This window comes from Nelumbo lutea, chromosome 3 (genome assembly GCF_056320005.1).
Source record: "Nelumbo lutea isolate HS-2025 chromosome 3, American lotus-T2T, whole genome shotgun sequence".
NCBI classification, from domain to species: domain Eukaryota; kingdom Viridiplantae; phylum Streptophyta; class Magnoliopsida; order Proteales; family Nelumbonaceae; genus Nelumbo; species Nelumbo lutea.
The window spans coordinates 92,003,593-92,075,681 of NC_142686.1; the positions used below are offsets into that span (position 1 = coordinate 92,003,593).

The 72,089-nt window shown below is 40.7% G+C and overlaps 1 protein-coding gene and 1 long non-coding RNA gene across 3 annotated transcripts in view; both read left to right on the forward strand.

Moving 5' to 3' along the window:
• LOC148866863 (uncharacterized) overlaps nt 1–16,101 on the forward strand; it is a 19,043-nt gene extending 2,942 nt beyond the window's left edge. For both annotated transcript variants that reach the window (XR_016110803.1, XR_016110802.1), the window contains exons 3-4: nt 13,859–13,912; nt 15,905–16,101. This is a non-coding gene — a long non-coding RNA (uncharacterized LOC148866863). The remainder of the gene's footprint in view (nt 1–13,858; nt 13,913–15,904) is intronic.
• A 13,579-nt stretch (nt 16,102–29,680) lies between these two features.
• On the forward strand, nt 29,681–55,461 carry LOC148866864 (cysteine-rich receptor-like protein kinase 10). Its single transcript, XM_088976436.1, has 9 exons — nt 29,681–29,821; nt 38,526–38,902; nt 40,373–40,446; nt 53,041–53,160; nt 53,263–53,459; nt 53,556–53,766; nt 53,921–54,158; nt 54,896–55,046; nt 55,156–55,461. Exons 1-9 carry the CDS (start codon nt 29,681–29,683, stop codon nt 55,459–55,461), a joined length of 1,815 nt encoding a protein of 604 aa, XP_088832562.1.
• The last annotated feature ends 16,628 nt before the right edge of the window (nt 55,462–72,089 follow it).

Here is a 72,089-nt window from a genome sequence, read left to right on the forward strand (position 1 = left end):
GCTGCGTCAGAGCTGACCTCTTTTGAGCTCCCGGTGGAGGAGGTCTGTCCTCAGCCTCCCATTGTGGACCTAGACAAAGACCAGGAGGAAGGCATTCTACCTCATGAACTGAAGAATACTTCCGCGCCCGAGCCCCAACTCCCGCAAGAAAGTATAATGACCCCTCGGCTCGGGCTGCTTAAGAGTAAGGACGTTGTTTTTCTTGCCGAGGTTGTAGAGAGGGCTGACATGCCTATGAGCCAGCTCGGAGGTCAGGCTGCCAGCTATTGCATGGTGGTGAGTATTCTTACTTTTCACTTCGTTTCCTTGTCTGCTTTTTAAGTGTACTTACCTCTGCTTTCTTTGCTTTTACTTAGGTGAACTCCGCCATTCACTCATTAGTCTACCAGTCCGAGGTCCGCCTGAAGCAAGCTCGGGAAGCCGAGGAGAAGTAATGAAAACTTTACCGCGAGCTGGACATAGCTCGAGACGAGGTTCTTTGGGCTAAAAAGGGAGCTCGGAGCCAATAGGAGTTGATTCTAGCACTGACCGAGAAGAAGGGGAAGCTTCAGCGTGAGAACGAGAATCTTGAAGCCATGATCCGAAAGTGCACCAAAATCTTCTAGACCGCCATTCAAGAGGCGCGAGCTGAAGAGAGGGAGCATGCTATTCAAAACTTCAAGGAGTCTCCAAAGTTCCACAACCTTCAAGTCGAGTATGGATCGAGCTCCTACCATTCCGACTTCAAGTTGTGCAAATATCTAATGCAGCAAAAGTTTCCCAAGCTGGACCTTGAAGTCGTTTCTATGTCTGACCTCACTCTCTAGGTGGCGAAGGCAGAAAACAAAGAGCCCGACTCCTCCGAAGAGGAAAGCGACAATGAAGTCCCAGAGGCGGGCCCATCAGGTCGAGGGATGCGGAGGAGGATCAAATGGAGACCAACCTGCCTGGCAGTCCGAACGCATAATTTTTGCCTCTTCTCTTGGAATCTTATGATGTACACCTCGGGCCTCCGAGCTCAGTTTATAATGAAAGTTTTTGTTGCTTTTTCTCTCTCTTTTGTACTCAACATTTTTACATCAATGAAATGAAAACATTTTGACCATTTTTGTGCAAAAATTTTCTAAGTGTAGATAACTCCCGAACTGGTGAACTAAACCAAGTAGGAGTAGAAATGTGTAGGTTACCCCGAACTGTCAAGATATTGAGCTAGACTACAAGTAGGGGTAACCGAAAATACAAAATTTTTCTAAGTGTCGGTTACCCCAAACTGTCGAGCTACCGAGCTGAACTACTAGTAAGGGTAACTTCGCATAATGTACGCCGAGGTGAGTGGACATTGTAGGGTATATACTCAACTTGTCTACGCATGGGCTACTCACTTGGATGTCGGTTGTCCCTTAGAGCTAGTGGGTCCAACCTATTATTATATGCCGAACTGGGCTAGACATCGTAAGGTTTATACCCGAACTGTCTATGCTTTGGGCATGAGGGGTGATTTGCCTATGCCGAAGAGGCGACTAGGACTTGTCTGCCTATGCCGAAGAGGTGACTAGGATTTGTCTACCCATGCCGAAGAGGCGACTAAGACTTGTCATAGTGCCAAGATCTTATGTCAGCTCAGCATCATGGCCCTTAGGCTTCTGGAGTGACTCGGAGTCCTCTCTCCAGTTCAGCGATCACAGGTAGTATCTTCTCAGGTTGCCAATGTTCCACGCTCGAGGTACTTGTTTCCCTTCCATGGTCTTGAGCTCATACGTACCTTCCCCAAATACCTGTCTTACTCGGTATGAACCTTCCCAGTTCGGTCCGAGCTTACCAACACCGGGTTCAGGTACCATAACCTTCCGACGAACCAGGTCGCCGACACAGAAGTGTCATTTCTTGAACCGGGCGTTATAGTATCAAGCCACTCTCTATTGGTAAGTTATAGTCTGGATGTATGCCAGGTCCCGTACTTCTTCCACCAGGTTGAGGTTGGTACGGAGCTCATCGTCATTTGTCTCCTCGTCGTAGGCCTCTAAGCGTGGTGTCGGCACCTTGATTTTTGCTGGGATCACCACTTCTGTGCCGTAAGTGAGGTTGAAGGGAGTGTCACCCATGGCAGTCTTGACGGTAGTCCGGTAGGCCCATAGCACACTAGGTAGTTCGTCTACCCACAGTCCTTTGGCTCGGGCTAAGCAAGCTTTTAGTCCACGGAGTATAGCTCTGTTTGTCACTTCCGCTTGCCCGTTTAACTGGGGGTGTGCCACTGAGGTGAAGTTTTGTTGTATTCCCATCTCGGCACACCATTTATGAAACTTGATGTCCTCGAACTGCCTTCCGTTGTCGGAGATGAGTACTCGAGGTAGCCTGAAGCAGCATACTATATTCCTCCAAAAGAAATTTTGTATGTTGCGGGCTATGATCGTCGTTAGGGGTTCTGCTTCTACCCACTTCGTGAAATAATCCATTGCTACCACCAGAAACCTCCTCTGTCCTGTCGCAGGCGAGAATGGGCCAAGTAGGTCGATTCCCCACTATATGATGTTGGCGTGCCTCTAACACTTGTCGCACTTTTTGATGAGCTCGAGTGCATCTACCTTCATTGTGGGCCAGTAGTAAGGTGTTTGGCCTTTACTTTCTTCTCTAAAGTGAGCCCAACTATTAATGTCTCATGCTCTGCTTCGTTGTTGGACGCTGTGAACCCGAACCTGAGTGCGTATTCCAGTTTCACCCCGCTTGGACCGTATAAAATTATGCCCACACCTCTTTTTTGTTGGTTGGACGAGCCATCAACGTGGATGATCCAGGGCTCCTCATCCCAGGTCGGACCTACACTAATCGGGATTGGTGCTGCACTGGTTGAAGCTTCCTCCGTGTGCTCGAGCTCGGCCAGTTCGGGGGTTGCGGTGCTAAACGTACATTCTGCCACAAAATCGACTAAGGCTTGGACCTTAATTGTCGTCCGAGATTCGTACCAAATGTTGTACTCACTGAGTTCAATAGCCCATTCCATCAATTTGTCGGACACCTCGGGCTTGAGTAGGATCTGCCTTAGAGGCTTGTTGGTGAGGACGATGACGGTGTGGGCTTGGAAGTATGGACGAAGTTTCCGAGCTGCTATGACTAGCACGTACACTAGCTTCTCAATCTTCGGATACCTTGTTTCAGCATCTTGCAAAACCTTGCTAACATAGTAAATGGGTCATTGGACCCGATCTACCTCTCTTATCAGAACCGAGTTGACCACCTCGTCACTCGCGGAGAGGTACAACTTTAAAATATCCCCTTCCTCGGGTCGGGTTAGAATCGGGATACTAGCTAGGTATCTTTTAAGCTCGTCAAAAGCAAGCTGACACTCCGTAGTCCACTCAAAGTCTTTACTTTTCTTTGTAGCCTTAAAGAAAGGCAGGCAGCGATCTGTCGACTTTGACATAAAACGGCTCAGAGTGGCTATTCTACCATTCAGCCTCTGAACCTCTTTTAGCTTGTGAGGTTGTCTCATATCTAAGATGGCTTTATCTTTTTTGGGTTGGCTTCGATGCCATGTCGGTTGACTATGTAGCCCAAAAATTTACCCGAGGTGACGCCGAAGACACATTTGTTGGGATTTAACTTCATGTTGTATTTTCTAAAATTTCAAAAACATTTTGCAAATCATTCAATAACAATTTTGAAAATTAGGTCTTAACGACCATATCATCTACATAACATTCAACTTCATTGCCGATTAACGGCTCAAAAATCCTATTTACAAGTCTTTGAAAGGTTGCCCCAGCATTTTTTAGTTCGAAGGGCATAACCTTATAGCAGTACAGTCCGAGCTCGATTACAAAGGCTTTTTTTTTCATCAGCAGGGTCCATCCTGATCTGGTTGTAACCCGAATATGAATCCAGAAAGCTAAGCAACTCATTCCTTGAGGTTGCATCCACTAGGCAGTTGATCTTGGGCAGCGAGAAATAATCTTACGGGTATGCTCTATTCAGGTCGGTATAATCGACACACATGCGCCATTTATCGTTAGCCTTTTTTACCAGAATTGTGTTTGCTACACAGGTTGGGTAATGGACCTCCCTGATGAAATCTGCCGCTAAAAGCTTCCTGGCCTCCTCGTCGACTATCGTCCAACGCTCTGGGGTGAGGTTGCATTTTTTCTGTCTAACGGGCCTAACTAAGGGATCAATATTCAATTTGTGAGTTAAGACCATAGAATCTATTCCAGGCATTTTTGTTGCGGACCAAGAAAATGCATCTAAATTTTTAAGTAAAAAACTTACCAGCTGAGAGCAAAGTGGTTCCTCGATCAAAACGCTGATCTGGAGGGTCTTAGTTGGATCATCTGTTGAGACCGGGATGTGAACCATCTCCTCCGTTGGTGTAGCTCACTCCTCGGTATACTCCATAGGTCGCTCGAGCTCGACATCAGCTGCTAGTTTGGCTTTCCCTTTGAGGGCGGTGACATAGCATTTGCGAGATTCGAGCTAGTCGCCTTGCACAACCCCTACTCCATAGTCTGTAGGGAACTTCATTGCCAAGTAGTAGGTGGATACTACCGCACGTGGTGCGTACGTAATGCGCTGACCTACTATGGCATTGTACGAGGAGGGAGTTGCGACCACTAAGAATGTGTGCTCGAATCTTACAATATTGGGCCACGTGTTGACCTCTACGGGTACTGAGACTCACCCTAGAGGTCTGACCTCCTCGTCGCTAAAGCCTATTAGGGGAGTATCCATCAGCTTTGGATCACTTGTCTGGAGTTGCGGCTTGTCGAAGGCATCTTTAAACAGGATGTCGGCCGAGCTACCTGAGTCCACTAGGACGTGCTTGACTTTGAAATCATTTATCCTCAGCTTTATTACTAGGGCGTCATCGTGAGGATATTGAATCCCATGCACATCATCCTCCGTGAAGTAGATAGGGTCTTCACGTCAAGGTTGTTTCGGTGGGTTCTGCTCCTCGTTTTCTAATTCGCGAACTGAAGTTGAGCCTGCTGCCAAAGTGCAGCCCGCGATGATCGACTTGCCAGTAATCATGTTGATTATTCTGTGGATTGGCCTTTCTTCGAGCAACCGTCGTGGCGGCTGCTCACTCTGTCTGCTACTGGACTTGGGAGCATTTCTTCTTTGGTCTCCTTGACGGTTTGTTTGGCCATCTGCTTGGTTTCTGTCTTCTCTTTGCATGAAATTTTTTAAATACCTGCGACGGATGAGCTCCTCAATCCCGTCGCGGAGGTTCCTACAATTCTCTGTACTATGTCCGTGGTCTTTATGAAAGTACAATAAACATTTATGTTCCTGGTGGCGGGATCTCCCCTCAACCGAGGTGGCCACTTCACATAGGAGGAGTGTTTGATTGCCATTAGGATTTCTTCGCGCTTCGCGTTGAGGAGTGTATAGCTCGTCCTTTCAACGGGCAGAGTTCTAGAATGCTGACCTGACTTGCGAGATCGCGAAGGAGATCGGATCCCAGACTTGTTTCCTCCCCTGGTCCGGAACTTTCTCTTTCTTCTCTGTTCCCTTCATTACTTGTGTTGTCACCTTCTCTCTTTCTCTTTTCTGTTGAATTAACAATCTTCTAATTCATATCTTCCTCGGTCCCGATGAACTAATCGGCAACCTTGAGGAATTCTATAATGTCTTTTGGTTTGTTGGCCACCACATGCCACTTGAACTCCCTGTGAGTTATACCCTTCTTCGCTGCCATGAGCCTCACCGCTGGATATAGATCGGGGATCTGTAGGCAGGTGTCATTGAAGCACTTGAGATAGCTTCTAATGGACTCCCCTTCTCTTTGAACTACATTGAGGAGGCTTTCTTAGGACCTCAGGCACTTCTTGCTGGTGATGAAGTGCGAGGTGAACAACTCCAAGAATTGCGCCCAACTCTTGATTGTTCCTAGTGTGAGGTTCCGGTACCATGTGCAAGCTACTCATGTAAATGTGGTGGAGAAAGCCACGCACATGCATGACTCGTCAGCCCCAGCTAGATGCATCTGGGACTGAAAGGAGTCTACATGGTCATTTGGATCAAAAGATCCATCATACTTGTTGAGGGGAGGCATTTTTAAGTCCTTGAGCATCGGAGTCGCCAATAGCTCGGAGAACAGAGGGGATGACTTGGAGGGGAGAGGAGCGGTCTTGGTGGCTGTTGAGCTCGCCTCCTCTTTACCTTTTACTTGTTCTTGCTGGTTGGGCCTTGCGAGCTGGCTGTTCTAAGTGGAGGATCGGCGTGCTTTGCGACGCTTTCGCTGCTGTTTCTTCATTGGCTCCGCATTGGTGCTGCTAACCTTTGTGTGGTCAGGTACTATTCTGCCACGAGGTGGTTCTTGGTTCCCTGGATGTTGAGGCTGACTGCCATGGATGGAAGGACCTTGCCTTGAGTTCACGGCCAGGACCTCGAACCGGTTACCTATGAGAAAACCTTCTTGATGCGATCGCCGAGGAAGAATGGCCTTGGCGGGCTGAGTGTCTCCGGACCTATTTCCAATGTTGCCCTGTGAAGCAAGCGGAGTGACCTACCCGTCTCTCCTACCGCGAGGTGAGACTTGGCTCCCAAGAGGAAGTGGAACCTGGAAAGTCTCCTCAGCTCAGTGGGGAGATCTTGTGTTCTGTACATGAGGCCGGTTCTGTTGAATTGCTAGATGTCGGGGTGGAACCGACAGTTGGCTTTGTTGGAATTGTTGGACCTGTTGCATTTGGACTTGAATGGCCCGCAAGTAGTATACTAGGTCGTCGAACTAGGATTGTCCGACTCCAGGGGGAACCACAGATAGTTCAGCGAAGGTCGCGCCAACTACAGGAGGGAGTGGTGCATTTACTTGTGTGGAAGCTTGCAGCATGGTCAGTGTTGGAACCCCAGCCGCAGTGAGCGGTATGGTGAACTGACCGATGCAAACTGATGGAAGTTGAGGTTCCCCCCAAAGGCGTTCATTTCAGTTCTCTGTCCAACGTGACTGGAGGATGCCATTGAATTCAGATGAGTTGTTGAGTGTGGAAAAGGCTTTTTGTAGCAGCTCCCACATGGCATCAATTGATGTAGTGCGATCTAACTGCTCCCTGCTAGAGGATGATCTGGCTTCTAGTTGGACGGTGAGCTAGGTGGATTTGCAAAATAAGATCAGAGAACCCAGGGTGGCTAGCCCGGCGAGGTCGCTCTGATGCTTAAGTTAGTAGGCTATTTGCGAGCTGAAATGGCTTTGAATGTAGAGAGCTAGAGAGCTAGAGAGCAGAGAAATCGCATCATGATGGGATCCGTTTCTGCTTTAATTGGGGGATAACGTTATCAACTGATTAGGCTTATCAATTCTGCCCGAACCGGCGGGGAGGTGATAAGGCTAGCCGTTACGCGGCGTGATCCTGTAAGGTTCGGAATCCGTTGGAGGGATTTCCGGGATTATCACATAGTGATCTGAGTTGGTATCCCCGAGATGATACTTTTAAATTCCAAACTGGGTTGAATGCCGAAATGCCTTGGAGTCGAGGTGATCCTATTACGATCTGGTACCGAGGTTAAGGTCACCTCAACCCGAGGTGGTTGAACATCCGAGCTCGATCTGTTGTGGACTGGTCATATCAAGCTGAGTTATCATCTCAATTAGGTCGTATCCATGTATCCCCTCTATACTAGGTCGGGCCAAATGACCCTTCATCAGTTAGGTTAAGCAATCTATACATGATTTTGACACCACGTGTTTACCTTTATGCTCAAGACCAAACATGAATACAATCTAAAGCAGAAACAAGGAATGGTCAAGGCTTACATTTACTGCAGTCATGACCATGGAACCCTAAAAAGCGGTGGCACTTTCCTTCAATACAATCTCCATTGAAATACATGAACTGGGACATTGACGAGGGAATGGTTGCTGATATGGTGTTACATTGTTCATGATAATTAAGCTCCCCTGCACACATTAAGACCGAAAACTTTCATGAACATGAAAACAGTAAGTTACCGTTTCCAATAAAAAAATGAAAACGGTAAGTGTCTACAGTTTTTGATAGTAGCATGCAGAATTATCATTGAATCCCAGAAACTGAATGGGTCCACCAGACTCTGGACATACTTTCCACATACCATCAACAGCAACCTACATAAGACAAATTCAGTCATATCAGAAAGGAGCATATGGTAAGAGAACTTGCGGGAGCTTCCCCTGTTACTCAGATTCACCCAAAATCCTGTTGGGTAATATTTAATCCACCCAAAATCCAATTGTGAATCCTATATTAGGCTCAGATAAAAGTCCATCTCTCCAAGTATAGACTTATGCATTTAATTAGTTATTAGTCTAGTTCAATTGTGTTTCGGATAATAAGGTAGTTTATTTAGGATTGCATTCTGTAATTTTATATTCAGAGATTTTTCTAATTCAGATTTAATTTGTTTATGGTTTTATATTGTGGTGTGAAAAGACAAACTCCATGAAGTCTAGCCAAGATTCATTCAAAGAATGAATCTGGACCCTGGTAACCCCATCTCTTTGATCATGTGAAACTGGTTAGTGTTGCATCCACAGCTCAACTGAGAGGGAATTTATCATTTCTAGTTAAAAAACAAAAAAAAAAAAATGAAAATAAAATGTGATGCACAAGTCACCCATAAATTTATCATAATTTTTTACTACCCAGAAAGATATCTTTCTTTCTCTTTTAATTACCAAATACAAGACTAGTACTAATATCCTACCACATGTCCTAATGTACCACATGTGAGAGTAGGATTCCCATTCATGCATCCACCCATAACACATGTCAATAGGAGGCACCATTAATTTACAAGCTAAAAATGATAGTTATATTTTTATTTAAATAAAAAACAGCAAAATTGTCAATCTCTCTTTATCAACTCTTGCCTACAAGTCATCTGGTTCCGACAAAGAAGTATGTGATGAAAAACCTTCATTTGAAAAGTTTATAAATTAGCTTATAATGAAAAGTAAACCAGAATCCAAATTAAGTAAACAGATTAGCTTATTCAGGTAGAGAATGTTATAAATTAAGTAAATAGATATTATGTTCTAACAAGGTAGAATATGGCATTATGGCCCAAGCTAATACGCTCTAAACAGGGTTCTATGTCCACTCAATTCACATATTATCATTTACCATTTTCCTTCTCTCTTCAAATTCTTCAACCAAGAGCTTGAGGTTGGACATTTTGCATTGTCTTTGAGAACTTAAATAGGATAGAATAGGTGTGGAATGGACAGGAGCCTAATGTTATTTGTCAAGAGTAGTACCTCAATCCAAGCTTTATAGAGTTCAGATATGCTACAGACATTTTCTGTAATATTATATACTAACACAGCCACAGTATTCCCCCTGTCTTTAACACATGTGTGCCCCTTACTTAATTCAAGTAGCCAATGTTCCCAATAAGTGTTAGTAGCAGATCTAGTCTCAACTTTATAGGGCTCCACGGTGAAGCCATGGAGTCTATAGAAAGTAAAAAAGTATGACCTTTGAGTCTTTTTTTTTTTTGTGATGTTTGCTTCTTCCATTCTTCCTAACTTTGTGAATTTTGAGATCCTGCAGACAGTGTATGCCTTTAGCTCCAATCAGAATGATGTACCTTATGTCATTTAATGTAAATGAATGAAGTACATATTTGATAAATGTTATTGTGGTGTGTTTCTGTGTAATACTCTTAAACTGTACACATATGAGACTCATGTTAGTTTAGAATGTTCACAACCGTTGGATAAGTCTAGGAAGATTTATCCTACCAAGGTTGACACTGGTGTGCCGCCAAGTTGGTTGGGGTGGCTTGCCTCAACCGCTAGGGTGAGACCCGAGGTACATGCAGTGTAAGTTTACTTGAAACCCTAAACCGGACCAGATTTCCTATATTGTCCTGGACCTTGGATATTGATGGGCAAAACTGGAAAGTTACACCTGACCCCTAGACTCGATTATGATACTGCACTAGGTGTTGGATTGGACTACCTTTGATATGCCAATCAATGAGATCCTTAGGAGGGGTCAAAACCTGGGTATGTTGAGACAGTCCGAGAATTCATCTGAGTGGGTGATCATAGTAACAGGATCAGCCCCTTTGTCGGACAATGGTAATGATCGGGGATGCATTCTCTCTGATGGAAACCAAAGCTGCCAGCAGCCAATTTCAATCGTTGAAAATTGTTTTGCAAAATATATATATATATATATATATATATATATATATATATATATATATATATATATATATATATATATATATATATATTACAGTTTCAAAATGTTTGCAAAAGGTTTTAATTCCCGGGATCCATGTGAGTAGAGAGTGTAGCACTGTTCCTTGTAGCCGAGGGAGAGGTCCTCTCTTGTCGGGCAGTGTTTGATCATTATGGGCTAAGAGGTTAAGTGTAAGACCATTGAGGGTAATACCTGATGGGCTAATCTTGCATCTGTCTATAGTTCCTGGGTTTTTATAAGGTGGCTTGGCCCAGGGACCACTTAGTGTAAGTGTTGGGCCCATTAGAAGCCCATGTGATGGGCTCAGGGGCTCACTGTCCATAACAGTGAATTCGGCCAGGCCTTGTAACAGAGGCTAAACTAAACCCATGTGGTTGATGTGTAGATCAATGTTTGGGTCCCACGCCATACAAGGAAGCCCAACTGGGCAGCAGTGAGGAGGTCGAATGAGCATATGGACTTAATGGGCCTAAAGCCTAATTCAAACTGGTATAATTAGATTATTTAAAGAGGGGCGGTTCTGGGATTTGGATCAGCAGATAGGATAGGGAATTATCCCTATCCACTCAAAGAGTCTAGATCCAAATAGAGATTTAGATTTGGAAAGCTCCTAATAAGATTAGGAGGGCTGATATAATCTGCAGATAAGATAAGGGCTTATCCTTATCTCTTAAAGAGAGTCTATATCCAAATAAGGATTTGGATTAGGAAACTCCTAATGAGATTATGAGCTCTCTTTAAAGCCTAAAAAAGGAGGAGGGCCAACCTACAAACACATCAACTAAATCTGATCTCAGATCACAGAAAGAGAGAAGACAATTATAGTAACGCTGTGCCATCTTCTACTCTTGTGCCCTCCTCCTGCTGCCGCCATTGCTAGTTTGTTCTCACATAGCCTCCATCGAATTCTTGCTGAAGGATTCGGTTCTTGGGAAGAACCACCTACTGATTCTGCTCCACCCTACATTGTGTCACCTTCAGTGGAAGCAGTCTTTGGAGTTTTCCTTGGGCATGAACACATTTGTTGGAAGTTACTGTTACTCCGTATCAGGTATATCCCTCTCCTACTTTTGGTTTAAGATCTGGTTCGGTTCAGGTTTAAGATTGATCCTTGAAAATGCATATTTTCTAAAACAGGGAATGTGATTCCTAGATGGGAGAGAGAGAAATTTTTTAAATTTTGCCCAACCTACCTGCAGGGTTCGGCCATCCATATGATGGATCTCTTATCCCTTCAGGATATCCAATTCTAATCCCATGTTCCTTTCTCAAAATAGGCTATTGCAATCTCCATTCAAATTAGTAATTGGGGAAGAAAAGGTTAAGTCATCATATGACAATTCTATGATTCTCAAGAATCTCCATTTTGACTCTAGTTAATAACAGAGAAATTTGGCCAAGAAGGAATTTAGCCTTTTGCAATCCTCTAATTTGAAATGAAATGTGGGAATGGTTATTTCAATTTCACTGTTTCAAGGAATCAGTGAGGGTATGGAATTGAAAGCAAAGTCCATTCCCATGATCCAAAAGTAACTCAACATTTCTTTAGCTGATGTGTGTTTATAAAGGAAAAAATATGACAGAGACCAATAGTGCATATACCCTTAGATTGTCTTGACACCTGAAAAATGATACACTTAATTGCAAATGGACATATATTCTTCACTATTAAAAATATAGAGTATATAGATAAAAGATTGCAATTAGGAGTAAATGTAAAAAGAAGCTTTTGAGAAGGCCAACAAATCATGTTTTAAATGAAACAAAAATTGGAAAAACAAGAACTGAGAATCTATATTATTTAAGCAATTTTGAAAGCAAGGAGATTCAGTATTAGTAAATACTTGGCAAGTCTTGCTTGTATGACACAAACCTTGCAGTCCCTTCAACACCCCTCTTAGAGATTTGAGGGCAATCCTCAACTGTCAGCCTTTCCAACTTGTGTGATCCCACAAGCTCCAGGGTCTGCAAAAAGTTAAATGAAGAGAATGAGGAAGGGAAGTGATCTCCATCCAAGTATGATATTTTAACCAACTCAATGATAGGTCCCAGTCAGTAGCAAGAAAGATAAACACAGTTCTTCTTTGGGTGAGAACAAACCACAAGAATAGGGATAATACTTCTCTGATTCATTCATGTCTGCTCACCCCTTTTCAAACAACCAGTACCAACTACTGAAAAACTGAACAAAGCTAATGGCCACGTCTTTAGGAGACCCAGTCACCCACTACATTGACACACTACATCAAATAAACAACCTAGTCTTTAGGAGACCCAGTTTCCCACTACCACATAAACATATACCACTATAACTTAAACACGTAAATACATAACTACACAACTTAAGCAAACTGGACACCAACTGGACACAATTATCCACTGGTTGCTATCACATATACTTTGGGTTGGGCTTGGGGGTTCGAGTGGACCTTCTGGGCTTATCACTCAAGCATAGAACAGTTATGAGCTTGCTTTCAGACTCTCATCTGTCAACCTTAATGGAATGTTTAAGGAAAAACGTGAGAAATCTGAGGGGAGGTGGGGTGAGATAGACCAAAGGTTGTTCGATTTCTGTGCTAAGTTCACAATGTCACTGTCTCTAACTCCAATACACATGTGCAAGTAGAGCTTCTCTAATGCTCTGCAGTTATCCAATAACCAAGAGAGCCCTCTTCCTAGATTGACAATGCAATTAACCAAGCTAAGCTCCCGAAAGTTCTCACAGGAAATCTAGTTGCCCTTCCATACCATGTAATTAAGTAATCTGGGGAACCTTCCCCTGTTACTCAGTGACATTCAGATCAAGTTCCATCAAATAGGCTTTTGAGTTGGATTATAGATCATAACAAGGACATTGTTAAGCAGGGATTTTCTGGTCTCCTGCCTTGGCATGGTAAATTAATTTGATTCACTAGGGAAGTCCCTAGAGTAAGCCAATGGATGTACTTGAAGAAGAAATAAACTGGAAAATCAATATTGGACTTTTTCCCTAAACAGTCTTGACTACAAGATCTAGCCTGGGAGGAAATGTAGAAATTGTCTTCGGGGCCTTAAAAACTTCAATGGGTCCATGAGTCCAGCTGCATTCTAGGTTAGAGCTAGATGTAGGCAATATATACCTAACCCATTTTATGGGATTATTGGGTTGAGAGAACTGATTTCTCCTTATCTGTAATGGAATCTACTGGCATTTTCATAAATATAGCCAACCTTTAAATTGGGTTAATTTCTGGTTTTTTCACTAAAGTTGTTTTTATTCTTAGTTGAAGCCATAGAGAGTCTGTAAAGAGTTTCTGTTGTGTTGAGAAGTCGTTAAGCATGGTTTCCACATTACCTCTAGGGACCCAACTGTCCTAAACAAAATCCTTGATAGAAGATGAGCTACCTGCTGCATTCTACCCTTGAGCATTTTCGTTTGAACTGAAAACTCCTTGAACAGTATGCTTATTTTTACTCAATGCACAAGGATGTAGCATTCCTTGGGTTACCTCCTTTGTAAGTATACATACATGTGGATATTCATATATACTAATAACACTTCTAGATTTAATGATAATGATATTTTTTTTTTGGAAAGGTAAGGTAAATTTATTAAAATTAACTCATAAAAAAGGTAATGATATTTGAAAGGTAATGATATGTTTTTGATGATAATGATATTTGATTATGATGATTTTTTATATTTGTATCTTTGCTAGATTGAGTTGCAAACGGTTGGAAGGAAGAAGTATTGAACATGACATTTTTTGCAGGTATTAATATAATGCTCTCTCTCTCTCTCTCTCTCTCTCTCTCTCTCTCTCTCTCTCTCCTATTCTCAGCCTTAATTAGTTATCTCAAGAATTAGTATGACATGCATTTTTCCATTATATACATGTGTAGTTGAGTTTTAAGCTAAGTCTTGGAATGTGAGAACCTCCATGAAGTTCTCTCTAGGAGATGGCATTAATGGGTCAGAAACTGAGACCCTGAACATGGAAGTAAACACATTCCACAGGAATCTTGAAAAATTGCATGAAATGAATAGGTGAATCGTGTTCTCCTCCTGGTCTTCACAAAGGTAACATTTGGAAGCCATGTTAAAGCCTCTGGATTTCAAGTGATTAGCTGTCAAAATGCTGTCCATTGCTATCAGCCAAGCCAGAGCCTCCACTCTTGGAGAAATTGGGTTTCCCCAGATGCCCTTAATGTGCTTCACATCTTAGATAGATCTGCTGAAAGCCAGATAACATGAGTTTACTGTGAACTTTCCATTCTTGCACTCTTTACACCAAAGCTTGTCTTTGAGCTGAATTGTAGGTTTTACACCCTCCGGTTTTTCTAACAGAGAGATGCATTCTTCAACTTCTCTGTTCAATAAAGGCCTCTTGAATTTCAGACTCCAGATCAAATGCTCTTCCCTCCTTTCATAGCATCCACTGATAGTGACTTCAGCTTCCGTTAATCTATACAATCTTGGACATAAGTCACAAAGCCTTCCCACCCCACACCACTCATCCTCCCAAAACCTGATTTTAGATCCATCCCCTACTACAAAGTTGGTTAGGTCCCTGAATTCCTTGTTAAAGATCATGATCCCCTTCCACACACTCACGCCATAGGAAGCCCTCACCTTCTTTCATTCCCAATTGAATATCATGCAAAACAATTTGAATATTGGCATGGCTTTTTTAAATTCGGGATATTGATGCATGTTTCCTTTCTCCTTGTACATTAAGAGACTTAGGATAAAGTCTCCCAAAAAAAAAGTTAGCTTGTAGCCTTGACTTCTAATTAATAAAATCATCTAGGGTGATTCTATACTCTACAAAGTCTCTTCTGGAAAGTATCCTACAGTTCATTATGACTTCTATTGAACCTCCTTTTTGGGTAAACAATCAGTATTTAATTAATTAAGTAAGAAATAATAGAAAAAGTGCAAATTGGTTAAAATAGAAAGTGTAGTACACAAAGAGAGCTAGCCCACTTCTACCCTCCCCAAACATACAATCTTTTCAAGAAAGATGAACAAATTGACCTGGGCAACACATACTCTAAATACAAAAACTTCCTATTGACTCTTTCTAGCAATAACATCATCAAGTGCTAATATAGGGATCCATTTGAAGCTTAATTTTAAGCTAGTAGTTGTTGCACTAGCCCCCTTGATGTGATGTCTTAAATGTCATGGACCTAGAGCTCCATTTCTAAATTAGTTGATAATTGTCTGCAAGTCCTCCTTCCATTTTAAGTTGCAATATCCCAATTGCAGAATAAAAAGTAATTATGTTTAACATACCTGAGTACACTACCGGCATCTTCTCATTATCAATTTAATTCAACCTGATATACAAAATGAGACTCAATTTAAAGAATTTTGGAGGGAATATCTTAGGAGAGAGAAAGAGAGAAGAGATGAGGAGAGAGAGGAATGAAAAAAAAAGTGGGAATAGAGAAGAAAGAATGGAGGAGAGAGGAGAAAAGAGATCACCAACAAAACCTTTTAATGATGGAACCAAAATCCTGAGTTTCCAGCCATTTATTCAAGTCCATATCACTTTACTTATTACAACTTAAAGGTATTGAATCTGAAAATTGTTAGAAAATAAGTACAAACACTTTTATTGGTAAACAAGCATTTAATCTTGGTTAGGTTTCACAATATGAAAGGCAAGTTTATATTGCATACTTGACTAAATTGTCATACATGATTTTATATCTCCAAAAATGTGATTTCTAACTTATTTTCCATTATTTTCTTATAGGTTTAACATGGTAAAGGAGGATACTTCACACGTGTGGATGGAGACATTTGATCAAATTTTACACGCCAAGTTTTTTTTTATTGAGTTTCATGTATTCAAGAACTTTTGAATTTGTAGCAAACACATGGATGTTAAAGCACCTTGAGATATAATTCATTTTTTATTATATAATCTTTTAATGGAATTTTAAATTTAAATCCCATCTTATATTATGAACTGGTTGTGCTTGTATTCAATACAGGAAAGAAGGCCTCAAAAAATAATAAAAATATTTTAGGATCTAGCCATTAAAGGTTTATGTTTTAGCTACAGTCAATGTAAACCGTAGCTATAAGTTTATTTTTTCTAGCTATAGATTGTTGTTCTTCTACTACCGACAAATTAAACAGTAGATATAGGTTATTTTTTCTAGCTATGACCAGTTAATATCCATAGCTATAGATTGATGTTCTTTTGCTATAGACTATTTAAATCGTAGCTATATGTTTTTCATTTTTTGTTACAGGCAATTTGGGTCCATAGCTATAAATCCAAGTTTTATAGCTACAGACACCACAAACTGTAGTAAGAAAGTCAAATTTGTAGCTGCGGATAACTTAAAAAACCGTAGCTACAAATGCATATATAATTATTTAAATTAGGCTTTAGCCACAAGCATAAGTCGTAGCTATAGGTTAGTTGTAGCTATGGATACATTCAGCCGTAGCTATTGCCTATAGCCACCGCGACTGTAGCTATTGTTTCTTAACCATAGCTAGTCTGTAGCGATAGACCTATAGCTACAGTTTTTTGCATTTATAGCTACGGAATTGGCCGTAGCTCTAGGCCTATTTTCTTGTAGTGCTAATATAGAAAAACTGCACTTTTCAATGTTCATTCTTGAAACAAATCAGATTAGATCTATAACCAAAATTAAGGGAGGGATATACCTAATATGGAATCCACGAAAGTAGCTCCCAATGTAGGTGTTCACGCCCAAAGAGGTCACCAAATCCATCATCCACTGAAGATGATGCAGCTTAGGATGAGGTAGGATCAGCAAAGCAATTCTTTAGCAAGAACTGCAATCCTTTAGCAAGGATCACGCAGGGGATGTGAGCACAACTTCAAATCTGATTTTTCTAGAAAAAATCAGAATCAATAACAATTCTTGATCAGTCCAAGACTATGGAGATCGAACTGGGTAAGGTGGCAAGAACAGAGGAAAGAGTTGGATACAGTAAAAGTGTTTAACAGAAGGATTTCACCCTCTATTTATAACCTCTCTGGATTAGCTTCCTAATCCTATCAGGAAATGGTTCCTTGATCCAAATCTTTATTTAGATTTGAACTCTTAAGTGGATAAGACATATCTTATCCTCTTGCTGATCCAGAACCAGATCTAATCTCAAATTCACCCATATTTATTTAACTACATTAACCTACTTCGAAATGGGCTTGAGGCCCATTAAGTTATCAAACTCACTTCCCTTTTAATTTGCTGACTAGTTTGGTTCTCTTTATATGGCGTGGGACCCTAACATTGATTTCTACAAAAGCCATATGGGTTCAGCCCAGCCTTTGTTACAAGGCCTGGCTGAATTCATCGTTGAACACAGTGAACCCTTGAGCCCATCAATATGGTCTCTTAGCAAGCCCAACATTTACACTAAATGGTCCTTGGGTCTAGCCACCTTATGAAGGCCCAAGGACTATGCACTTAAGTGAGATTATCCCATCAGCTAAAACCCTAAATGGTCTTACACTTAACCTCTCAGCCCATAATGATCAAACACTGCCCAACAAGAGAGGACATTTCCCTCGGCTACAAGGTACAGTGTCACATTCTCTACTCAGGATGGATCCCGGGAATTAAAACCTTTGCTAACCTTTTCCATAAAACATAATATATGTATATTTATATATAAATATATTTTGCAAAACAAATCTCAAACACGTTTAAAATCCACTACCAGCAGTTTTGGTTTCCATCAGAGTGTAGTCCCCGATCATTCACTTTGTCTGACAAAAGGGTTGATTCTATCACTATGATCAACCACTCTGATGAATTCTCACTGATTGGCATATCAAAGAAAGCAAAATCCAACACCTAGTGCAGTACCGTAATCGAGACTAGAGGTTAGGTGTAACTTTCCAGTTTTGCCCATCTGTCTCCAAGGTCCAGGACATAACTGAAAAATGGTCCAGTTCAGAGTTTCAATCAAACCCACACTACATGTACTTTAGGTCACACCCTGGCAGCTAAACAAGCCACCCCAACCAACTGATAGTACATTAGTGTCAGCCTTGGCAGAATAAACCTCCCCAGGTCTATCCAACAGCTATGAAGATTCTAAACTAACATGAGTCTCATAAGTGTCTAGTTTAAGGGTATTACGCAGAAACACACCATATATAAAATGAATCAATTATGTACTATTATTCATTTACAATAAATGTCAAAAGTACATCAATCTGATTGGAGTTAAGGGCATACACTATCTAACAGGTCCCTTATTCTTTGGAGGGACTGGACGAGGATCATCACCAACACCGGTAGGATGTGCCCCGAAGATTATGAGCCGATAAAGCCTATCGCTCCTAGATATCTCAGACACCTTGGACCTCGAAACCTATAAAAAGGCACCTCCACACCCTCATAAGGTACACAAGATTAAGTGCAAAACCAGCTCTCTTGCTCTCACTCTCTTTAACAATCCCACATAACTTAGCTAACTTAAGCATCTGAGTGCTCAGCTCGGGTCCAAACCCTTGGGTACTCTGATCTTGTTTTCTTGTAGGTTGGTCTCTCGACCATGACTACTGTTCATCCGAGTTGTCCTCTAGCAAGGAAGTTAGGTAATTCATCCCTAATCAATTGGTGTCGTATGTGGGAACCAGAATGAAAATCCAATTTAGACTCTCACTACTTTCACTCATATTTTGATGTCTTCACCATCGCCAAGGAATAACTAGAATCAAGGACCTCTGCTTGGAGGCAAACACAGTTAGTTAAAACCTTGGTGGTTCCTACTGGTGTGGACCATTATCAGTTTTAAGAGCTGAATTAGTGCGTCCAGAGCATGGACCAACGCATGTAGTTCTGTGAACAATGCTTCGCTGCTTTCGGACCAATGTAGCCATAGGTACCATTGTAGATGTAGTTGTTAGACAGTTGTATGCCCTTAGCTCCAATCAGAATGTACATTATGACATTTATTATAAATGAATAAAGTACATAATTGATTCATGTTCTTATGGTGTATTTCTGTGTAATACCCTTAAACTGGACACTTATGAGACTCGTGTTAGTTTAGAATGTTCACAGTCGTTGGATAAGTCTAGGGAGATTTATCCTACCAAGGCTGACACCGGTGTGCTGCCAAATGTTGATGTGGCCTGTCTAAGCTACTAGGGTGAGACCCAGGGCACATGCAGTGTAGGATTACTTGAAACCCTGAATCAGACCAGATTTCTAGTATTGCCCTGGACCTTGGAGATTGATAGGCAAAATTGGAAAGTACCTGACCCCTAGACTCGATTATGATACCGCACTAGGTGTCGGATTGGGCTGTCTTTGATATGCCAATCAATGAAATCCTTGGAGGGGGTTAAAACCTGGGTATGTTGGGACTGTCTGAGAATTCATTTGAGTGGGTGATCATAGTGACAGGATCAGCCCCTTTGTTGGACAAAGGTAATAATCGGGGATGCACTCTCTTTGATGCAAACCAAACTGCCGGCGGTTGATTTCAATCATTGAAATTTGTTTTTCAAAATATATTTATATACAGATATACATATATATGTTATGGTTTCAAAACGTTTGCAAAAAGTTTTAATTCCCGGGATCCATGTGAGTAGAGAGTGCAACACTGTTCCTTGCAGCCGAGGGAGAGGTCCTCTCTTGTCGGGCAGTGTTTGACCATTATGGGCTGAGAGGTTAAGTGTAAGACCATTGAGGGTAATATCTGATGGGCTAATCTTGCATCTGCCCACAGTCCCTAGGTTTTTATAAGGTGGCTTGGCCCAGGGACCACTTAGGGTAAGTGTTGGGCCCATTAGGAGCCCATGTGATGGGCTTCAGAGGGTGCACTGTCCATAACAGTGTATTCGGCCAGGCCTTGTAACAAAGGCTAGGCTGAACCCATGTGGGTGATGTATAGATCAATGTTTGGGTCCCATGCCATACAAAGAAGCCCAACTGGGTAGCAGTTTGGAAACATATTGAGCACTAAGACTTCATGGGCCTAAAGCCCATTTTGAACTAAAATGATTTGATCAGTTAAATAAAGGGGCAAATCTGAGATTAGATTAGTAGATAGGATAAGGTCTTAACCTTATCCACTCAGAGAGTCCAAGATCTAAATAAGATTTATATCTGGAAACCTCCTAATGAGATTAGGAGAGGGTTGATCTAATCTGCAGATAAGATAAGGGTTTATCCTTATCACTTAAAGGGAATTCAGATCCAAATATGATTTGGATCAGCAACTCCTAATAGGATTAGGAGTTGATCCCTTTAAGGTTATAAAAGGATGAGGGGGCAGCAGCCTCTTATAACATCAGATCATCCTACTCTCAAAGCAAGATGCAGAAGAGAGGACATTGCATCACTGAGCTATTTTCTCTCTGTCGCCTCCTTCTTGCTGCCACCACCACTATCAATTTGATCTCCTCTTTCAAGCAGGAATGATCAAGATAGGATCTTGATCTTTTGAGAAAGGTTTATCAGAATTTGTGCTCACAGCCTCCAGTGAATTCTTGCAAAGGGTTCGGTTCATTGGACGAACACTACTGATTCTGCTCCACCATTCACTGTGTCATCTTCAGTGGGAGTAGTCTTTGGAGTCTTTCTTTGGGCATGAACACCTTTGTTGGGAGATACTGCTTCTCCGTATCCGGTATATCCCTCTCCTGCTTCTGGTTTCAGATCTGGTTCTGTTTATGGTTCAAGATTGATCCTTGAAAATGCAAATTTTCTAAAATAGGGAATGTGATTCCTAGATGAAGGGAGAGGAAATTTTTGAAATTTCGCCCAACCTACCTATAGGGTTCGGCCATCCATATGATGGATTCCTCATTCCTTCAGTGGTATTAGAACCAGGTTCAAGTCTTGAACCAAATTAAACCAGATTTGAACCTGCGCAAATGGGCAGAAGGCTTTCTACCCGATTTGTGCAGATTAAGGGTTTTTCCAGGAAATTGTTTCCCAGAAAAAGGGCGATGGATCTGAAATTAAATTTTATAAATCTGAATTTTATTTAGAATTGTTCTTTATAATTTTCTTCATTTATGGGTTGTTCGTACAAGTGGAGATCGAATTCTTGATTGGCGCAGAAAACTGCGATTTTGCAGTTCCTATTTATTTTGGTTTGTAATTTTTTTTTTATATTTCTAGATTGAATGTATAGGATTCGATCTGATGTAAAATTAATAGAAAGTTTTGGTTTTTTCTATTTATTTTATTTGATGATCGAAGATGGCGGTGCAAGGAAGGAGATTTCGCAGATGGGAAAATCGCTATCTGCGATTTGCAGTTTATGAAACTGCATATTGTGATCTAACCTCTGTTTTGCATGGTGGAATGTAAAAACAGCCCTCTTTGACTGATTCTTGTTTTTCTTTAATCAATATTTAATTTCAGATCAGTTTCTTGGATTAAATCTTTAATTAAAGATCAAACCCTAGACCCATTCGAACCAGATTGGTCCAAAATGGTTGGACCGAATCTAGGGTTCGATCAAGGCGGATGTCAGCCCTAATTTTTCTCACTGATGGGCCTGTGGATTGATAATTAATTAAAAGTTTAATTCAGCCCAACCTGTAAGGCCCAATTTTAAATTGTTAAAACTGCTAAAAGCCCACATTGCAGGTAAGCTACATGGGCCAAACTGCTTAAACCTAATTCGGCCCATATACCTAGATAATGTTAATTGTTAATGTTATGGATTAAAATGAGCTTTAAGTATGGGCTTTACAGATATTTAATTGATTGGATCAATTTATCCTTGCATGTGATGTATGGATGTGTGATGTGCAACGTTCATGGGCCATAAGAACTTGGCCCATGCAGATTCGGTAGTGGCTCTTGTGCACACCATGGTTGAATGCACATCATTGTCATGGTGTCCCCAAAGATCATTGGATGATCCCCTAAGTGGTGGGCCCCACACCTCCTGAAGAGGATACGTACGGAACCCTGGCCGATTAGGGCCCACCAAAATCTGGCTTTATGAAAGTCAGTGGGAGCCGCTTTGGTTTGACCTAAACTAAACTAGGGCGTAAATTTTAGTTCCCTCCAGCAATTTGAGTGCGTGTGATAGGGAGATTCATATGGTGAACTCTCTAAAGGCCTTCCATCATTAGCATGAAGATGGGTCCTTCAGTAATGAGGAAACACACTAGGAAATGGGCTATCCATTTACTGTTGGATTTGTCTGAGTGTTTCATAAGATGATAGGAGTGTCATAGACCGATGTGGGAGGGGCTTCACCAGAAAATGGAATCTCTCTCACGGTACCTTGGCGTTCACGAATATGATGGGTGAGCACTCACTGGACAGAAAGGTTTAACCTAAAATGGCTATGAACCTTGTCTGACAAAGGCCAAAGGGAAAGCTCATGTGATGAGTGGATATGATCCTTCACAGAAAGGTGGTGGGGTTTTGCAGCTGAAACAGTTGGCTCCATGCACCCTGCGTGGTTTCCCACATTTCTAGACATAAGTCGCTGTCACTGTCATTGAAATAGGAGGGAAATCTCAGAGATGAACAAATGGGAATGGAACATAGATTAAAAGCCATATCTATGTAATGAACATGAATAAAATTAGGTTGTGAAATGATGTTTGCCCTTTAATTAGAAAATGGCAAATGGAGAATTTGCAAAGCTTCTTGACGACAACAAGCTTAAAGAACCAAACTATGCTGACTGGTACCGTAACCTTATGCTAGTCCTAACTTCTGAAAAGTTAGACAAAGTGGCTAAAAATCCTACTCCGTAGCGTTCGGGAGATAGGGCTTCTGAAGCCCGAAGAAGGGACTATCAGGACTGGGAGGAGAAAATCTCTCCCTTGCCCGGTGTTACATCATTGCCTCATTGGACAATTCGATACAGAGGCAGTTCGATCAGATCGAACTCGCCAAGGACATATTGGATAGTTTAAAGACAATGTATGAAGAGCAGAATCATTCTACTCGACAAAAGCTCTTGAAACAGTGAGATCCTTAGTTATGTGTTAGTTTAGAATGTTCACAGCCCTTGGATAAGTCTAGGGAGATTTATCCTACCAAGGCTGACACTGATGTGCCGTCAAAAGTTACACCCGACCCCTAGACTCGATTATAATACTGCACTAGGTGTTGGATTGGGCTGTCTTTGATACTGCACTAGGTGTTGGATTGGGCTGTCTTTGATATCAGTGAGATCCTTAGAGGGGGTCGAAACCTAGGTATGTTGGGACAGTCTGAGAATTCATCTGAGTGGGTGATCATGGTGACAGGATCAGCCCCGTTGTCGGACAAAAGTAATGATCGGGGATGCACTCTCTCTGATGGAAACCAAACTACCGGCAGTTGATTTCAATCGTTGAAATTTATTTTGCAAAATATATTTATATACAGATATACATATATATGTTATGGTTTCAAAACATTTGTAAAAGGTTTTAATTCTCGGGATCCATGTGAGTAGAGAGTGCAACACTGTTCCTTGCCGCCGAGGGAGAGGTCCTCTCTTGTCGGGCAATGTTTGATCATTATGGGCTGAGAGGTTAAGTGTAAGACCATTGTGGGTAATATCTGATGGGCTAATCTTGCATCTGCCCACAGTCCCTAGGTTTTTATAAGGTGGCTTGGCCCAGGGACCACTTAGGGTAAGTGTTGGGCCCATTAGGAGCCCATGTGATGGGCTTCAGAGGGTGCACTGTCCATAACAGTGTAATCGGCCAGGCCTTGTAACAAAGGCTAGGCTGAACCCATGTGGTTGATGTGTAGATCAATGTTTGGGTCCCATGCCATACAAAGAAGCCCAACTAGGTAGCAGTTTGGAAGCATACTGAGCACTAAGACTTCATGGGCCTAAAGCCCATTTTGAACTAAAATGATTTGATCAGTTAAATAAAGGAATAAATCTAAGATTAGATTAGCAGATAGGTTAAGGTCTTAACCTTATCCACTCAGAGAGTCCAAGATCTAAATAAGATTTATATCTGGAAACCTCCTAATGAGATTAGGAGAGGGTTGATCTAATCTGCAGATAAGATAAGGGTTTATCCTTATCACTTAAAGGGAATTCAGATCCAAATATGATTTGGATCAACAACTCCTAATAGGATTAGGAGTTGATCCCTTTAAGGTTATAAAAGGAGGAGGGGGCGGCAGCCTCTTATAACATCAGATCATCCTACTCTCAGAGCAAGACGCAGAAGAGAGAACATAGCATCACTGCACAATTTTCTCTTCACCGCCTCCTTCCTTCTGCCGCCACCACTCCCAGTTCGATCTCCCCTTTCAAGTAGTAATGATCAAGATAGGATCTTGATATCAGCCTTTGGAGAAAGGTTGATCAAAAGTTGTGTTCATAGCCTCCAATGAATTCTTGCGAAGGGTTCGATTCGTTGGACGAACACTACTGATTCTGCTCCACCATTCACTGTGTCATCTTTAGTGGGATCAGTCTTTGGAGTCTTTCTTTGGGCGTGAACACCTTCGTTGGGAGATACTGATTCTCCGTATCAGGTATATCCCTCTCCTACTTCTGGTTTCAGATCTAGTTCGGTTTATGGCTTAAGATTGATCTTTGAAAATGTAGATTTTCTAAAACAGGGAATGTGATTCACAGATGAAGGGAGGAAATTTTTGAAAATTTGCCCAACCTACTTGCAGGGTTTGGCCATCCATATGATGGATCTCTCATTCCTTCAGTAGCCACTACCCTAGAACCAAAACATGAACCAAAACATCAATAGGTCAATAACCTCACCAGATGATAGGTACCAACCTCTCAACGTCTTGAAGAACCCCATGAGGACCTGGACCTTCGAATCACGGGATGCCATGTACTTCCCTAATGAGGAGACCAGCAAGGTGACCATCTTGGTCAAGTCGGAAAATATGGCTTCGGCGTCGGGGTCCAAGAGGAACAGGTGCAAGACAAGCTCCAAGCATTAGCCCATCGAGAGCTTACTCAGTCCCAGAGTGAAGGATCATCAGATAAGCCCAACTAAAGATCAAGAGGCCAGCCAGTCAAATACCTCAGTCGTGCCCCAATTCACCTAGGCTTCACCCCTATCGATTGAAATCCTTGTTGAGCCTTGGCCCAAGGACTTTATGGCCCTGAACCTAAAGACTTACGATGGAATGACAGACCCAGTCAACCACATCAATAGCTTCCAGGCTGTGATGCAGCTACACAGAGCAAACGATGCAAGCATGTACCTCGCCTTCCTAACCACATTCTACTAGATTGCTTGGATGTGGTACTTAGGCCTAGCCTTGGGCTCCATCAAAACTTAGGACCTATTTGTCAACCTGTTCACTACCCACTTTGCCACCAGCAAGCATCACCTGAAGACTTCCGAACACCTAATGATGGTCTACCAACATTCTGGCGAGGACCTTATAGAGTACATGTAGAGGTTCAATTTAGAATCTCTACAAACCCAGAACCTTGACCCTGTCGTACAAAGGACTACGACAATCTATGGAGTCTAAGACCCCTTCTTGAGAAGGTTGCTTGCAGAAAACCCCTGGAGGACATTGAGAAGTTCCTTAAGTGGGCTCAAAAATATATGAACACTAAGGAGACACTTCATGCCAACAAAGAGCCCATCGGAATTGGCAAGAGGAAAGTGTGTGATGATGATCAAGGCAAGAGAAGTGGCAAGCACAACTAAAAGAACAATAGGTCATCAAACCGCTGATCAAGGTCATCCCCTTGCTGCCCCAAGCCATCGCCCCACCACTCCAATTTACTAACACGATGCTCCAGGACAACCCCTGTAAAGCACAAGAACTATACTCCACTGAACGCGAGGAGAGGAGACATCTTGGTGGAGTTCAATTCGATTGACTACATGAAGTGGCCACCTCGCTTAAAGGGAAAACTGACTAATAGAAACCAAGACCAGTACTGCCATTTCCACAAAGAGAAGGGGCATGACACCAAGAATTATCGAAACCTGAAGGATGAGATCGAGGAGCTCATCCGATGAAGGTACCTGAAGAAGTTTATTAAGAAGGAAGAGTGAGCTACCAAGCCACTAAGGGACTAGCCCTAGAAGAATGAATGACCACTCGCCGGGGTGATCAACATGGTCACTGGTGGGTCAATAGTAGCAAGATGCAAGTCGTCTACTAGAAAGACGTTGGTGCATAACTTGAGCAATGACGAGGAGAACCCCCCCAAGAGGCCGAGGAGAGAAGAGGTGATTTATTTCGCCGAGGGTGACATGAGTGGGGTTCACTACCCCATGATGACGCCCTTGTGGTTAAGTTAACCATTCACAACTATAAGGTAAAGTGCATCTTGGTTGATAGTGACAACTCGACGGATTTTCTTTTCGTGGAGGCTTCAAGAAGATGTAGTTGGAGAGGAAGGACCTCATCCCTACCGACATACCAATTGTCAACTTCAACGGAGATATTATCCGCCCTTTTGGCAGAATCAACCTATCGGTTACAACGGGGATCGCACTGAACAAGATTACTTTTAACCACAATGTTTTAGTCTTTGACACTTAATCACCATATAATGCCATTCTTGGTCAACCTATTTTATAAACACTCCGTGTTGTGGTATTAACATACCACTTGACCATGAAATTCTCCATTGAGAATGGGAGTGGAGTAGTGCATAGGGACCAGTTAGAGTTCTAGAAGTGTTACGTGGTGGCCTTGAAAGGCAAATGGAAACAGTTACTGGCAGTTAACCTGGAACCGCTCCCGGAGTCTGGCGAGAATAGAGCTCATCCAGTGGAAGACATCGTCCTGGTGCTGATCATAGACATCTAGTCCTAGAAGATAGTCCAGATCAGATCCCATCTTGAGGAACCTCTTTGCTCCGAATTGGTAAGTTTTCTTTATGTTCAAATATAGATGTATTTGCTTGGTCTCCTGCTAACATGCTTGGCATAGACACATTTGTTATTAACTATAAACTTAATGTAGATCCGTTGGTTAGACCTGTAAAGTAGAGGAAAAGGAACTTCACCCTAGAGTGGTGGACCATTGACAAGGAGGTCGAGAAGTTCCTTAGTGCTGATTTCATCAGAGAAGTAGAGTACCCAAGCTGGATAGTGAACACATTGCTCATAAAAAAGGCAAATGGGAAGTGGCATATATGCATCGATTATATCGACTTGAGCTGAACCCTCATGAAGGATAGCTTCCCACTCCCAAGGATAGACAAACTGATAGATACCACCTTGGGGCTCGAGCTACTAAGCTTCATGGATGCCTATTCTGGTTACAACCAGATCCAAATGGATCCAACGACCAAGCTACTTAGCCTGGCTCGGTTCAAACTGAGCTTCAAGCCAATATAGGCTCATTTGCTAATCAAACCGAGCTCGAGCCCAATAAAGCTCGACTCGTGAGGCTCACAATCCTAGTATAATAAATAATTTTTTTTTATTATATACATACATACATACATGCATACATATAAATATATAAATATATAATAAATAATTTCTATTATATAATAACATTTTTATTTTTTATGTATAATAGTAAATAAGTTTTACAATTCTTATTTTTTGTAAAATAAAAACATTTGTATATGTATATTTTTTATTTTTCATATGTATAATAATAAATAATTTTATAGTTCTTAGTTTTTATATGTAAAATAAAAATATGTTTATATGTATACTTTTTATTTTTTAGAAAAAACTTGGCTTGTAGTCAAGCTTGAACCGAGCCAAGCTTGAACTTGCAAGCTTTGAGTCGAGCCAAGCTCGAGCTCAAGTCTCTAGCTTGAATCGAGCTCAAGCCTAACACAGTTTTAGCAAGTTGAGATTGAATAGCCAAGTATTCGGCTCAATTTGACTCGAATCCACCCTAATTTCTCTAAGCAATGAGGTAGTCAGCTCAGCAGTGGTATGGAACATAGACAAAGTGCAGTGGCATGTTTACTATGTAAGCAAGGTCTTACATGCAACCGATACCAGATACCCAGACATAGAGAAGCTTGCCTTCACACTCATCATATCAACTAGGAAACTACGGCTTTACTTCCAAGCCCACACTATCATCGTCCTCACCAATAGTCCCCTTAACCAAGTACTGTAGAAGTTGAAGGTCTCAAGAAGACTGACGAACTGGGCCATCAAACTTAGCGAATACGACATTTGATTTGAGTTGTACCCAATGATCAAGGCACAAGTCCTAGCTGACTTTGTGGTAGGGTGCACCTTCATCTCACTAACCTCAACAATAGATGAGCTTGCATCCACCTCGAAGGCATCCACCAATGCAACAAACTAAGGTGAAGAGCCTTGGATCCCTCATGTGCATGACTCGTCCAATTAGAGAGGCAGCAGAGTTGGGTTGATACTGCTAGGACCTGACAAATTGAAGTTGGAGTATGCCCTATGGTTTGGATTCTAGGTGCCCAACAACGAAGCTGAGTATGAGACCCTCATTGCCGGCCTATCCCTCACGAAGGAGGTTAGTGCAAGAAACATAGAGGCTTGCAATGACTCCCAACTCATGGTGAACCAAGTGAACAGATACTACGAAGCTCAAGAGCCAACAATGATTGAGTACTTGGTGAAGGTGTATGAGTTGATCAGACAATTTGACTCATTTTCCATCCATCAAATACTGAGGTGCGAGAATGCCCAAGCCGATGTGCTTTCAAAGGTGGTCAATTCTACAAACAACACCAGGAGGACGGTCTACATAGAAGACCTGCCACACCCTAGCATAGGGAAGGCTGCAATGAAGGAGGTTGCTCCTGTGTAGGTCACAGAACCAAGCTAAATGGATCCGCTTTTCAAGTATCTATGCCATGGGTCATTGCCCTCAAATCAGAATACAACTAAGAGGATTGAACACAAGTCAACTCACTACATTATAAATGGAAAACAAGTGTATAGGAAGTTTTTCACCCTTCCATACTTGCAATGTCTTTGACCTTGCAGGGCTAAGTATGTACTTTGGGAGATCCATGAAGGAATCTGCGATGAACACTTGGGGGACAAGGCACTTTCTTAGAAGGCCCTCTTATAAGGCTACTAATGGCCAACAATGAAGGCTGACGTAGTCTAGTTCATGCAACACTATGATCGATGCTAGCACCATGCCAACATACCCTAGCAACCAGCTGCCAACTTGTAGCAACTCACCAGCCCATGGCCTTTTGCCTAGTGGGGGATAGATATCCTCGGTCCCTTCCCACTGTTAACTGGGCAGAGGAGGTTCTTGATCGTGGCCATGGATTATTTTACTTAGTGGGTTGAGGCCAAGCCGTTAGCAACCATCATAGCCTACAATGTCCAAAACTTCTTTAGGAAATGTATCATTTGTCAATACGGGCTGCCCCACATATTGATCCCGCACAATAGGAAACAATTCGAAGATATCAATTTCTATGACTGGTGTATCGAACTGGGGATCGATCAAACAAACTCTTCACGGTGGTCGCTCACCCCAAGGAAAACAAGTAAGTCGAGGTCACGAATAGGGCCATTTTGTGAAGCTTGAAAGCTCAGATAGATCAAGCCCAAGGTTTGTAGGTTGATGAGCTACCCAATGTCTAATGGGCATATTGAATGACAAGCAGAACGACAATGGGTGAAACACCGTCTAACCTAACATTCAAAACTGAGGTTGTTATCCCTACTGATATCAAAGTGCCAACACGGTTAGAAATGTACAATGAGGAGGAGAATGACGATGAGTTGAGGACCAAACTTGACTTGGCCGAAGAGGTAAGTTACCTAGCTAATAATAGAGCTGCCGCCTACCAGTAGAGGTTAGCTCGATACCACGATGCCAAAGTCAAAAGGTGTTGCTTTCGAGCATGTGACCTCATGCTAAGGAAGGTTATGGTACTTGAGCCAGGCTCAAGAAAGCTCAATCCTAATTGGGAAGGTCCCTACAAGGTGACTAAGGTGCTAGGACCTATGACTTATGAGCTTGAAATTCTCAATGGGAGGTAGGCCGCCATACGTGGAACGTTGACAACCTAAAAGGTATTACATTTGAAGTTTCGAGCTCTTAAATTAAAACTTATGAATTTTCATTAAGTGTTGTAAGTAATAGATCGGCGATCTCGAGCTCCAACTGACCCACTCTATGAACTTTGGTTCACTAAAATCAAATGTCAACTTGCTATAAGCACCTCAACATTGTTTTGACTTAGAGAAATTAAAGGTGCAAGAAAAAGAACACTTCAGCACATTGGGCAAAGAAGTAAATTTTCATTACTCAACAAAAAGGAAAAAGTGCATCACTTCTACAAAAAAAAATATGGGGGGAACAGGAATTGAAAACCAAGCTCGGAGGCTCGATATACATCATATGTACGAGAGGTCCAAGAAAAGAGGAAAATGATCACTCGCCATTATAGGATATGTCGTCACCCCCAAGTTGTCTCCTTGACGTTGTCACTAACTTCCTCATCTTCGCTGCCCTTCCTTCTTCCTCCTCGGAATTGGGCTCCTTTTCAACTTGCTCCATCATCTCGGTAATGTAGGCTGCGCTCCTCAACTTCACCGGGTCAAACTCTGAGCTCAAAGATACCACGAACATACGACACAACTTGAAACCCTGGTAGAAGGCTGCAACACCAAAGTCATCCCTCTCCTAATGAAATTGTTGAGAGGCACGATACTCTTTGACGCCTTTGACCTTGGCAACATGGATGTCTTCAAAGAACTTTGACCTTCGCTCCACAAGATCGACCACTTTTTAATCTAGCTCGTTGGCCTGCTCATCAACCTTCTTTGCTTTCTCTTGCGCCAACTCAATGTTTAGGTCTAAAACGAGTGTAGAAGCTTGTTCCAAGTGACCTCAAGAGTCTTCAACGTCCCTAGTCAAGGCCTCGCACTGCTGGTAACCCAATTTGGCTTGGCTCATTAGAGCATGTGTTAAGGATCTTGCCTAAAAAAAGATCCCAAGATAGTTAGAAGGCAAGGAAGGATGCACAATAGAAATTAAGGTCTTAAAAGCACTCACCACCAAGAGGTAGCGAAGTATCTTACTGTTGACCTAGGCAGGTCGCCACATACATCACATCTCCAACACCATGACAGCCTTGCTCATCTCTAGCGCCATCCTCGAATCTAGGATCGAGCACCTCGCCCTAAAGTCGACTTTCAAAGTGCCAGTCCCGTCGACTCTAGAAAGTGGAGACTCTCCTCGGGAGCTTGGATGCCGCCGGATTCCATATTGATGCCCTCCTACCATTCATCCTTGATGAGGTCAATGGCCTTGGTAGCTACCTTCCTGAACTGATCATCGGTCATGACTTAAGGAGCCTCATTGTGGGCAACCTTCCTCTTCCTCCTCTTCATGGCTTGGAAGAGCCCCAAGGTGCTTGGTGCTTACTCCCAACATGTCTCTTGCACAAGTGAATTGGAGTAAGCCAAACTGACTATTGAAGTAGAAAACTAATAGAAAAAAGTGCATGTGCTTAGGATGCAAACTATTAGATGATCAAGTTAGGCGAATTGGTTCAATATTGAACCACAACCCAATGAAGAACCAAAATCAAGTGTCAGGCTATGATCACCCCGAACCAAACTACTCCCTTCGTCAAGTTTAACACCTCGGGTTCAGGAGTGGGGGAAATTGATGAGGGGTGATCTAGCCAACCAACCATGAAAAGCCACATGGGAAATCCAAACCGTTTATTGACACCTCGATGCCACGTGAGGATAGGTCGTAGGCTAGGACGATCTAAGCCAAATAGCCCGACCTACATCTCAATCGAAGGAAGATCTACGGTTGCCTCACAATAAAGCGAAGCACATCACCTCGAGAGAACAAACTGATAATAATGGATGCCATCTTGACCTCCCCGACTTGGGCAGCCAACAACTCAATTAGCCAACCGAACTCTGAGGTACTGACCTACATGGTGGTTGTCCTTATTCGGTTAGCATGCCTATTGGTTCCAAAATAGATGGCAATGTTTCATCCACCTAGCAAGGATAACCCCTAGTCCTGCATGCTTTATAAGTGACTAGATGAGGATCAACACCAATACCGTAGAATGTCCCCAGAAGATAATGGGCCGATAAGGCCTATCACTCCTGGATATCTTGGACACGACTCTTGGACCCCAGGACCTATAAAAGGCACCTCCATGCCCTCATAAGGTATGCGTGGTTAAGTGCAAAGCCAGCTCTCTTGCTATCACTTTCTTTCTATGTTCATTACTATCTTAGAAACCCCACCCAGCGTGGCTAACTTAAGCATTGAAGTGCTCAGCCCGGGTCAAAAACCCTAGGTACTCTGATCCTATTTTCTTATAGATCAGTCTCCCGACCTCGACCATTGTTTGTTCGAGCTGTCCTCTAGCAAGGAAGTCGAATGATTTGTCCCTCATCAGTAATGATCCCTTTGGACGAGGTCAAGGAAAAGGAAGAGGCACCCTCATCATCTACCAAAAGTGCAATAAGCATGGACACGGGGCACTAAAGTGCTATAAGAGATATGCTCTCCCTACCAAGGAGAAAATAATAGCAATACCTCTGGTTCTACAAAATTTCATAGTGGAATGACATCTCATAATGGTTTGACTTCCAACTTCAATCTATCCTGGTATCCAAATAATGCTGCTACACATCATATTACTCTAGATATTGAGAAACTTCAAAAGAAGTCTAAATATTTGGGTATGGATCAAGTTAAAATTGGCAATAGAGCAAGTCAATTTGATTATACAAATTATTTGTTCTTTTTCTCTTGTTTACAGTAAGCATCAATTTGCCTAAAAAATATTTATCATGTTGCCTTGATAATGAATCTACTTTTTGTTAGTAAATTCACAAAAGACAATGATTTCATATTTGAATTTCATTTGGATTTGTTTTTATTTAATGATCATATGGGTAGAATTATACTCTGGGGACCTAGTAGAGATGGACTCTATCAAAGTCCAACATGGACTTTACCAAGTAGGACGTAGTTGTAATATTTGTTGGAGAAGGAGCTTCTTTGAAAGTCTAGCATCATCACCTTGGTCATGCATTTCTCAAAATTGTTAAGAATGCTATTTCTAAATACAGACTTCCTTATTCTTTAGAGTTGGTCTTTTTTATGTGTAAGGTCCTACAACAGTTGTGTCCAATAAAGGATTTCATTATTATGTTTAGTTTATGAATGTATACTAAAAATTTTCATGGACTTGTCCTATTGAAAGAAAATCTAATGCTTTTGATATTTTTCTCAAATTTAAGAAACATGTTGAGAATTTATTTTCTATTCATATTAAAATGCTTTGAAGTGATTAGGTGGAGAATATCGTTATTTATCTCAATTTTTAGATAGTAAATGAATTGTCCATCATGTGAGTTGCCCAAATATTCATGAACAGAATGTGACTATTGAAAGAAAGGACCAACATGTTATTGAGTCCACTCTCTCTACTGGAATCCTCCTCTCTCACCAAATCCTTCTATGTTAAGGTAAAAAACACAACAATATTTCTTATTAATCGGTTGCTTGCACAAGACTTGGTAATCTCTCCCCATGTAAGAAGTTATTTGGCCATGTTCTTGATTATTCTATATTATGAAGTTTGGTTGTGTTCTCTATCCTTTACTTTGACCTTACAACAATTATAAGATGGACTATCATTCCACTACCTGTATATTTGTTGGTTACAATTCAAAACATAAAGGCTTCCGCTGTTTTAATCCAGCTACATCACATCATGTCATCTTTGATGAACATCAATTTCCAAGTATTTCATAGGATTCAATGTCATTTGTATCTATGAGGGAAGAGGTTGTTGTTTCCGCCACTTGTTCTAGGGGTGGTTTCTTCACATGAAGAATCACTTCCTCCTAATATCTTGTGAATCCAACCTCACAACTGAAGGGAATGAGAGATCCATCACATGGACGCCCAAAGATTGCGGAATAAGGGGCGAATTTCAAAAATTTTTCTCTCCCTTCAACTGGGAATCACATTCCCTATTTAGAAAATCATATTTTCAAGGATAAATCTTGAACCTTAAACTGAACCAGATCTGAACCAAAAGGAATGGGAGAGAATGATACCTGATACGGAGAAGCAATATCCCCCAACGAAGGTGTTCACGCCCAAGGAAGGATCCAAAGACTGCTCCCACTGAAGATGGCGCAGTGCAGGATGGAGCAGAATCAGCAGTGTTCTTCCCCAAGAACTCTGTCCTTCGCAAGAAACAGCAGGATGGAACGTGAGCACAGCTTCCTTTTCAATCCTTTCTCAAAGAATTGATGTCAAGATCCAATCTTGACTTCTCCCACTGTTGGAGATCGAACTGGCAAACAGAGCGGCAAGAGCAGGGAGGCGGCAAGAGAGTATTCGCAGGGTGCAGAATTCTCTCTTCTTGATTTCAGCACTAAAGAGGATCTGATGTGTTTCTTGTTCTCTCTCAAGGCTGCCGCCCCCTCCTTCCTTTTGTTAACTTGAAAAGATCAGCTCCTAATCCCATTAGGAGGTGCTTATCCAAATCATATTTGGATCAGCCTTCTCTTCTAGTGATAAGGATAAACCCTTATCTTATCTACAGATTAGATTAGCTTTATCCTAATCTTATTAGGAGGTTTCTAGATCTGAATCACATTCGGATCTGGACTCTCTGAGTGGATAGGATCAAGACCCTATCCTAACTGCTAATCCATCTCAGAATTTGCCCCTTTAATTAACTAAATTAATAGCCCAGTTCGAAATGGGCTTTAGGCCCATTAAGCTTATGTGCTCACTTAACCTTCCTATCTGCTGCCTAGTTGGGCTTCCTTGTATGGCGTGGGACCCAAGCATTGATCTACACATCAGCCACATGGGTTCGGCCCAGCCTCTGTTACAAGGCCTGGTCGAATACACTGTTAAAGACAGTGCACCCCCTGAAACCCATCAAATGGGCTCTATGGGCCCAACACTTACCCTAAGTGGTCCCTGGGCCAAGCCACCTTGTAACACCCAGGGACTGTGGGCAGATGCAAGATTAGCCCATCAGGTATTAACCTCAATGGTCTTACACTTAACCTCTCAGCCCATAATGATCATACACTGCCTGACAAGAGAGGACCTCTCCCTCGGCTACAAGGAACAGTGTTGCACTCTCCCCTTATATGGATCCCGGGAATTAAAACCTTTTGCAAACATTTTAGAAACCATAATATATATACTTTTATATCTCATATAAAATATATTTTGTAAAACAAATTTCAACGGTTGAAATCGGCTGCCAGCAGTCTTGGTTTCCAATAGTGAGAGTGCATCCCCGATCATTACCTTTGTCCGACAAAGGGGCTGATCCTGTCACTATGATCACCCACTCAGATGAATTCTCGGATTGTCCCAACATACCCAGGTTTTGACCCCCGCTAAGGATCTCACTGATTAGTACATCAAAGACAGCCCGATCCGACACCTAGTGCAGTATCATAATCGAGTCTAGGGGTCGGGTGTAACTTTCCAGTTTTGCCCATCAATCTCCAAGGTCCAGGGCAATACTGGAAATCTGGTCCAGTTCAAAGATTCAATTAATCCCACACTGTATGTGCCTAGGGTCTCACCCCGGTAGCTGAGACAAGCCACCCCAACCGACTTGGTGGCACCACAGTGTCAGCCTTGTCAGGATAGGTCTCCCCAGACCGACTCACTGGCTGTGAACATTCAAAACTAACACGAGTCTCAATAAGTGTCCAGTTTAAGGGTAATACACAGAAACATACCAAGGGAACATGAATCAAATATGTACTTTTAATCATTTACAATAAACTCATAAAGTACATCAATTTTGATTGAAGCTAAGGGCATACAAAACTGTCTAACAACAACATGATGATATCTCTGTTCCAATTGATTCTTTTGCATCTCCTATTCATGATTTTGGCTCTTATAATGATTCTTAATAGGCCCCTCTTTTGCACACAAGGCTGGTGCAAGATGTCCTTGACACGACACTTGTAGTTCCTCCACCATTTGAGTGGACTCACTCCATGAGTATTTGTTCAATGACCTCTCATTCTCAATGTGCTATACTACTACACGCTATCCTATTCCAACAGTACTCTTTGCTGATAATAGTCTTAGTGAAGTGAAACCTTTCTCTTATTCTCAAGTTGCTAAATCTCCTCATTGGCATTCAAATATGGCTTTAGAGTTTCATTCTCTTCTCCAAAATAGTACGTGGAAATTAGTTCCTTACAATCCAACTATGAATGTTGTTGGTTCTAAATAAATATATAAAATCAAAAGGAAACATAATGGTTTGATTGAGAGCCATAAAGCAAGGTTCGTTGCCCAAGGGTTTTCTTAGATTCCTATTATTGATTTTACTAACACTTTCAGTTTGATTATCAAACCGAACACTATTTATACGGTTCTCTCTCTTGCTACATCATGTGGTTAGGATCAAACTTGTCCTAATTATGTGTGAAAATTAAATAAAGCTCTCTATGGGATTCAACATGCTCCATATGCTTATTTCTCTAGGTTGAATGGCCAGTTGCATGGTCTTGGCTTCAAGAATTCATAGTGTGACCCTTCTTTCTTTATCTATCACAAGACTAAAATTTATCTCTATAATTTAGTCTTTGTTGATGATATTATTATTACTAAATCTTTTGCTTCACATGTGTCCTAACTTGCTATAGAACTATCTTACAGTTTTTCTCTTAAAGATCTTGGTTTTCTTCACTACTTTCATGGTGTAGAAGCCCATTGTGACAACACCAAGTTATTTCTTTCCTAACGGTGCTATATTCTTGATATCTCGTAGAAGACCAATCTCACAACATTGAAGCCATTCTAAACTCCTATGGTGTCTACTTCATAGCCTCTACTTGATCCTACACAATACTATAGTGTTGTTGGAGTGTCACAATATGTCACCTTGACTAGGCCTGATGTGGCCTTTGCTATTAATAAGGCAAATCAATTTCTTCAAGCTCCCACCGATGCACATTGACCACTTGTAAAGCCCATTTTTCATTATCTTAAGGGTATGCTTTATTAGGGTTTATTGTTTGATGCACAATCTTTTGGTTCCCTTGCGGCTTACTCTAATCCTAACTAGGTTGGATGCTTTGATGATCATCACTCCACTGGTAGTCATGTTATCTTTTTTGTCTCTCGCTTAATCTCATGGAGTGCCTGGAAATAGCCTATTATTGCTCATTCAAGCACTAAAGCCAAATTTTGATCATTGGCAAATACCACTACTGAATTGCTTTGGTTGCAATATCTACTACATGATTTAAGGGTTACTCAGGGTTCTTCTCTTGTTTTCTATTGTGATAATGTTGGTGCAACATATCTTGCCACTCATCTAATTTTTCATGATCATACTAAGCACATCGAAGTGGACTTTCATTTTTTGAGAGATCTAATTCTTTAAAATTCTCTCACTATGAAGTATATTCTCATTGAAGGTCAAGTTGTAGATGTATTTACTAAACCTATCTCCTCTCATCAATTTGATTTCTTGAGGTCCAAGCTTCATGTGCTTCTAGTCCATTTTCACTTAAGGGGGCGTATTGAGGAACGATATAGATTGATCGATATGGAACAGGAAACTTCAATCCAATATTGGAAATCTCCAAGAGAGGCAATTCTTAGTTTAAGAGATATTGTGAATAGGCAATTGCTTTATTCTTCTCTTTCCTTTTTTATTTTTATTTTTTATTCTCATTACTTTAATCTTTGTATAAATGTACATGTAACCCTATGGGTCGATAAGTCAAGTGGATACAATTCTTTCTTTCTCCCCCATCCTTCCTACAAAACTTTGTTTCTCAAACCCTTCTAAACAAATTCTTATTCTAACTTCTGTATTTTTTTATAAACCCATACAACCTTTTGATCCAAGATAATAGATGGTCCTCCATAATATTGACCCTTGCACTGTATTATTTTAGCAATTCATTTGGCCTTCATTTATGAGTGGTTTGGCCAATTGTGTAAAGAGAAAACGATATCTTGAATATAGAGTAGCGAGTTATTTTTGTCAATGGTTGAAATGTTCTACAATGGTTATTCTTGCCTTTGTCTGACTGCTACTGACAAAAATTGTTATTTTTTTCCATCAAATCTGTAATCAAATTTTATTTTATTCTAGTATTTTCCTGAAAGAACCATTCAACCTAAAAAATGGACAAGTAGGGACCCACTCAGACATTGTACTCAAATTTAATGAAGGGTTAATTACACTACAAGCCAATGCAGAAAATGGAAATCAGCTCCGGCCAAAACGAGTCCCCGCTGTATCATTTCTGCATTGGAAGCAACAACACAATCAATAGCACATATCATACCAACAAACTAGATCTACTTTCTTCATTATCCTCTAACGCTACAGTCAATGATGGCGGGTTCTATACTGCTAAATCCGGCCAGGGTGCCGATAGCATCTATGGTCTCTCCCTCTGCAGAGGCGATGTTAAACCTTAATATTGCCGGAATTGCGTCAAGCTCACAACTGAAAACATCATACAACTTTGTACCTACCAGAAAGAGGCTATTATATGGTACGACCACTGCATGCTAAGGTACTCAAACAGAAGCTTCTTTGGCGAAGTTGAAATGTCACCGGGATTCTTTATGTATAACACCCCAAATCGATCCGAACTAGAAAAACCCGACATCAGTGCTGAATATTTGATAAACGGATTGGTGAAAATAGCATCCAAGTCATCTCGATTCTTTGAAGCTGACGATTATAAGCCGCAGCCGAGTGAGATAGGATACGGTCTTGTACAGTGCAGTAGAGATCTTCGTAGCGATGGATGTGATAAGTGTTTGAATGCATTATTGACCCAGATAGACGACGAGGTTAAACGAAAGCGAGGGTAGCGTGTTCTTGCTCCAAGTTGCAATTTAAGGTACGAGAGCTATCCTTTCTACCGGCCACGGAAAGCCTTAACACCAGAAGCGCCGGCGGCTGTAGGCGAACGAATTCCTGAGCCGCCTAATCAGACCACTAAAGGAGGTGAGATGATATATATAAACTAACTACGACTTTTATGCAGAAAACTTTTTGTTCCTTTTTCTATAATTATTAGCTGAAGGGTACGTGCCTCTCGTATTTTTTGAATATATTCTTGAAAACAATTGTGTATTTTTTAAAATATATTTTTTATTTGAAAAATAAGATGAAATTAAAGATTGTTATACATAATTTGTTACATCCATCTCAATCTTGTTTCAACAAAATTTTAGTCTTTAGGAGGTTTGCATATTTGATTGCAGCATAAGAGAAGATAAATTTTATTGAAATGACTTTTTGAAATATCGTAATATAGCCGACCAAAATGACATAATGGACCATGTTGATTGCCTATATAAGTATATATTACACCTATTTAGACTCATTATCGTGGATTGGTGTATAGGAGTGCAAACGGATCAGATTGTGATAATATCCCATCCGATTCGAAATCCAATTAATCTATTTTATTGGATTCGGATATATTAAAAATTAGGCCCCGTTTAGTTAAAGGAATACGAATAGGGGTCTGGAATCAGAATCAGAATCCAACTATTTGGTTGGGCGGAATCGGAATCCTATTTCTATTCTTACTAGAATGGCATTCTTCCATTTGAGGGAATGGTCATTCCTTGTCCCTCCCTTAGGAATGAAATCTCATTCTTGCCAATTTTAATTTTCATTCTCATTTCTGTTTGAACTAAACAGACTATGGGAATGGACCATTCGGATTCCAATTCCAGAGGATTTCAATTCCGATTGCGACTACAAACCAAATGGACCCTCAGATCGGATCGATTTCTATCATGTCCAATATATATGTTATTTATTTATTTATAAATATTTTTATATTGTATTTTTGTAATTTTTTATATTGTTTATTTTTTATAAAAAAACAAGTATATATATGATGAAAATAGCTGAAAATACTTGTACTTTTTGTTTTTATTTATATAAATAGTAATATTTTTTTCCTTTCAATAATTTATTAAATTTCTATATATTAAACCGGATCGAATCCAATTTGGATATCCAACATCCTTAATGGATTTGGATTCTAATTGGCATGTCGCGATGAAAATCTTGAATTTGGATAATTGCAACTAACAAGAGTGCTTGATTTAAAATCTTTTTTATGTAAGGGGTAAAATGGGAATTTTTTGGTCCAAATTTTGATCGGTGGACGATCAAGAGGTTAAGGATGTTATTGGTGAGGTTTAGAAGTCTTAAAAGGTTTGTTGCAATGGCCAATAAGGATAGTTGATTTGGAATCTTTTTATATGAGCAGTAAAATGGTATTTTTTGGTCTGAAATTTGATGGGTGGTCAATCAGGATGTTGATGAAGGTTATGGTGGGGTTTGGAGGCCTTGGAAGTGGTGTCATGACGAAGATCTATGACTTTGAGAGTAGGGGCAACAAAAGTGGTTGATTTGGAATTATGAATGGCAACGGGGTGGGGCGGGGACGGAGAGCCTCTCCATCCCCATCCCCACGAAAATCACCATCCTTGTCCCCATCCCCGTCCCCGCTAACAGGAACAAGGTTACCCCATCCCCGGGGATTCCCATCTCCACGAGAATCTCCACTCCCCGTGATTTTTATAAAGTTAACCAATTTGATTTTGCTTTTTATTTTATTTAAAAAATAAAAATAAAATAATTAAAAATTACAATCATATTAGAAAAGATTCAAACATATTCATCCATAATATTTTTAAAAACATTACTATGTAGACGCATGTATAAATAGATACATATATAAATGTATGTGTACATATATACATATATTAGCGGGGGTCCCATAGGACGAGGATTGGGGTCCCCGCAAGGCTGGGAATGCTCTCCCCGCCCCCGCCTCATCTCCACCAACAAGGATGAAAATATCCTCATTCCTATGCCCGTGGGGGGAAAATAATCCCCATCCAGGGCGAATCCCCATGGGGCTCGAGGAAATGGGGAAAATTGCCATCCCTATTTCGAGTCTTCTTATACGAAAGGTAAAATGGAGATTTTTTGGTCTAAAATTTGATGGATGGTCAATCAAGAGGTTGATGAAGGTTTTGGTTTTTAGAGTAGTGGGCAACAAGACTAGTTGATTTAAAATATTTTTGTATGAAGGGCAAAATGGGCATTTTTGGTCTAAAAATTAGTTGATGGGCATCCTACAATATTTAGAATCCAATGGAAATAGCTAATGGCTTTAAAGGTGTTGGAAACATGAGAATCTAGGTAGAGGGTATTTTGGTTAATTGGGTGGTTTAAAATGGAATCTTGGTTTGATGAATGGGTAAATAAGGAAAGTTTAGGTCGAAACTTGGTAGAGTGGCATGGATTTAAATTATGAGGCTTCTTTGGGGGGTTTGATTGTGTAAGGGATGCATGAATCATAGGATTTAGGCTCAAAAAGTGAAGTACTATCATATTCGTCAAAATGGAACTTTGATGGATGAATAATGAAATTAAGGAATTTTGGGCTGAAATTTGGTGTGATTGGTTGTCTAAAGGTTTTATTTCATGTGATGGAGTCTGATTGTGTGGCATGTGTGGTGATGTGGCACAATCATGACTGTCGAAAGGGAATCTTACAGATTTAATAGTAGATTTAAGGGTATTTAAGCCAAAATTTGGTTTATTAAGGTTTTTGGTACATTCTAAAGAAAATAGTGAGCTTTGATCAAGCATTTGGAATACAAGAAGTGGTCTGGAGAGGGGACCGAGCAAAAATTAAGTGTTGACAGCTATCCTTTTGCAACCCAAACACTGTGACCAAGTCTCCAACTCCAAATAACAGTCACTGAAGGAGAAATGGACACACTTCAAAAAGGTTAAGAGCAACAACCTCTACATTGATAATGAAGAGAGATTTATTCAAGAACAACTCATTAACAACATGGGAAACATAAAACCTCCACAACTAAGTTTCATGATTTGTTACCATCGGTTTTATTCCTCTATAAACCCCGACTTGTTAGACAGTATATGCCCTTAGTTCCAATCAGAATGATGTACATTATGACATTTAATGTAAATGAATAAAGTACATATCTTATACATGTTATTATGGTGTGTTTTTGTGTAATACCCTTAAACTGGACACATCTGAGACTTGTGTTAATTTAGAATCTTCACAGTCGTTGGATAGATTTGGGGAGATTTATCTTGCCAAGGCTGACACTGATGTGCCGCCAAGTTGGTTGGGGTAACTTGTCTCAGCTGCCAGGGTGAGACCTAAGGTACATGCAGTGTGGGTTTTCTTGAAACCCTGAACCGGACCATAATTCCAGTATTGCCCTAGGCATTGAAGATAGATGGGCAAAACTAGAATGTTACACCTGATCCCTAGACTCGACTATGATACTACACTAGGTGTCGGATTGGGCTGCCTTTGATATGTCAATCAGTGAGATCCTTAGAGAGGGTCAAAACCTGGGTATGTTGGGATAGTCTGAGCCCAAGCCTGAGCCCAACCAAAAATTTGGAAAAAATATGTTTTTCCTTTTTCTATTCAACTAAAAACTATTTTATCTATATTAAAAGACCTCAAAACCTAAAAAAATAATAATGAAAGATCTCACTATTACTTGAAAAAAGAGAAAAATAATAAAGAAAAAATATATTATGTATATATTTTTGTTGTATAAAATATATTTTTATTATATAATATATTATCAAGTCGGCCTTGGGCATGGGCTAAGCTTTTTTGAGAAAGCTAGGGCCTTAGCCAAAAAAAGGTCGGCCTAATGTTTTTGGCCTGAGCCCGAGCCCACAAGCTTGAAATCCTATCCTAGCCTAACTTAGATCAGGTCAAGATGGGTTGACTTGTCAGGCTACTCAACCTAGGAATAGGTCTACTCGTCATCTATAGCTTGACTCAGCCGACCCATTCACTTCTTACTAACTCAAGCGTCGAACTACCTTCCCTAGGGACCTCATCTTCAGGACCTCTAACTGTGCTTTGGTTGCAGGTTCTGCTTGGTGCACCACTTCGTCCTTCTACCTTGGCTCATCCAAGTTGGAAGGACATCACTTGTTGTGTGTCCACCTGGTTTGGATAGAATTAGATTGGCATTGTATGTGGCAACCAATACGAAAAGCCCCTGGTTTCTTTTCTCTGTGTATTAGTGAACATGCCTCCAAAGAATACTTTTGACCACTTTGGCACTTAGTCCCCATCCAGGGGATCCAATTCCAAAGGCACCTAACCTCCCTACGAAGCTCAATAGCCAAAACCTACCACTAACGAAGAATTCAACATCCTGCAAAGATAGGTTGATCGGCTCCATCACCATGATGTAGACAATAGGGCATCCTAGGGGTATACTAGCAACAGCCCTATAGAGCCAAGGGTTGAACGTGAGTGACCTTAGTAGTCTTGGAGGTTTGGGTCTCATGCCTAAAACTGAGCCTAGAATGCTCATTCCCAAGAATCCCAGTATTCTGGCACCCACATCCCTAACAAGGAGCACCTCGGACCCTAGGTGCAACTACAACAATAGCAATAGCAATGCTCACACACCGAATAAAGCTCAGTCAAGGACCACCATGCACCACCATAGCAACCCAAGTGCAACGACATCAGTAGTGAAATCAAGGACATGTGTGAGTGTATGAACAAGCTCAAGAGAAGTCACTTCAACCACCACACACCCTCCTCTAGAACATGCTCCAGTAGGGAGATTGCCTTCAAACAAGAAATCATGGATAAGCTTCCCCCTATCAGGTGATAACCACTCAATCTAAGAAATAAAACTACACCACAAACCCAAAAAAAACCATTTGGAAGGGTTCAAGACCACAATGCTTCTGCACAGGACCATGAAAACTTTAATGTGCAATGCCTTCACCTCTACCCTACAAGGTGCAACTCGATAGTGGTATTCCACACTACAACCCCAGCCCATAAGCACATGGGACCAGTTCAAGAAGAAAGATGAGAAGTCCATGAGAAAGTTCTTGGCAAGGTTCAATTCCGAGTCATTTAGGTCTAAAACCTGGATAAATCCATAGTAATGGTTACCCTAATGCACAATCTGCGCCTCTCGAACTTCTATTTTTCATTGTAGAAGAAAGCCCCTTGGGCACGTCCGAACTCTTGGCGTAGGCACAAGTACATCAATGCCAGGAAGATGAGGAGAACCAACACAACCAGAAACTAGGGGTGGCCATGAGTCAAGCTCTTACGAGCTACGCAAGCTCGGCTCGGCTTGGTTTCAATCGAGCTTCAAGTCGAGCTTGAGCCCAATTTACAGGATCATTCATTAATCGATCCAAGCTCGAGCCTAATAAAGTTTAGCTCGTGAGGCTCGCAAGACTGCTCGAATAACTACATACATGCATAAATGCATTCATACATACACACACACATACATACATACATACATACATGCATACATACATACATACATACATACATACATACATACATACATACATACGTACATACATACAAACATATAATAAAATATAAAACCATAGAAAATAATATATATAATAAAAATTTTATATATATAATATTTTTATTTTTATATATAATAATTACTAATTATTATAGTTCTTAATTTTTTAAATATCAAATAAAAAATATTTGTATATATAATGTTTTTATTTTTATAAAACATTTTTCTCAAGTCGAGCTCAAGCTTATGAGCTTTTGACTCGAGCTGAGCTCGAGCCTTGTACTACCTTGGCGAGCCAAGCTCGAATAGCTAGCTATTCAGCTCAGATATGCTCGAATCCACCCCTACCTGAAACACAAAGCTTAGGATAATGTCCAATCTGACCACACTAAAAAGAGGTCAAACCACCAGCGAGGAGGACTCCACCTCCAACTTTTAGGGCCTTCATGCCCTTCAATGCAACATGGACTAAAGTGCTAATGCAATTGCATGATTGCCACTTTGTCTGATGGCCAGATAAGATGAAGTCACAAGGAAACAAGAAAAGCCAAGACAAGTATTGTAAATTCCATAGAGATTACAACCATGACAAGGAGAGTTGCAGACACCTTGGTCGCGTTGATATCTCAAGGGTCTGTAGACAACCCTCAAGAACCCTAGAAAGAGAACATTGGTCATGTTAACACACCTAGAGACTACGAACCTTCCTCAACTAGAGTCATAGTCATCATCTCTAGTAGAACGACTTCGAAAGGGGAAAGCTCCTCAGCTCGAAAGGCCTATACCCATCTTAATCAGGTAGAAAACCGAATGCCAAAGAAGCCCAAGGTCAACACACCCATCACGTTCCCTGAGGATGATCTCAAAAGAGTCCATATGTCACACGATGATACCTTGGTGATAAAAGTGAACATCGCTAACTTTGAAGTATGTCGAGTGATCGTGGACATAGGTAGCTTGACTGATGTCTTCTTCGAAGAGGCCTCTTGAAAATGAAAATTGGATGTGATCAACTACGACTAATGAACACCTTCTAATCGGATTCTCTAGTGACTCATTAATACCAGAGGAGAAGATCATGATACTAGGAGACGACTCCCAAAAGAGCACACTTAACTTGGACTTCTTGGTGGTAAAAGTCCAGTCGCCATACAACATCATCCTCGGCCACCCAACGCTTAATGCACTTCACACCTCAATCTCCACCTACCACTTAGTAGTGAAGTTCCCTAACAACCGTTGCATTGGCATGGCCCGAGGAAATCAATGCACCACATGACAGTGCTACGTAGCAACCTATATGGGAAAAGCCACCTCTCAGGAAGCTTTTTCCGTTGATGGCCTAGACCTCTAGAATAAGCTCAGCACAAAATACAGCCAACCCATCGAGGGTTTGACTCAGGTAACTCTCTTCAATGGTGATTCAAAGAAGACTATCCTAGTGGGCTCCCAATTCGAGGATGGTCCTTGAAGTAACATCATCTAGTTTTTGAAGTCTAACGTTGATGTCTTTGCTTGCTTGCAACAAACATGTTCAGAATTAACCTCTAAGTCATAACCAAGGTCCAAAATTTTGATATGTATCGAGACATATCACTCAATGTGTACTGTATCGGTGGCCTTCCTATACACTCCTACATTGTGTGTTTCAGGGTCTAACTTGGTTCAGGGGTTAGACAAGCCCTTAAGCTGACCCCTCTAAACCAGGTTGAGAAAAAAAACTAAAAAAATAAAAGTGATCCAAGATACAAGATGATACACCCCATTCAACATATTGGCATGTATCAATATTTTGAACCTTGGTGATAACCCATCGACTCAACACCGACCTATACGACAGAAGAAGAGGAGCTTTGCCTCAGAAAAGTGGTAGCAAATAAACAAGGAGGTTAACAAAATCCTTGATGTAGGGATGCAAATGCATTGGATAGGATTCAAATTAGGGTATATTCAAATTTGATCCGATAAACTGCAAATCCAATCTAATTCAATCCAAAGATCTAATCGGATCTCATTAATATTGATTCGAATTCAACTAGGATGCTAGATATCCAAATCTGATTACATCTAATTTAATTTAAAAAAAAATTATCAGTTTAATTTTTAAAACAAATGTTAAAAGGAAAAGAAAAGATAACAATTTAAATAAAGAAAAAAATACATGTATTTTTTAAATATTTTCTTTATATATTTACATGTTTTTATAAAAAATAATATAAAAATTTATAAAATTGCAATATAAATAACATATTTGTAAATAAATAAATAAAATATATAGGATCAAATCCTTTCAAATTAAATAGGGGTGATTCGAATCTAATTTGATTTTTCATCAGATCTGATTATTCGATCCAAAATAGTGCTATTTGAATCCAACAAAATAAAACTAGATCAGATCATGATCCAATCCATTTGCACCCCTACCTCGACATAGGCTTCACTGGAGAAATGACCTATCCAGACTACCTTACGAATGTGGTGATAGTGAAGAAGGACAATAGGAAATGGAGGATTTGCGTCAACTTCACCAACCTCAATCGGGCCTATCCCAAAGACAGTTTCCCACTATCAAGGAGAGACCAATTCGTCGATGCCATAGTAGGCCATGAACTACTTAGTTTCATGGGTGCCTTCTCAGGCTATAATCAGATAAGGATGCACCTCAACAACCAAGAGGTGACCACCTTCATCACTGACTGAGGCCTCTATTGCTACAAGGTCATACCCTTCAGCCTAAAAAATGCTAGTGCAACCTACCAAAAGCTGGTGAACCACACTTTCAAAAAGCAACACAATCAAAATGCCAATGTGACCTACCAAAGGCTGGTAAACCACATTTTCAAAGAGCAGTTAGGTCAGAATGTAAAAGTGTACATTGATGGCATGCTAATAAAAAGCACGAAGGCTGAGTAGCATTTGGCCCACCTTAAAGAAGTCTTTGACCTCCTTCAGTAGTATAGGATGAAGTTGAAACCAACCAAGTGCACCTTCGATGTCAATTTAGGAAAGTTCTTGGGATTCATGGTGACCCAAATGGAGATCGAGGCCACCCCTGAAAAGATCTAAGCCATCCAGGATATCTAATCTCCCCTAATGCACAAGAAAGTGCAACACCTCACAAGGCAGATCGTCGCACATAGTAGATTCATGTTGAAGTCTATAGACCACCACCTTTTGCTCATCAAAGCACTAAAAAAAGTGAAAGATTTCTAGAGGACCATGGAATGTGAATAAGCCTGCTAGTAGTTGAAGCAGTACCTAAGTTTGTTTCCCCTACTAAGGAAGTTGAGCCCAGGAGACCATTTATTGCTATACCTCTTCGCTGGCGATGAATTGGACAAGTCAGTTTTGGTAAAAAAAGGCATAGTTTAATGGCCGATCTATTATACCAGCAAGGTGCTCATCTATGTCCTCACAAATCAACCCCTTAGATAAATGCTATAGAAGTCAAAGACCTCAAGTCTTCTAATAAGGTGGAGCATAGAACTCAATGAGTTTGACCTCAACTTTGGCATAGACCCTCCAGATTGACGAATCCTCCAACCAACAAGGAAGTGGTGTCAGTCTCCTACTCCTTGAACTGGACATCACCATCCTCAAATATGCTCCCAAGTTTAACTTCAAGGCCTCCAAAAACAAAGCTAAAAGTGAAGCTCTCATAGTCGGACTACATCTTACACAGGAGGTCGACACAAGATGTGTTCAATTCTCCCAGCTTATGATAAATCAAGTCAACAAAAAATTCAAAGCCCAGGAGCCTAGCAAGACTAGCTACCTAAAGAAGGTTCAAGAGCTCGTTTCTCCATTCGAGCACTTCTCCAAACAATAGATACCACATGCCAAGAATGTTCAAGCCAATGCCTTGTTCAAGCTTGCCAGCTCATCTCAGGCTCCAATGTACTTGCAGCCATTCTAGATAGATCCCATATTTCAGTATTTGCAAGAATCCACTCTCCCACAAGATCGAGCCAAAGTCAAGAAGCCAACACATAAAGCATCTTGGTATTGCATCATCAAAGGGTACCTCTACCAGAGATTGCACATCTTTCTCTATCGGAAGTGTCTCCCCCTAGATGAAGTTGAGTACATACTTAGGGAAATTCATGAAGGAATCTATAATGACCACCATGGTGCTTGGATGCTCACACACAAAGCTCTCCCACAAGGGTACTTTTGGTTGATCATGAAGCAAGATGTTGCACAACTCCTAAAAATGTACGACCAGTCGACCACTATTAGACTCTCTAATCTACACCACCGACCAAGGGTTCCCTTGACACCGATCAACATTCCTTGTCCTTTTGCTTAATGGGGCATGGACATCCTTGGTTCTTTCCCTCCTGTAGTCAGGCAGAAGAAATTCCTCCTCATAGTTATGGGCTACTTCACCAAGTGAGTCAAAGTCAAGCCTCTATCACACATCATAGCCCAGAATGCCCAAGGTTTCTTGTGGAGATCCATCATCTACTACTTTAGCATTCCCAAGGTGTTGATCACCAACAATGGCACTCAGTTCACAAACAAAAGGTTCGAGGAGTAATGTGACAAGCTCAAAAGCACCACCACAGTTGCACCCTGCTACATAGATCGAAAGGTAGGTGGGTAGAAGAGGTTCCTATCATCCATTGAGCTTACTAGACCACACCAAAGATAGCGATTGGAAGGACTCAATCTTGCATTCAAAGCATAAGTAGTGATCCTAGTGAAAATTAGATCCCCTACACTCTGGGCCGAGATCTACAATGAGGACCTCCGAGTAGAGTTTGACCTCCTAGTAGAAGCCAGAGATTGAGCATAGCTCAAAATGGTGGCTTACCAGCAATGAATGAACAAATGTTATGATGCTCAGGTCCACCACAAGCAATTTAAGGCAAGAGAGCTCATCCTCCGCAAAGTCATTGTGCCAGAGCCTGGCATAGGCAAGTTTGGATCAAATTGGGAAGGACCATACAAAATTAGAAAATTATTGGGACCAAGCTCTTACGAGTTGGAAGACCTTGATGGCAACTCGATACCACAAAGTTGGAACTCCGGTAATTTAAGGATGTACTATTAGTGAATGGTGCCAAGATGAATGGCTACCAAAATCCTTGTAATCCCCTATTAAGAAATAAAGATTTTTTTTTTTGCACAAGAGAACAAATGACGAACACCACAGTGCTACATTGCACACACTGGACACCACATTCCATGTTACTTCTACACACACAGAGTATCATATGCCTTAACCTGGTCGATCAGCAATAGTCGAGGCCTAACACTTAGCCCAGCTTGGGTTGGGCACAATGGGAACGATGTCCCTGCCACCCATGGAAAGGGGATGTCCAATAAGGACCACCCCATGGCATTTGGATGGACCTATGGGGTCAAGGACCCATGATGAATTCCCTAGATTAGAACCAAGGGGGAGCTGACTAAAGACTACGACTAGCCCATTGAGGAACCTCCATTTGGATCCTATGTAATCAGGCACCATCAAGCACCCCAATCATCATGAGAGATCAAAGCTACCTCGGCCAGCCTGACTTGAAAATAACCTAAGCAATAATATCTGAGACATCAATAATCCAAAGACCAAGGCCATGCTTCGAATGGACAACTCAATTTAAGTTAAAGACCTTGGCTACCTAAACACCGAAGCTACATTTTAAATTGACAATTCAGAGCGAACCCAAGGAAGCCATTGAGACTTCATTGTGTTGAGGAAAAGACCTTGGTCACTCGAACACCGAGTTCACGTTCTAGACAGTTGTTCAAACTAGGGGAAGAAGATGAAGAACTGGAAGAGAAACAAGTTGTACAAGGTGGAACAAAAAAAATAAGAGAAACAATACAAGGAAACTAACAAAAAAGGCTGATGAAGACAATGCCTAAGGACCATGGCGGATATTATTGCTTAGCCAAGGGGTCGTCAAAACTCTTCTAGGTGTCCACTCGGTCGATAGCCTCAACTCTTCCCTCCTTGGCTCGCTCGTTGGGTGCCCCTTAGTCCCAATGGCCAAGCTCCTCTATCATGTGGGTGATCTCTAGGAACGACGCCCAATCCTCCTCTTTTAGCGTGTGAAAACCATATAGAAGGAGTAAGTGGTGACGTCATTCAACTTGGCCTTATAGTTGTCAAACAACTTGAACTCAATCATAGCCTCTTCCTTTGCTCAAGCCACCCTCACCTCAGCCTCCTTCATCTTCCCCTTCATATTGTGGAGGTGGATTTGTAGCATCTTCGGCTCTTCCTCCTTGTCCTCCACTGCCTTCTTCACCTCAACCAGCTCGGCCTTCGGTGCTATGTTCTCCCCTCCCTCTACTCAGCGAACCTGCAAAGGGTGCATGTGCAGTTGACTAGTTGTGTGACGACATAAATAGCCTATAGAAGAAAGGTGTCAAACTGAGCTCTTGAAGTTAAAAGAAATAATCGATACAAAATGAAGACTTGCTGCTATAGCCTCGTGGATGGCCAAGCTCTCCAATGCCCCACTTGTGTCACTAGAAGTATCCTTCTAAATCTTGGGGAGTCATGAATGATACAGAAACAAAGGAGCCCAACCAAATACCCAAAGGGGTTCGGCATCAACTGGACGAGAAGGACGTGGTGCCACCTCAATATAGTCACCAGGCCGCTATCTAAGAGGAACTTCAATCTGGCCACCAAGCTCTCTTCCTACATGCAGAGCTCGTCAAACCGAGGTGAATCTGCCTTCAAACTCAAGTAAGATGTCATATGCTTTCTGATCCTTTGCATGTTTAAGGCTACTAACTTACAGGAATCCATGGCAAAGCACTCCCTAAACCTCAAGGGAACCTCTGGCTCCTCCTCTAGAATTTCCACTTCAGCTTGATCGATCTCTTCCTCGACCTTGGCCCCTCAATCTCCTGAGCTTTGGCCCACTCAGCCTCAGCAGAGCGGACTCTTTAACGAACTCCGCCTCCTCTTCAACCTTGGCCTCATTGGTGTTAGTATCAGGAACGACTCCAGTGGCCTCATGTTGAGGCCTCAACTAGAACTCATCCCTCAAGCTAGAGTAACTAAAACCAAAAGACATCAAAGAAGTAAAAGAAGAGGAAAACAAGGACGAAGACATCTTACTAAAGAATGAGTGCGTAGAAGCACCAGACAAGGATGAAGACTAGCTGAGGACCACTCGAACTCTGGAGGGAACACTCAAATGACAAAATTAAATGGTTTGCCCCTTGCTTTATATATAAAATTATCCAATGGTCAAGAGTGAATTCATCCAACGATCCAGATCCATCTCTAAGCTCTGAACGCATGTAAGCTCAGGAATACAAAATGAAACAACCGTCAAACCATACGATCAATGTTCAAATTTTGAATTTTTCGAACCGACGTTATGGTTCCCTGATCTGATCCAACCACACTTTGACAAACCCAAAAAAAGTACTAAGTTCCTCAATTGAACACCACGATAACTCGTCTTCTTCACCTCGGCAAAACATCTCTCTTATCGACTTTGAAACTGGGAACTAGTGTTAGGGTCGTACAGTAGCTGGTCGAGCTGCCATGTGGCTATTGTTGTGTCCCAGGGCCACCCAACCTCTTCGACTGCATTAGTAAGCCAATACATCATGCATCGGAGTTGGCAAGCATACTTGTAGGCAAAAACCTTGAACAAGAGCATGGCATGCAATGTCCCCACTTCACTAATAAGCATCCCCACCAAGAAACATAGGATCATCCGAAGACCTCAGTATGTAGTCTCCTCCCTCGAACGCCACAAGGAATGTGATTATGTGACCAAGTTCACTACGACACTTGCTTCCTCAACCCTTCTTGGCCAGTCACCCTTTTACCTCTTACTAACTTGAGCGTTAGAGTTCTTTCCCTAAAGACTTCATCCTCTAGGACCTCTAACCACACTTTGGTTGCATCTTCTACTCAATGCACCATTTTGTCCTACCTCAGCTTGTCCAAATTGGGGGGACTTCACCTTGATTGCACGTCTACCTCGGTTTGGAAAGCATCACCCCCCCGCCCCCCCCCCCTCCCCCTCCCCAGAAAATGTGGATATGCTGAAATTCCAAGGCCATTTTTTCATATCTAAACTCTAAATTCTTAAACCCTTAAATCCTATCCCTAAACCTCTAAACCCTAAATTTTAAAACCTCTAAACCCTAAAATGAACGTGAACAAGCCTTTTGGTTGAACAATATATGTCCTCTCCCATCGGGTAGAAGCCAATTTTTTTCCCTATATGGTGGATGGTCTAGTTGAGATAGGGCTCCTCTATGTGGCAGAAATTAGTGGAATTGTCTAGGGAGCTCCCCTAATTTGCTGAACCGATTAGGAAACTTATATCCTAAACTTTCTACTTGCCCTTAGCATTAAAATACTGGATTGACCACAAAACATTTCTACTTGCCCTTAACATTAAAATACTGGAAACTTCAGTATTTTCTGAATTGTTAGAATGTGGGGACTCAGGGAGTAATCAACACAAGACAAAAGCATGAACCCTCTGCATTTGCCTTAAATAAAAACCTATATTATATACATATATAGGTCTTTGACATTATTTTAATTAATCTGTCCATCACGTTCTTCATAATGCACTAGGATTGATGTTTTGAAAAAAAAAAAAACAAGCAGGAAATGGGAGCAAAACATCAAGGATTATCATCATCGCTAGTGTGACGGCAATCTCAGTGGCTGTTTTAGCGAGTTCCTTTATCTACTACTGCATTTGTTGGAAGCCTAGAAAAGTAGAAGGTAATTAACGTACAAAGGATTTCAACTCGTAAGTCGTAACTCTCGCTATATACATTTTTAAAATACCAATTGTTACATATGAAATCTTATTTGTCCACGCAGGAAAGGAAGAACATAGCCAAGGAGATTCAATACTACTTCAGTTGCAGTCGGGAACCATGTCTGAACTTTGGAATGTAGAAGGAGATAAATCTCATGAGGACTTCCCTTCAATCCCTTTAAATACTATAAGGGTTGCTACAGACAACTTTTCCAATATAAATAAGCTTGGGGAAGGTGGGTTTGGCCCGGTATATAGGGTAAATTAAATAATAATATTTATTAATTGGAATTATGATTGTGTGCACGTAACTGGTTAGGAGATTGTTTATTCAGTTAATGTAATTTTAATGCAGGGTGTGTTAGGAGATGGAAAGGAAATTGCAGTAAAGAGACTATCAAGGAATTCTGGGCAAGGATTAGAAGAGTTCAAAAATGAAGTTACTTTAATTGCCAAATTACAACACAAGAATCTTGTGAGACTTTTGGGGTACTGCATAAATGATGAGGAGAAGCTGCTAGTTTATGAGTACATGCCTAATGCTAGCCTCGACAACTTTCTCTTTGGTGATTAATCAGTTCATTAATTCTTTGGTTTTGTAGTGGTTTATATAGCCCGCACCCAGCAAGTTAGAAATTATCTGTATTCAACAACCTGCATGAATATACCATCTTATAATTAACAAATGCAGTTTTAATTCGTTTTTTTCGTGATGCTTAGATCCAACCAGAGGAGCACAACTTGATTGGAAAAGCCGGCTACATATTATATGTGGAGTTGCAAGGGGCTTACTGTATCTTCATGAAGACTCTCGACTCAAAATCATTCACAGGGACTTAAAAGCTAGTAATGTTTTGTTGGATCATGAGATGAACCCAAAGATATCTGACTTTGGAATGGCAAGGATTTTTGGAGGAAACCAAAACCAAGCTAACACAAATAGAATCGTCGGAACATAGTAAGCCAATACCCTTGTCTCTTAGTTAGGTAACTCGTGTATATGTTTTCAATTTCTGTCATGGTTTTGAAAATCGGATCCGACGGTCAAATGACTCAGACCAATTGACTCGAGAACCGTTCAGGCAATCGGTTCCTTTTCACCCTAAAACTGTTCTTGTGCCAAAAACCATTGACTTGGTCAATGATTCGCTAACCCCAGCAGTGGAATCATCAACCCCTCAACATAGACAATGCTTTTTGGCCATTTTTTTACTTAAATTATTTTTTAAATCAGAATGGGCTATTTGTTCGAACCAGACAGTCGAACCACTGATCTGGAAACTGGTGCCCAAAGTGGTTCTGGTTTCGGGTCGGTTTTTGAAACACTGATTTCGGTTACTAAGAAATTTAAAAATTTAAAAATAAAAAATAAAAAGAGTTTTTCTTTCCATTCAAACTTACTGTTTTCAATTTTTAATTGCGTTTGATATAAGCTATCATAATTGATTGACTTAATTCAACACATTGAAAGCCTTAGGAAAAGTTGTTCCAACCTTATTGGATCCTAGGTTCTTTTGAATGCCTTCATTCTTGATTCTATCATTTCTAGTTTTTTCATTCATCCATTTTAGCATACCCATTTTTTCCACACTGGTTTCTTAATTTTATCCTTTCCTTTCTAGCTAGTTTGATTGACACATATGAAAGGAATTAAACCTAATTGAATTCTTTTCCTTAATGTGATTATTGTATCAGTGGATACATGGCCCCTGAGTATGCCATGGAAGGTCTGTTTTCCACAAAATCTGATGTTTTCAGCTTTGGAGTTCTCCTGCTAGAGATAGTAAGTGGGAAAAGGAACAGCTGCTTCCATCTCTCAGAACACGGTCTCAGCCTTCTTGCATATGTATGTTCCTCTTAGTTTGCTTCCCATGCTTTCATGGAGGAACAAGTCAAGAAAAATAATTTTTATATTAACCTTTAATTTGGTGCATTGTTTTTTTTTTTAAGTATAGGCATGGAGACTGTGGTGTGATGACAAAGGATTGGAGTTGATGGACCCATTACTAGAGAAGTCATCTGTGACAACTGAAGTGCATAAATGCATTCATATAGGATTATTGTGTGTTCAAGAACATGCTGCAGACAGACCAAGCATGTCCTCAGTTGTTGTTATGTTGGCAACTGATTCAATAGTCCTTCCAAAACCTACACAGCCTGCATTTTCTGTTGGACAAGTTCTGGTTAGATCAGCTGAGTCTTCAACAAGTTACAGGAGTTGTAGCAATGAGGTAACAATTTCTAGTGTTTCACCACGATGAGTGTAATTAATGGGTCTGTGCTTCTTGCTCTAGAGGGGTTCAAATTTGGAAGAAGCAAGTTTGAAATGGCTACAGAACTACATATATCTATTTTTTGTTTTGTTTTGTTTTATTTTATTTATCATTAAGCTAAATCCAATACTCGTTATATGTTGATGATGATTCAGACAATAAACACATAATTTCAATGTTCAATGTTGTTGAATTACATAATAATTATGATCAAATTTTAGCGGATGGGGGAAGGGAATGCTAACATGTAAACAACATTTTAGGTACATAGAATAGATTTTTATTTATTTTCTTTTTTATGCCTGATTTTTATTGATTTAAAGTTCACTTAGGCTATGTTTGGTTTGAAGGAAAAGGTAGGGAAATGAAGAGAAAGGTAAGGAAACATTTACCTTGTCTTTCCCTTCCTTTCCCTATTTTTTCCTTCAAACCAAACATAGCCTTAGATTTCATTGAATAAAAATAAACATTACTATTAGTTGACCACTCTATCGAGGGTGCAATATTGCCCAAATTGGACTTGGGCCAATTTGACTCAATTAAGAATGCTATAGGGCTACTTTTACTTCAACTTCCTTCTCTTAACTAAGTTTTAAAATGCGGAGGCATGACGTGAGGCGTTCCACTACCTAGAGGCATGAGGTGTGGCTTAAAACGCAAGAGGTGTAAGCATCCAGAACACAAGGAGGTGTAATCCTCCTTAAAGAGGAGGGGGGTTAGGAGGAGGAAGGGGAAGGGGGATCTCGCTTTTTTATTTTTAGTAAAAATCTTTTATATTAAGAAGAAAAATATGCATAACATTAGTTGAAGGGGGGATACATGATCCTTCACAGAAAGTGATGGTGTTATGTAATTGAAACAGTTGGCCCCATGCATCTATATGATTTCCCACATTTCCAAAGATATGTAATGTCTTTGTCGCTAAGATAAAGGAAAATCTCATAGATGAATAATTGGAAATGGAATGTAGATAAAAGTCCTTTCTACGGTATACAATATGAAATAATAATTAGCTCATAGACTAATATATATGTACAATTTGTCAGAAATGGCACATGGGATGTTGCCGGCGACGGTAGAGAGCTACTCTAGCTACCCTGGAAAACTAATCACATCTAAGCATAAATTCTTCAGTTGAACAGAGGTACTAAACAAAACTCAGTCTTGGTTCTGGTAGATTAGAAGTAGGAAGTTGAGGAGTCTTCGATGCTCTGCTTCAGTTCAGAGTCGAGAGAAAGGGAGTGATGAACAGTGGATTTTGGGTGGTCTGAAGAAGAAGAAGAATGAGAGAGAGAGAGAGAGAGAGGTGAGGTCAGTTATAGCTGGTTTTGGGTTCTATCAAAGAAGATGAATAGTGTGCTTCAATCGATTTTCAAAGGTGAGTTGTCGTCGTCGATTTTCTTTCAGTCGAAGAATATGCATAGTCCAAAAGTATAGGATTTGAATGGATTCTCGAGATTTTTGGCAAGGAAAGAGAGGGATCGAAATCGAGAAAGGAAGAAAAGATGACCTACCGCCGTTGCAACAAGACGACGAGGGGAATGGAATAAGATGAAAAGAAGAAGAAGAAGAAGACCATAAGAGGACGAGAGAAAGTGACAGAGACTAGTGAAGGGAGAGTTTTGTCGCTAAGTTGTCGCTGCAGTTACCTCTGTTCTTTACGAACGGGAAAGAAGGGTAACAGTCGATTAGTGATTTAGTGTCTTCCTTCGAATGCTTTGGATTAGGTTAAAAGAGAGTCTCTATTTTGATTTTATAATGGGGTGGGTCTATTTTGTAATTTCAAGGAAAATTATGGTGTTTTGGTAATTTTCGACAATTGGGTTAAACTGGGTTCTTAGTTCAATGATGGATGGTTTTGGGTAAAAAAAGTGGAGGGTTGAGATGGGTTTTGTTGGTTCGGCTGATATTTTGTTATCCTCTTGTCTGGATTGGGTATTAAGTCTTTAGTTAATGGGCCTATTTTTATTTAGTGTCTTATTTGACTGGGTGTTCCATCACTAATCAGGGGCATCCTGGTCCTTTTATGTAACTTTATGTACTGTTATTATATAAGTGAACAGGGCCAGCTAATGAATAGTGCCCATTTGAACATTTCTTCCTTTCTCCTCTTCTCTTCCTCTTCTTCTTCCTCTTCTTCTTCTCTGCTCACTTGACAGGTTCAGTTCGGCAAACATGGTATCAAAGCACTAAAACTCGTCTGGTTACAGCAGCTGCCTCGCATCTCTCTCACCTTTCTCTCTATCTTGGTACTGCAAAGAAACCCTAGGTCTGGTCGTAGAACCCAGCAAAACCTATATCCAGGGTTTCCCTTGGTTGTAGGGCCCAAGGGGAGTTAGTCAGAGTAGCTGATGCCCTAAGAGACACACACAGTAAGTTGTAGCCATTCGGCTAAGTGAGATCTATGTAGAATAGATCTAGAAGAAAGGAATGATCTCAGCAGTCCTAGAACAGTTCGTGGGTGAGGGTTCAGCCTGTGATAGCAATGGCTAGCATGTGGTAGAAGCCACAACAGCAAGGTCCAGGCTGCGGCAACAGTGGCTAAACACAACAGAAGGGTTTCAGTTCGGTGCTTCGGCAGTTTGGTGGTAGCTTGCAATAGCAGTAGTTAGAGCAGTACAGCAGAGTGGAACTTGGTATTTCAGCCCTGATACAGACCCTCCGGTCTGAGTTTACAGTGCTGCAAGCTCCGTAAGTCTGAAGTGGATTCATATAACTTGTGTGACAGTTTTTTGGTACTCTTTATCACATCTCGGGATCTTACCGGCTACTTGGACGGGCAGAAGAAAGAACCCAAAATAGAGAGTGCTGAATATGCTATTTGGAGAAGAGAGAATGCTACAGTCATGTCTTGGCTACTTGCTTCAATGACTCCAAGGGTAGCTAGGACCGTTCAACACTTCTCCATAGCTACCAAGATATGGGAAAAGGTGTCTAGGACCTATGAGTGTTGCAATATACTTTGCTACATTAGAAGGACTATGGGAAGAGCTGGATCACCACTTCATCATTGACTGAGAGAATGCTAGAGACAAGGAGAAACATGACAAACAAGTTGAAGAGGGTAGAGCATTCAAATTCTTGGCTGGCCTACATCCAATATATGAGAACATAAGGTCCCAAATTTTGGGAAGAGATGAGATGCCCGACTTACATCATGTCTACTACCTTGTGAGAAATGAAGAGGTAAGAAGAAAAGAGATGCAAGTTGATGCTCAAACTAAACTAGCTGAACAGTTTTTAGAACATTCAGCCCTAATTTCTACAAATCAAAGGGGGAACAAGTTCTCTGACAAGAGACACCTTAAGTGTACTCACTGTGGGGGAGAAAAGCATGTGAAAGAGACCTATTGGGTTCTCTATCCTCATCTGAAACCAGCTGCATTGAGGAAAGATAAGAAGCACCAGAAGGGTCAATCTGCAAGTGGGAACCTTGCAGCAAGTCACAGTGATGGAGGTTCCAAACACTCATCCACAGTTGCTTCCTCTTCCATGGAACAACTGATGAGGTAGAGGTACTTAGCCGGGCACTGGTCCGCCTAAGGACAAATTCCCTTGCCTCCACCTTCGTTGCCAGATCAGGTATTGTCTCTGCCTTTAGTGCAACTAGTTCCATTGATCCAGCCTCCTGGACTATTGATTCCGGTGCGACTGACCACATGACTCACATGTCTTCTTTATTTTCTTCCTATCATTTAATGTCTGGCCAAGACAAGATGAAGTTTGTTGATGGTTCCCTCTCTACCATATCTGGGAAAGGAGTGGTTGACCTAAGCAAAGACCTCTCACTCAAATCCGTCTTGCATGTTCCCAATCTCTCTTCAAACCTTTTATCTGTTTCAAAACTTACCAAGAACTTGAACTATAGCATAACCTTTTTTCCTACTCATTGTTTTTTTCAGGACAATTTGATGAAGAGAATGATTGGGAGCGGTCACGAGTGTGGATGCCTCTACTACCTTGATGCAGACATCTGTTCGGCCCTACAAACATCTACTACTAGTGGTCAATCTAATGTGGAGTCATTAACTAAGCTACACCCGTGGCATGCTAGGCTAGGTCATTTACAGTTTTCGTCATTGGAAATGTTGTTTCCGGAATTGTTCCAAGGTGTTTCAAGTCAAAAGTTAGTCTGTGAAGTCTGTCAATTATCAAAACAATATAGAACTGTGTATTCAACTTCTAGTAATGAAATTCAAGCACCTTGTGACTTAGTCCACTCTGATGTTTGGGGTCCTTCTCCCATTGTTCCTATTGATGGCTATCGATACTTTATCAGTTTTATTGATCACTATTCTCGACGCATCAGCCATCTTGTGCTAGTATCCCCCAATAGAATAGGGTTATTGAGTGCAAGAATAGACACTTATTAGAGACTGCACGAGCTTTACTATTTCAGCACAAGGTTCCAAAAGCCTATTGGTCTCAAGCAATCCTTACTGCATCATATCTGATAAATTGAATGCCATCTAAGGTCTTGGGGATGAAAACTCCATTTTTTGTTCTTTGCCCTCACCTTCCGGTTTTTTTCTCTTCCACCAAGGGTCTCAAGTGTTACGATCCAATCACCAAGAAAAAATATGACACAAAAGATGTGGTGTTCTTTGATTCTCAATCCTACTTTCAATCTTCCCTAGATCCTCTTCAGGGGGAGACTAGTGGGATGGAAGAGGACCCCCCTGTTGATCCTTTTATTCCCTCCTTCTTTATGCCCCTCTCTGCCTCGGATCTTCCATCCTCTCCTCTTGATCCTCCTAGTTGTAGTATCCCAGGTGAACCTAGTGAAGCTCCCATTGGCCCAGCTACTACTAGTGATGTTGCAAATGTTACTAAAGACTCCAGCATGGAGTAGAAAGACATCAGAATCACCTAAAATAAAAGGAAGAAGAGTCCTCCAACTCATGACAGCAACCAATTGGACTCAGATCAACCTATCTTAGTAACTCAAGGTAATCCTATCAATTTCTCTGACTTGGATCTTCTGATTGCCCTTCGTAAATCTACCCGTTCTTGTACTATCAAACACCCCATTGCTAATTTTGTGTCTTACTCACATTTGTCCCCTCGTTATTGTTCTTTTGTGTCTGCTCTCTTTTCTATGCATGTTCCTACTAGGTACTCAGAGGCAGTGTCTGTGATGGGTTGTCGAAGCCCTCAAAATTAGTACTAGTCCCACAACAAAATATTTGTAGTAAAAGTGGTACTAGGTCGAATCCCAAAGGGAGCTTAACAATAATCTCTCAGCCGAATGAATAATAAAATTCAGTGCGAAAATTAAATAACTAAAATTAAAAGAACAAGAAAGCAATAGCAAATTCAACTTAAAAGAAGTAATCAGTCTTACCGAATTCTGCTTCAAGGGTTCGGTTTAGTCAATTGGCCATCGATCATAGGTAGACTTCGGTGGTCTTGCAATTCAAGCATTTAACCTTAGATTTATTAGGATAGCCATAATAAACATTGTGTTTTCCTAAATCAGTTGACCAAACCCAGCATTCGATCAACACTTATCACTAATCGACTGGATACGATAGCGTTCCATATCAACTAATGATAACATTAAGCTTTGTGAAAACAGTTAAACCAAAATAACAATAATTGAGATAGCTGCAACTATTGAATTCTGTTCCATCGATTCCCTTTAGGTTAAAACATGTCAATGCATTGGTCAAAGGCTGTCACGAACAATTGACCCAGAAAGATATTAACCTAATTGCTACTTGAACCACTATTCGTGACAATTACGGATCACCGAATCATGGATAGCAATAGGAAAATCAACATTAATTTAGTTTGTCAGACTAAATAACATTAATCATCCAATGAAAATATGCACAAGAATCAACGAATACTTGAATTAGAAAACAATAACTTAAATTAAATACAGAACCTCACAATGACTCAATCGAACCTCCCCCTTGAACCAAAAAAGAGAAGTTTAGCTGCTCATTATCTTTGAACTCTCCATGCTCTGCTTCTCAGTGGCCGAACTGCTCTCTTGGTAGCTTGAGTTGTTTCAATGATCTTTAGGATCTTGGATCGAGTGATGCTAGAGCTGGTCTGCCCCCCCTCTTTATATAGCCAAAGGAGAGGTCTGTTTTCCAACTCCTTCTAGGAGATCATCTTATCTTCAGGGAGTCTTGATCTTCTTTGAACTAATCATATCATATCTCTTATCTAATCCCAAACCTTCTTATCTTTATAGGATTACATTCAAATTTTAGATCTAATAAGAATCTCTCCCTCCTTGGAGGTTACATTCGAATTAGGACTCTAGGCTCTTGCATCTGAGTTGGGCTTCTCTAATAACTTGGGCTGCTTCCAGGTTCTTCTACGAGTTGGGCTTCATCTGTGAAATGGGCCTGGCTACAAACTTACTTCGACTTCGGGCCCGGTTTTGTACTTGATGCGGACCGAATCTGCAAAAACCCAAAACATAAAAGTTGCGGGCCTTCCTTTCATCTTTCTAATGATTCTTGAATCATTCAATTCAGAGTCCAGGATTGAGAGTTATTCCCAGATTAATGAATGTAGCCAAAACTATGCAAAATCACCCGATTTGCCCTGTTTTCTTCCAATTGCCTTCTTTATTGCCCTGAATTGAAATACAAGAGTAATGAGTCCATTTAAGTGTTAAAGTAATGTAAAGAGAAGAAAATTAGGGGATAAAAATAGGATTTTTTTTAGTCTCATCAGTCTGACCCAAAGTGGAAAGAGGCTAAGAATGAAGAAATGAAGGCCTTAATGAAAGCAGGGACTTGGGAATTAGTAGATCTACCAGAAGGGAAAGTCATTGTTGGATGCAAGTGAGTGTTCACTATGAAGTATAGGGAGGATGGGTCCTGATGTTGCACAATCTGGACACTCCTAACTGGCAGTCGACTGGCTCTTGACTAGCGACGGACGGTACCTGAGAAGAAGATGGTGAAGGATTCCCGGGGGACTTGCCCGATGGGAATACTCCGATGCTTAAGTTAGAATGCTGGAGAAAGAAATAAAGAGTTCAAAGAAGGCTAAGAGTGCAGGTCACGCTAGATCACTAAATGTTCAAGATTAGCTCGAGATAAAGTTCAAATATGTTCAAGATGTTCAAGAGATACGTTTTCCCCTTCGAACATGGGACTCTTAAATATGAGCGTTCTTGTCAAATCGGGCATAACCGCCACTGGACCTCTATCGCAGTCGTTATCTGCCAGGGCTACACAGGTGACTATTGCAGAGTACTACCCAATCGGATAAGTGACACGTCCCAAAAGGACAGACACGCAACCATCTGTCGAGAGATGTGGGTGCAGTCTATCGGGCTGGCAGGGACTGCGCCGCCAGTTAGGAGACGAGGTGCAGTCTGACGGGTACGGTCTTGTCAGATAGAAGCATCCTAAAAACATCACATCGCTTAGTAGCGAGCTGCCTTGTAGTTAGCTACCCTGTTGTGAGCTACCTTGCAGTGAGCTCCTAAGGGTACTTCGAGGAGATTCCTCTTGAAGTGGCCCTTGAGGCAGTTTTTCTGCCTAAGTATTGGAGCGAGCTTGTTATCTTAGCTCACGAGTTGGGATAGACTTGTTTTGGAGTATTCCCTTTTACTATGTTGGCGATCCTCGAGCTTGCACTGTAGCGAGTTCACCCTATGGCGAGTTGTGACATAGCAAGCTGTCCTGCGGGCTCGTTACTTAGTCGCGGTGAGGATATTGTGCTGAGTTGTTACTTGTGCTGAGTCAAGTCCACATGTCACCGTCTCAAGGGGTTGGGTCAAATCACCCTCCATCAATTGCCCCCCACTCCTCGGGCTCAGGGTGCTGCTACCTTAGAGTGAGGAGTTCATGAAGTGTGACGGGTGGATTTGACCTAAAGTTCAAACTTGATTGACTGATCGCATTAAATATGCACGCAAAAGTTAGGGGGTCTTTGGACCTTTTGAATGCCAAAAGACGTGTCGAAGTGGCTCTCGGTTCCGGAAGACGTGCAGCCGTCATTACCTTAATCATGGGAGATGTGCAACTAGTCACGTTTCATCTTCAGGAGGCATACGGTCAGCTTGACTATGAACCGTCAAATCCATCTTAATCTGAGACGTCGACTTGAGGGCACAGTGGATATAAATAAGTGGACCCCAGGCCTCACTTCTTTTACGCTAACTTGCCTTGCTTTCAGATTTTGAGGTTGCATCTTCATCCAGTTGCCCGAGCTCTTCTTCTGTTCACACCATCTTTTCAGTTCATTTCTTCCCTAGTGAGTCTTATCATTTTGCTAGTATGTTTGAGTATCCATACCACGTCTTTTCCTGGGGTGATGACCAAGATGACGCTCCCTCGAGCTTAGGGGGAGCTTGGGGGCAGGCCTCAGAAGACCAGGAAGCTTCTGGCGAGATTGCTTCTACCTCTCGGGGCAGGGAGCCAGATAGCTTTGGTCCCTCATCCATGTCGATGGAGAGACTTAGGACCTTGGTTCTCCAATTTAACCTCCCTAGAGACCTTGTCTATAGTCTCCCTTCTAGTGCTTATCCTTGGGAGCACGGTCCTAATGAGATAGTGATCTTCCAGGAGCAACTCATTGCTGGCCTCCATCTTCCTCTGCATCCTTTGATAGTGGAGGTTTTGAATCACTTCAACGTCACTATTGACCAGCTTCACCCCAACTCCATCCGAAATGTAGTTGGGACTATCTCTTTGTTTTATGAGTATTGTCTTCCCCTTTACCTTGGCATCCTCTCCACCCTTCTTTTCATTAATAATGCTTCCCCTGGAGCACCTCCAAAAAGGCATTCCTACTATTTTTCTCCCCGTCGCGGCTTCAAGCTCTTATACGAGCTATCGAACAGGATCCCGACCTGGAAGCGGGACTATTTTGTAGTCCACAACCCCGAAGGGTGGCCCTTTCCAACTCACTAGAGGGCCGCCATCCAGGATTCAGAGGTTGACTTGGATCCCAAAGTTTGGGAAACACTGCGGTCCTGGACAGCAGTTGGCTTTCATTGGTCAGACTACTTGATCGAGGAGAAGCTCGCGCAGGCCGGCCTGAGCCTAGGTAGGTTGCCTTTTAGGTCGCGTAGTGCCTTATAAATTTTTTTTTTTTTACTGGACTAATACCTTGTGATTTTTTGGCAGCCATCATGTCTGGTGTAAACGCATGTCGCATTCTGTCCAACAACCAGAAGGTGGCCACCTGAGGTTCCATTGGTCCCATTCGAGGGAGTTGCCACGGAAGGTGGCCTTGAAGAAGGCGAGCTCCCGGGGCAAGGGCAGTTCCCTCCGTTTGGGCCATCTCACCCCTTTCCCTTCCCGCAATTCCCTACCGGGAAATGGGAGGGTGTTAATGATTTCATCGTGGTTGCAAAAAAGAGCCGAAGGGTGGTTTGCCACGAGGAGGTCGCCCGCTGGGGAGAGATGGACCCCAAAGAGCTCGTCAGGAAGGCCTCCGCTCACTGCATGATGGTAAGTGCCCTTTCTCTTCCTTCTCTTTCGTTTCTCTCCTTTTCTCTTTTCTGACCTTAGTCTCTTTTTAGCAGGTGAACTCCGCCATCCGCGCCATGGCCCTCCAGACCAACATTCACTCCGGCGATGCTCGTGCTAAGAGGTCAATCGTGCAGAAGCCCCAGGGCGAGCTCGATCGGGTGTCAGAACCTGGTTTTAAATATCTTTCTTGGATGGTTGGGCCCTACTTTGTTTTTTTTGAACTCTTCCCGGGCTATTAAGACCAATTTTTTATTTACATAAATTAGTAATGGAATTTTTATCTATTTTTGCTAAGTAGGGTGTGCTCTTTACTTTCTGCCAAAGTGATTTTATCACTCGAGCTGTTAGAGCTACATACTCGAAGTAGGATTTTTCGGTAGTTGTTGCCCCGAGCTATCCCTTGATGCTTGAGGTATTTTTATAGTATACCCCGAAGTAGTTACCATGTATGCCCGAACTGTATGCTCACAGGTCATTCCTTGTTGTGTTTCAAACAGTATACCGAGACAAGCTACGCTTTACAGGGTTCACACTCAAGCTGCCTACGCCTCTGGTACTAATACTTAGCCTTTGCCAATGAAGCGGTTAGGTCCTTCACAGTGTCGAGATCTTAGTTAGCTCAGTGTTTTAGCCCTTAGGCTAAGGGGTGACATATAGTCCACCCTTGGAGTTCACCCATGCCATGGAGGCGACTGGGACTTATCGCACCGAGGCCTGCATTAGCCACCCCCGGTTCTTAGGTACGTCCCTTTCTTTGCAGTTTGAGCGACCTACTTGGCGGCAGGTGTCCGAGCTGCCTTACAGCTAGGAGCATCCAAATCACGTACTATCAGTTACCATATCCTTTCTAAAACCAGGGTCTTTATCAATGCTTGGGAAATCCAAAGGGACACCAAATTATGGGATAATCCACATGAGTTTATTCTAGAAAGATTTATCAATAACCCAATTGATTTTAATGACCAGGACTTACAACTTCTTCCTTTTGGGGTAGGGCGTAGGCGATGCCCCGACATGTCCTTTGGTTTGGCAACTCTGGAGCTAACTCTTTCCAACCTCTTGTATTGGTTTGGTCCCATCCTTACAAATGAGGAACTATAGACATGACTGAGGTTTTTGGACTTAATGTGTTTAGAAAAAATGCTCTTTATCTTCATCCCAAGCTTCACTTTTCTTAAACTACTAAAATTATCCCTATTCCCTACCATGTTTTTTGCATTTTGTTTGTGTTCAATTTAGAAGGTATTAGTATGAAAATAGGGTTTGGTTAAAGATAAATGTATCTCTATGTTGTGTTAAATTTCATTTAGCATAATCCTACAATATCATGGATTTTGCATAACAACTTATGGATGACAAGATCATCATGCCCAAAATTGAGATTTTTGGAGCACAGTGTCATAAGGATTTTGTCTACTTACAGAGTTACAATTGGAGGTCAAGATTCCCATACTCAAGAAAATTCAATGTTTGTAAACTAAAGAAAAAGATGAAGAAGATTCAACAAACAACACGTTCTCAATTGTTACTTGTTTGCTATAATAAACGGAATTTTCTGTGATGTTATATTTTGCCAAGAGGTTTTCAGATTTATTAGGGGTGTTCTATTCTATAACGTTAATTGTTTGTCTTGTTGTCGGTTCCAAAAACAAATCAAAACCATTTAGTTGGAAAATAGATTGTTTCTCAATAAAAAAACATGTTATTAATTTGTATGTGTTTTTTGTTTTTGTTTCCAACTTCAATAAAGAAAAGCAAAGTAGAAGAAAAAGAGAAAAAGAAAAAGAAGTGAAGAAAGAAAGCAAGGAGAGAAATAGAAGAGATGGAGAAGAAAAGAGGGAAGACAAGCAAGGAAAAATCTCACTCAACTCTCCTTACTATGACCCAACTTGTATTAACATTTTACTAAAGCCAAAAATGACAAGAATGCCCTTAGATAAGTTACAATAGATATAAGAGAGAAAAATAACAAGGAAAAGGCAAGAATGCCCCATCAACTATTTCTAACACTCCCCCTCAAGCTGAAGCATATATATCATAAAATTCCAGCTTGTTGAAATATAATTCATCCTTGAGCGACCCACACTTAAATATAGTAAAAATATCATCTACTTAGTCTTCTAATTTTACATAGGGAGTAACAATATCTCCACTTGTTACTTTCTCTCTCACAAAATGACAGTCAACTTCAATGTGTTTAATACTTTCATGAAACACTGGATTGGAGGCAATATGTGTTATGACTTGCCTCGTATTCAATTTAATGGCTTGACAAATTCTGATATTCATCTCTTAAAGAAAATGCTTCAACCAAACTAACTCATAGATAGCATGGACTATTGCCTCGTATTCAAGTTCAACACTACTCCTACCAATCACACTCTGCTTCTTGTTCTACCAAGTAACGAGATTTTCGCACAAGAAGGTACAATGTAGTAAACTTCATGTCCATTGGAGACCCTGTCCAATCTGCATTTGAATACCCTACTAGAGACATATCTCCTCCTTTCTTATACAAAATCCATCAACCAAGAGCACCATTTAAATACTTCAACACCCTCATAACACCACCCAATGAGCAATTGTTGGATTCTGCATGAATTGATTGAGGACTCCAACACTAAAGGAGATGTCAGGCCTAATGATAGATAGGTCAACTTATTCACCACTCTCCAACACCTTGCAAGGTCTTCTAATGGCTCCCCCTAATTATCAGTCATCTTCACATTGGGATCCATAGGAGTTTTAATTGGCTTGGATCCTAACAATCTAGTTTCGTCCAACATATCCAAAACATACTTTCATTGGGACAAAGAGATTCCACACTTCTGTCGAGCTACTCAATTCCAAGAAAGTACTTCAAGGTTCCTAGATCTTTAGTTTGAAAGTATTGTTGTAGGAACTAGTTCAACACATTAATTTCATGTGCATCATTGGTAGTGAGAATAATATCATCAACATACAGTGCTAGAGTGATTTTCCCAAATGAAGAGTCCCTACAAAACACAAAATGATCAACAATGCATTGTTTCAAGCCAAAATCTTGCACCACACAACCTGACTCCCCCTAAGCAACATACCTAGAAGGTTGCTCCATATACATCTCCTCTTAAAGATCACCATAGAGAAAAGCATTTTTAGCATCAAGCTAAAATAGGGGCTAATCGAAGTAAGCAAGTAAGGAGATGAGAATTCGTACAAAACCTATTTTAACCACTAAAGAGAAGGCTTCTAAATAGTCGACACCATGGGTCTAAGTATACCCCTTAGCAACAAGTTGAGCTTTGAACCGCTTAATACCGTCATCTTGATGATGTTTAACTATATAGGCCCATCAACAACCAACAGCCCACTTCCCATGTGGTAAGGAAGTGAGGTCCCAAGTATTATTGGATTAAAGAGAATGAAATACTTCATCCATCACCTTCTTCCAGTCAAGATATGAGAGGGATTCCTGTAGATAACATAGTAGGGAAACAAATAATAAAAGGGAAATGAACCAGCATTGATGTGAAGGAAATAAGTGAGCAAAGGAAACCTACCAAGAAAGAAGGAGATATGTGCAAGCACGCTTACCCTTATGAAGAGAAATAGGGAGATCAAGACCTGAGGCTGGTGCCTGGTGGATCTATCAATGGAAAAGACTTTGGTGGCAAGTCAAAAGTCAAAGTTGGATCAACTACTAGTAATAATCTTAGTTGTTGATAATGCCTGGAGTACACTTTGTGAATAGGCCTGTAAATGGATCAAATTCGAATTGAATCAGGCTAGATTCGAATTTGAAACTGATTATAAATACTAATATTTGAATTCGGTTCAATATCCAACGGATATCAAATATTTCAATTCGAATTCAATTTTGATTATTAAATCGAATATTCAATTCAACTCGAATTCGACCGATTGAATTTTTGAATATGAATTCAAATAGATTCGAATCCGATTTGATTAATTGTTTTATAATAGACAAATTTTGAAATTTAACTGATTCTAAACTTATAATTTTCCTCTAATACATGATTCTAGTTTTCTTGTTTATTTATAATTAAACCCCACAAAATTTGCATGATTCTAGTTTTCTTGTTTATTTATAATTAAACCCTACAAATTTTGGGAAAATGGATATTATCTAAATGGTTCTAGTTTTCTAGTTATATTGAAGGTAATAGAACATAAGCCATATGACCACAAAGCTGATGGGAGCTATTAACAAGAAAGGTAGTCATAAGTAATTTATTTTTATAATTGAAATGGGTTCTTTGGTTTAACTTTTATTTTTTTCTTCTTTTTTTTTTGGGGGGGGGGGGGGGTTATTCCATTTAATCTTTCTATCATAATGATGGAATAAACCTATAAACACTAATTTTCAAAGTACAACAAAGTTAAGAGATAGAAAATCTATGCAAATATTATATATATAAGCATTCCACATTAGATTTAACATAGATTCACATGTCCACCAAGTTGAAGAATAAAAAAATATGGCATTGATGTCTTATGTTTCATACAACACAAAATTGATACTGGAATAACCCAATTTCCAGATTAGTAAATGATTTTAGAATAAAAACCATGAAAAGGAGAGTAACTGTCCTACCTTTTTGTGGCTTGCTTCATCTATTGCATCTCTAACCAAGGTTGGACAAATCCTTGGTTATATATCTCTAACCAAGTCCCCAATGGGTGACAACTAACAAGATGAAAAAACAGCCAATTGAGATGGTTCTCATAATTTGCATCAAATCCAGTAATCCTAAAAGTCAAAGAGTGTTTTGGTCCAAGCTGACTACTCTGAAACAACAATAAAATAGCCTAGAAGGATATGAGGACTTGAAGTATTGGGGAAGGTCAAGGATATTTTTTGAATACAATGCTTCAATACAACATACTTTCATGAGTAAAATTACTTCAAAATATATCATAGTATCTAAATTAACCCTTTTCAACTTTTTCTGCTTGATGAAGATTTGTTGCAATTGTTCTTGATGTTTATGTCTTCTCCAATTATATATGTTCCTATGCCCTGCTAGGGGATGGAAATCTTGCAAAGTTGATCTATTTCCTTTTTCATTGCCTTTCAATCTTTTACATTCCTTAATCTGGTTAGAGTGGTGGTGAGAGGGGAATTAGGAAATAAAATTCATTGGATGCAATCTTCTAGAGGAGTTTAGATGCTTGGATAAGGATTTGAGTTATTGACATGGACACAAATATGATTCCCATTTCATAAGATCCCAAGCATGAATATATCTACATATATATATATATATTTGTAGAAACTCATTTTATATGTTGAATTTCTAACAAATGCAGATTTTAGTAGTATGATAAGTTAAAACTTCCCATTTATCTTAAATGTTATAAGTGTCCATGCCTTATCCTATGTTGTATCAGCTACATATCATGTTTGACACCGATGTACTAATCATGCACAAGTATCTGAATATGACAGAGGGGATCCATGGAGGCTGCTTCATGTTTTAGAGACTCTAGACGCTTGTCTTCTAGTTGTTTATTGGGGAATAAGACAAGAATGGTACTACATACACTCGGATATAACTTAATTTTAAATTTTACATCATAAATCCATCCTTCCAAGTTTACTCATTAAAAAGGATTAGGCATGTCCATATCAAGTGGCCTTTCTATAAGCGTATACACTTAAGCAACTCTCCATTGTTCATGGTAGCTATTGCGATTGCTTTCTTTTTCTTCTTTTTATTTTTCTTTATACAGTAGTAGTGACTTCTATGTCTACCTTTATGCTAATTGGGTTGGCTGGAGCTACAACTTGGATTAGGTGACAATGACATCAAAACAAACTAACCCAACCAGATAATAGAATGCTTTTTAGTTGTTTGTTCTACAACATTAGGTTGGGTTTCACATCAAGCTGATTTAAAATAAGATTGGTTAAAATTGAAGCCTTGGGTAATACAATGTAATATGAATCCATATATGTTGTGTTCACTCATTTCATTGTACTTGAAAAAATATGAAAAAATATAAATATGAGGACAGACTTGCACAATTGTTGAACTGTTGTACTAAACAAGGAAGCCGCAAGTTCAACTCCCATAAAATTCTGTCTTGAGTCTTAACCTTTTGGCTATTATCTTTTGGTATAATAGTATCCATGGGTGTAGCAAGATTGATGAGAGGACCAGCTATCTTTTCACATTGATAAATTTCAGTTTCTCTCATATTTTCTTTCAAAGAAAACACAAAACATAGATGAAGAGAACAAAACTAATAAAAACATAGAGGGATCAAATAGTTTTACACTATGCAATTTCAGACGCTTCTCATTTGTCAGTTTTTCGAAATCCAATGCAAGCTCCCTTGCTGAATCAAGAAAGGACATATAGTTAATACCATTAAAAGGGATAAACTAGTTTTACTTGCCTCAATGCAAGCTCCATTCCTGGAATGAAATAGGATTGTTAGGTGAGGATTGTTAGATGACACATCCCATTCCCTCACTTGCCTATCACCCAAGGCTGCATTTGAATTGGATTCTCATATGTTGAGCCAAACTCAATAAAAATATGTCAGAAATCAGCAAAACAATGGGCCAAAAATAAAGCTTGCATTTGCATTGGATTCTCACTTGTTTTCCCTCAACTTCAAACCAAAAGCCTACAAAAATTGAAACCTAATTAATAAAACTCCTTTGAAACTATAAGTATTACATGTTCATTGCTTCCCTTATTAATCAAAGCATGAACTATTCAATACTTCAACAACCATAATCAATTAAAGAGAATGAGAAACATAAGTTGTTTGATTACTTTAGATTATAGTCTAAACCATATTAATCAAAGTAGCAAAACTAAAGACTCACATAGCCACACTAAGTGTCAACTCAACAAAACCAAGAAGAAAAAAAAAAAAAGCAACCTAGCATATATCAAAATTAGTCCCAGATAGTTTAAAATAACAATTTTATCCATACAACTATCATATAAAAAAAAAAAACTATAAAAGATACTTCAAGGCTTCAGGTCTCTAAGGAAAATGACCAAAGTTTAAGCTAATGAGCTATCCTTCATGCAAATGACCAATTAACTTGTTCAAGGCTCCAAACTATCCTTCATACTCCCACATAACCATAAACCCTATGCAAATTATACCTCACAAATGCCAACTTGTATCTTAAATATT

What these genes read in the sequence shown, in the direction of transcription:
- LOC148866864 (XM_088976436.1), top strand. Translation starts at nt 29,681, where the DNA reads ATGGGTGAAACACCGTCTAACCTAACATTCAAAACTGAGGTTGTTATC. An exon ending in GAAGATCTATGACTTTGAGA is followed by an intron (nt 40,447 to 53,040) that starts GTAGGGGCAACA and finishes AAAAACAAGCAG; the next exon opens with GAAATGGGAGCAAAACATCA. An exon ending in GTCTCAGCCTTCTTGCATAT is followed by an intron (nt 55,047 to 55,155) that starts GTATGTTCCTCT and finishes TTTTAAGTATAG; the next exon opens with GCATGGAGACTGTGGTGTGA.